Here is a 72,089-nt window from a genome sequence, read left to right as displayed (position 1 = left end):
TCTCTTCTCATCTTTGTTTGACGACTGTTTCTGTCGCCCTTATCTTTTGTCGAACCTTTTCCCGTCCGACTGTTTTACCGTACAAAGATCAGTCGCCTGTATATAGGCTTCTGCTTCAATCAAGGCCTCTTGAAGAGTCGCCACCCTCTTTCGAACCAAATCAAATTTGAAGGTAGACCCGTCTTTGAGACCTCTGAAAAAGTCAGTATAGGCTACCTCATCCGGTAACCCTTGAATCTGTATTCTCATCAGGTTAAACCGCCTGATGTAAGAACGAAGCCCCTCCTTCTCGCCCTGCTGAATTGTTCCTAAATCAAGGGTCGTTTTCTTCGCAGGGATGTTCATGGCGAAGTTGGAGGTGAATAAGTAAGCAAGCGTCCTGAAGCTATTTACACAACCAGTCGGCAGGTTGCCGAACCATTGTTGTGCGATTCCTTTGAGAGTCGCTGGGAAACACTTGCACCAAGTGGGATCATCTAACCCTTGAAGGTACATCAGGTTGGTGAATGCCATCAGATGGTCTTCTGGGTTAGTAGTGCCGTCATAGGCGCCTACTAGTACATTTTTCACTTTGGCCGGCTGAGCGGCTTCAGTAATTTCCTTGGAGAAGGCCGACGGCTGTTCACCAAGTCTAAGAAACCGTAGCTGCCAGTCCATAGGTTGGACGTTTTTTGCTGCAGGTCCACCAAACGGAGGTGGCTGCAAAAAATACTGTTGTTGCGGCACAAATGGTAAGTTTGGTACCGCCTGGTCGCTATGAAAGCCGGACTGACAGGAGATGCCGCCTGACTGACTCTCATGATATGACTGAGTATGCCTCATCGAGGCATTTCGCAGACTGTCTTGAAGGTTTGAAGTAGAGGCCGACTTTGACAATCGGTCACTCTTCTTCTGCTCTAGCAGTAGCCGAGCGTCTGTGAATGTTTGTTTCGACCCGTCCGCCTGAATATGACGAACAGGTTTCCTATTTCCTGTAGGAAAACGGAATTTTGTGAAATCAAGGGCAGGTGGCTCCCGCTTCCTAGATTTAGGATGAGGAGTCGCCTCTCGCCCTTGAACTGGCTTCCTCTTCAGTGAAGTGGAGGGTTTCTTAGCCGATTGCTCCTTGACTGGAGCAGGCGGCTTCTTGTTGATCAACTCTTGAATCTCTCCCTTGAAGTTCCTCATGAAGGTCATGAGTTCGTTCCTTGTGATGGGAGCAGACCCATCAGTCGGTTGTTGCCGAACAGGCGGTGCGCCTGCTGGCTCACTTCCAGTTTGAAGATGTTCCCGTTCCCTCCTTTCGGTATGACGGGTACGTCGGGCCCTTAGGGTCCCGTCTGAAGCTGTGTGAGCTTCAACTTCAAATTCACTCTCGGTATCATGGTTCGACTGAACTTGAGGGTCGTCTAGGGGACGCCTCTCTTCAGGAGTCGGTACAGACTTGGATGCCATCTCAGAAGTACTCTCCCCACAGACGGCGCCAAATGTTTCGGGGTTTTCTGATGTCCTGCGGGAGAGTTACAATTCCGAGACTAGAACCGGACGCCTGTACCTGCAAAATAACGGAGACCCCTGGTGGTGGGAGCTCCGCCTCCAACGGTCAAGTTAGTACTTGATTAAGGAGTAATTAATGCGGAAATTAAAGTGATTGGGTCTCTCTAGGTGAGAGTGTTTAATGTAGGTAATCTGCTTTGTTAGCGAGATCAGCCGGTTATTACTGTGTGTAATTAATGTGTTTTTTTCGTAATCCCCCTTAATGAGGATTAAGGGAGGTATTTATAACCTTGGGAAACGTGCCCATCGTAGGTTTAGGTTAACCTAGGGCTGATTGGGCTTCCCTCGGCAGTTGGGCCTGGGTGGCCGGTTTCTCCATTAGGCATGGAGTATGCCACATGTCATGACATAGTAGGTCCAAGGTAGACGAATAAGCGCGTGCCACGTGGCAAGCCCTGACAGTTCCAACTGGGGGACACTTGGCAGGACCTGATTGGCCCACGTGGCGCATTCCGATTGGTGGGAGCAAAATCCCCTAATCAAAGGTCATGGTGACATATAAGAAGTGTGTGCTAAGAATAGTCAGTGAACGTGACATGTTAAGACTCGTGTCATTACCATGTGGCTAGACAATGTAACTAGACTCATGTGTATGCATTAAACTGGATAGGTTGTAATATTTTGGTCATAAAGTTTGATCTGTGACTCTCATTGGGATGCAACCACCGCCAAATTAAACATAAAACTCGGGGCTATAGATCCATAGGTTGTACGACTCGTAGTTCTTCCTAGAACTCCGTCTATGACCAAAACAAGTTGACGTTCGTGCAGTATACGTGAATAAAAATCCGGGTTGACTTAAAGGGACTATGACTCGATTTTAGACATATTTATTAGATCAAATTACTTAATTAATTAATTAATTAATTAATTAAGCAAAGTCCTTTAGTCATTAATTAGTTTAATAAGACTTATTTACAAGCACAAGTCAAACCAAACGGTTAGCTTAGTCACATAATAAGTATGCACAAGTAAGAGATGCACAAGTAGTCAAGTAGTCACAACATGATGCAATGAGTTTGCAACCTAACCATGGCTCTAGTTCACTAAATTTCGGGATATGGATTAGTCAAAGAGGGTCCATGGTTAATTATCCGGATGCACCACGCGGAATCGTTACCTTTTGAAGGGTTGGCGCGAGTGGATGGGACACCGCGAGTTAAAAACTCGCTTCCATGGTTTGGTGAATTTAACATTCTCGGATGTACCCTTTGTTGCACAGAGAGTTCAATCAGGTAGATGGAGCATGAATTCCCTGAGGGTTATGTTTATATGTATAACACATATGGGTTTCAAAAAAGTGAGAAAAACTCAATAATGAAGTAGGATCGAGCAAACAATGCTAAAAACTGGTCAAAATTAGAACACATATTTCTAGCTTGGTATTGGAAGAACTTGGCGCCAGCGAACAGAGACCGGCGCCGCGATTTGGCTCTGGCGCCTGGCGACAGTAGTGTCGCCTGGCGCCAGAGTCAAATCCTCGGTGCTAGACTCTGTTTTCTTACGCTAGTTCCTACATGCCTCAGCAGCTTTCTATGCTCGATAAAATTTTCCAGTTTCGTGCAGCATTATTTCGATCCTAGTTGTGAAAGATATTCCTTAAATTTCCTACGTGTAAAAATCCTATGTTTTTAACTCATTACGGATGGTCTTTTCAATGAGATATTTTTTATGCATATGACAATAATGTTAATCAAAATTACGCAAATGAAATACTTTGAACTTTTTGAATCTCATCCACTCATTCTAAATCATTGCCGAAAAAAAATTTCAGGAATTAAAATAGAAATCCTCCCTAGTGGAGTCCCCAAAAACTGTAGGGAATATTTCAAGCATTATCCCTAGCTTGAACCCCACTGTGATTATACACTAAAGTACGGTGGCGTCCAAAGGAAAGGAAGCTAGAGCAGAAGAGTCGCCAACAAGTTTTAGGAACTTGTAAACCGTTCACAGGGCGAATGTTACACCCCTTAACGATCTAGGAGATCGTCAACACCAATAGGTCTGGAACCATGACTGGTAGTTCGGGGATGAAGGTACAAATCCAACCTAAAAGAGATTGAACCTGCCCTAATAATAGGCCTCTACTTTATTCTGATCTATTCATGTGCGCTTTCTGACTAACATGAAATCAATAAATTTACCCTAAACCTGTTTATCTATGTTGGTTGAATATTAATGCACAAATAAATCTATTATTGGCGATCACTTAAATTATAATCAAATTAACCCTAACAAGATTATTAATTATCTTTTTAAGCGTGATTACAAGTACCAATTCCTTTTAAACATGCATAAAAGGTGTGATCAAGAAATAACAATAAATATAATCAAGCAACATAATAATAAACATAATAATAAAAATAATAATTATGTTAAAGCATAATAATAGCAAGATCCTAGGCATGATACTAACAAGATTAATAACAAACCCTAGCATGTCACTAAGCAATAAAGATCAAAGCTTTAACACTAACATGATACTAACATGAATATTAGGAAGAGAATAAGAAGCATCGCAGGAATCACAATTGTCATATTTGATATTAGAAATTATACTTATTACCCTAAACATGATACTAGGAAAATAAAACGCCGTAACATGACACTAGGAATCATAATAATAACCTAGACATAATTTCTATATCATAATAAAAATGCAAACAATTGATGATTGAAAAAGGGGAGATATGACTTCTATTCATTGAGAAAATCGAGGGCAAAGAATAAGAACAGAATCCGAATTCGAATCGAAATAAAACTCGATGGACAACAGTTTTTGCGGATTTTGTTTTTATTATATCTTTTGATCCGTAAGTCCAAACAAAGCATATAATATGTCGTTGGATAGCTCTCTTAAAGTATACTTTCCAACCCAATTATAATCAAATTAAAATCCTTTTTAGATAAAAATATTTGGCCGAAATAGTAGGACGGTGTCAGTTTTGGATAGAGTTTCATATCTGTAGACACCTAAAAATGTCTCCCCAAAACCAAACCCGATGATGAACAACCTTTCGCCGCCATTATTGGTCAGGTTGAGTATTTAATCTTGGAGTGCTTAAATCTATATTTCCATTTCATTAACCAACCCAACTTCTAGCCCATTTCCCCAAACCATAACTTATTATCCTCTTTTTGTGCCTTTAAACCCAAAATAATTCATTTCATGTCCTTTAAAATCATTCATTTCATGTCCTTTTTTATAAAAACGTTTAATCCAGTTTATTTTGGTCCATAATCTGGGTCATGATTGAATATTTGGATGGGGCTTTAAAATAGTTTTACAACGATATATTATAAGCCCAAATCCGAGTTATAACAAATAAGTTATGGCCAAATATTAAACTTAACCCAAACCGAACCTAAGCCCACCTTACCTATGACTCAATGATCATGTGGAGGGTCCAAATTATTTAATGCCACTCCTAAACCAATTAGGATTAATTGGAAACTTCTATAAGTTTCTAAAAGATCTTAATTATCCTTTTTGAAAAGATAAGATTAAATAATTTGAAATTGAATAAAACTCCTTTTTTTGAAAGTCCTAATTTTATTCGAATTGAAAGACATTCAAAGATAGACATATATAATTTTCGTGCCTCATATTTTTTTATCCAAATTTATATGGTTGGATATCCCTTGAAATTATATTTCCAATGATATATTATAGGCAAAATTGGCCTCAACACTCTGAACTTTGGCTTGGGTGCACTCAACACCCTGAACTAAGAAAAATAGCCAAAACACCATGAAGTATTAGCATGGGTGCACTTAGCACCATACAAGAAATTTTCCGGCCAAAAGTGGCCGGATTCTGGCGACGTTTTTTTTTTTAATAAAAAATGTTTTTTTTAATAAAAATGTTTTTTTAATAAAAAATGTTTTTTTCTTATTATTATTATTATTATTATTATTATTATTATTATTATTATTATTATTATTATTATTATTATTTTTTTTTACGAAAATACCTCGATTTGCGTGTTGTTATATTTTTGACGGAAATTGTGCAGGTAAAGTTTTGGGGTCATTTTTACCCTTAATGGGTCCAAATTTAGCTCAGATTTTGCAAAAAAACAAAAATACCTCGTTTTGCGTGTCGAGAAATATCTAAGTAGCTAAGACACGCAAATCGAGATATTTTTTGACACGTAAAACGAGGTATTTCCATTACTTTTTTGCAAATTCAGAGCTTAATTTGGATCCATTAAGGGTAAAAATGACCCCCGAAACCTTACCCGAACAATTTCCGTCACAAAAAATAACAATACGCAAATCGAGATATTCCTCGACACGCAAAACGAGGTATTTCCATTACTTTTTTGTAAATTCCGAGCTTAATTTGGATCCATAAAGGATAAAAATGACCCCCGAAACCTTACCCGAACAATTTTTGTAAAAAAATATATAACAACACGCAAATCGAGGTATTTTTGTAATAATAATAATAATAACAATAAAAATATTAAATAATAATGATGATGATGATGACGACGATGACGACGACGACGATGATGATGATGATGATGATTATGATGATGATGATCATGATGATGATGATGATAATAATAATAATAATAATAATAATAATAATAATAATAATAATAATAATAATAATAATAATAATAATAATAATAATAATAATAACATATTTTTATTTAAAAAAAGACGTCGCCGGAATCCGGCCACTTTTGGCCGGAAAATTTCTTGTATGGTGCTAAGTGCACCCATGCCAATACTTCAGGGTGTTTTGGCTATTTTTCTTAGTTCAAGGTGCTGAGTGCACCCAAGCCAAAATTCAGAGTGTTGAGGCCAATTTTGCCTATATTATAATATCAATTCCGAGCTATAACGGAAAAGATATGAATAAAATATCAAACTCTATCCAAAACTGACACTGTCTCACTATTTCAGTCATATCTTTCATTCTAAAAATTTTTTTTATCTGATTCTAATTGGGTTACAAAGTAAAATTCAAGTGCTTTCCAATGATATCTTATTTATCTTATTCCGATTTTTGGATCAAAAGATATGATAAAAACAAAAACTGTTGTCTATCGAGTTTTATTCCGATTTAATTTGGATCTTATCTTGTTTTTTCGACCCTTATTTTTTTCTCTATAAATAGAGGTCATATCTCCTTTTTTTCAGGCATCAACAAGATTAATCATCAAATCCTTCTCTCTTCCTCTCTTTTACACCAAAAATCATTATATTCTCTCTCTCCCATATTCTAAGCCTTAAACTTATATTTCTAATTACACCATTCTTTCCTTAAGCACTCCAAGGAGTCCATACTTAACCCGAGGTTCCTTCCTTAAACCAAGGCGTGAGAGGTACAAATAACTGAGGGTTTGGACCAAATCAAATCTATATTTATTTAATTTAATTTTCATTTGCTTTATATTTTTTTATTGAAGTTACTAACAGTTTATTCATGATGTAGCAATTTAAAGGAACGCGCAGAATGTGAGTGATTAATTAATTTAATTACTCTTATTTTATTTTAATATTGCTAGTATCATGATTAGGTTATTTTATATTTGATTTGACTAACTCTATTATTGTTAAATTGCTTCCAATATTAATGTGTGTTCTATTATATTTATTGATCACCATTTTTTATGTTTAAAGGGAATATGTAATTGAAAATCACGCCTAATAAGATAATTTGGACGACCGGTGTAGGTTCCTTTTTAATCTTATTGTTTAATCAAGTGATCACATATTTTATTGAATTATATGTTGCATTAATATTTAACCAATTTAGCTTAATAATAGTTTGGAGCAAATTGAATCTCTGTTTGCCTGCCTTTGAGATCGCAGGAATGCTTTTCACTATGAGAATCGAGTAGAAGCCAATACGGGCGAATGTGACTCCATGACTCACTTTTTACCATCATCCCCGATACTCCTTTTGTGGTTTTGAACCATATGGAGTTAGTAATCTAATGGATTATGAATGGGGTGTAACCTTCATGGGTCAATCGTTGTTGCCTATTGTTGTCCCTTAATCGTGGTTGCCTTTTATGATCCGTGAACGGTTTACAAGTTCCTTAAAAACTTGTTGGCAGCTCCCTAATTTCCTTGTCCCTAATCGTATTATGTCGATTCCCACTTCTTATGAGTGCCAAGCATATTCACACATGCATTAACATAGGCGCACTTCGAACGACGCCTACAATATCTCATTCATATCTTATTCGTTATAGCTCGAAATTAATATTTTAATATATCATTGGAAAGATAATTTCAAGATCTATCCAACCATATAAAATTTGGATAAAGATTATGTGGCACAAAAATAAAATCTGACTGTCTTTGAACATCTTTAAATTCGATCTCTAGATAAAGAGCTTTTCTAGATATGTTCACACATCTCTGAACAAAGATCTTTGACGATCTTCCTCAACTAGGGGATACCGCCTGAAGACTCCTACGCTTGTAACTGCCTCCAGTTTCCGGTGTGATAGTCTTCTACAAGCCATAGAATACTATCGAAGATTGCTTCGCCTGAAACGATGCTCTACCGCTTGTGACCATCTTACGCAAGCCAGGGAACATGATCGAAGATTGCTCCGCCTGAAGCCATCAACAGTTGTTGCGATACTTTGGGTGATGACAATCCTCTTTTCTTTGGGAATAGTTACCAACACAACTCTTGTATGATGTATGACAATCTTATTTAGGGAAAGTTGTCAATGCTTCGTAACAATCCATCCTTGGAAATGTTGCCACGATGAAGCGACAATCCGTATCTCGGAAAATTTGCCAAAATCTAATTTTGGGAAAAGTTGTCAATGCTTCGTAACAATCTGTCATAAGAACTTTGCTACGATCGACAATCCACATCTTGGAATTTAACTCTTGAAAGCAATCCAGCTTGGAAATTCGCCAAAAAAGAGTCGATCGACAATCCACTTTGGGAAAATTTGCCAGTTACTTAAATGAATGACAATCCATGTTGAGGAACTTTTGCTGAGTTTTATGATAAATAGAGACCTACGAAAATCCTTTCGGAAATTTTTCCATAGGGAACAGGGTGTATGACAATCCAATCTCGGAAAACTTGTCAACGATGACAATCTGAACTTGGAAAAAATTGCCAAACAGAGAAGGAGCACGACAATCTACACTTGGAAACTTTTCCAGAGATGACAATCCAATTTTGGAAAATTTGTCGTTGAAAAAGATGCACGACAATCCATATTCGGATATATTGTCCGTTGGGATGACAATCCAATCTTGGAAAAATTATCGTATAAGTGCTTGTTTTTGAACCGATGTCTTGGTGCTTATAATGAGCCAAAGCTTAGCCGCTTAAGCTAAGTGAGACGATTGTCGTCAGGTCAATCACTTACTGCGATTATAATCGAGCCGACTACAAATCATGTGAATTTTCTTATTGGGGCTAACCAGCGTACCAATGAACCCGATCAATTAATATGACCGCCATCAGGCCGATCGACAATCAAATATGATTGCAATCAAGTTGACTCTAATTGATTTGCTAAGTTTTTGCGTCCTTTTGCTTCAAACCTTTTGTAAAGCTGACTCGTTCGTCTGGGACTTAGTGTACCTGCATTTACATTTTGGACTATAGGACCTTGCTCATGTAATTAGGGTTGACCTAAGACTTAGTGTTGCTTAACTCTTTGACTTGACACGACTCTAGGTATAAACTTGAATTAATGATGACTCACTTCGTGTGACTCGTGTGTGCATAGAGTTGACTCAATGTGATAACACGACATGACTCAATGTGTACATGACTCGTGTGTGCATTGTAATGTGATCGTGCGACTCGAAAATGCAAAAAGAAAAAAATTTCCGTCATTTTTGTGGAGGGTACCAACTTTCTCCCGAAAAAGAAAGACGCGAAAAAAGAAAGAAGTGAAGTTTTTTTTAAGTGCATGTTGAATGAGCTTAATCTATTAACGTTGTCTCTCACAGTACAAGGATTTTAACATCTTAAACTATCTTAGTTGACTCGATAACGAAAGTATTTAGGTAACTTAAGCGCGGAGGCTAAGTATGACAGGCTCAAGTCGTATCACCCAATCAAAAGTAATTCCTAAATCCTCTAACTAATGCAGATAGGGAAGTATGGTCGAATCCACATGGAAACTAAACTACGGAGAGTAAAAGTAAAGAATAAGAATAGAGAAAATCAATGAATAAAAGACCTAGGGCATAGGTTCACCAATAAACAATATTCTAAGGTAAAACATAACAATCAATCATCAATGTATCAATTAATCATATCATAAAGGGCTTTCGCTACGTATTACAATCACAGAATTAATTTACCGGTATTAAATCTCATCTCTCGAATCTCGACTTAACCATTTATAAATTAACCTGCCTATTGAAACTAGACCTAAACATTAATTCTCATCTCTTAAATCTCGAATCAATATTGTCAAACTCATGCATAAAAGATCAGGCCTAATCTAGTCACAGAGCATTAAATCAATCAATAGGAAATTAATCTAGCATTGATAATCAACAACAATAAATTATCCCTTCATATTATTCATGGATCCCCACAAACCCTAGAAAGAAAACTACTCACACATAATTAAATCTAAACTAATCAAATCAATAAAATAAGACATGATCCGAAGGAATAAAATAAATAACTGAGATTAAGAGAAAAGAAATCGTTACCAAAGTTATCGGAATTAAAAGTTGAGTAAAGAACAAAGTATAAAGTGTAGAGAGTAAAAATAAGCTAAGTAGAGAGAGAAAGTCTAAGAGAAGAAGTAAGAAAGAGTAAAAAGAGATACTAAGCTTGCTTAACGAAATCGTACTTATATAAAGCAAGTAATCCTAAACTATAACAAACTTAAACGACGCTTAAAATCTCCTAATGTTGACACGCGCCCGATCGGGCGAGGCACCGCCCGATCGAGCCCGCCTTTTTGCTATCAAGTGCATCTCTCACGCCCTGCCGGGCGCGACTTCGAGCGCCAACTGCTGCTACAATTACTCCGCCCCGCCCGGTCGAGCGCGCTTTTGGGCTCGAGCTCTCTTGGTCGGGCGGCACTCTTGGGCTACAATGGACTCCTCGTTTGGGCTCGTAATTTCGGCCCTAACCAAATATCCTCCTTGGGTCTTGAATACTCGGTTCAATTGCCTCGCAATCTCAAATGCTAAGCCCTTAATCACTTGTTCAATGGCTGTAACCGGCCCTGGGCTATAAAAACTGGTTGTGCTCCTCCAATGCTTGTAGATACTCCATAAAATCCCAGGAAAATGCTCCGAAAGTGCAATTTCCTACAAAACTCAACCAAAACTACGAAAACACTAGAAAACGCCAGTTAGTAATAAAAGTTGCTCTAAAGAGCCAAAAACACTACTAATTATAACCAAGGGACGGGGGTAAAATACTATATAAATTAGACACATTAAATTCCCCCAAGCTAAACTTTTGCTTGTCCCTAAGCATAGATCTCATCAATGAATAAATAGATATGCTTCTTCCTAAAAAGTAAAAATCAAGCACAAACAATTCAAGGTAAATCTAATAAACATGCATCAACATCAACCAATCTCATCCATCTAATTACTCTTCCTCCCTAACAATTAACAAATAGAGCAAACTACAAGAGCATATAGAATTCAAGACTAGTGCTCACACACTCAACTCTCATTTATGTGGCGAGTAAAAGATGTACTCGATCGCTCTCAAACCAACCCCTTTAATGTGAACAATGCCCTCCCAAACTCACAACTCTCGTGTGTTTAAAAAGACAAGCACTCAACCTACTAGTCGACTCGAAATATGTCAAATCATAACTTGCATTGATAAACAACACTTTCACATCCATACAACTCTATGCACAAAGGTCGGAAGGTCTTTAAAGCTTGTAATATAAGGCTAGGGTAAAGGGTAGGAAATATTTGGGAAAATGTGAGAGAAAAGCAATGCTTAAGGGAGCAAATCCTAATAAAACAAAGGTCAAAAATAAATGATGACCAATCATCTCCAACATACTCAACTCCAACAAAAGTTAACCAAATACAACTCCAACATAAACAACAATCCCAACACTTACAAATTTCACTCATAAAGGTATAATAATGCAACACTTGAGCGGATAACAAACTTTAATTATTCAAACTTGATTTTTTCATTGAAACTCAATTTTTTTTCTTTCTTTTGATCAACCTTCACTTAAAACACTTGAACTTTTTTCATTGAAGTTCACTTATTTTTTCACTTTTTTTTTCTTGAACTTCTTTTTTTTCATATGATCATACTTTATTTTTTCAAGAAAATTCAACTTTCAAACTCATCAAAAAAAAACTATGATCAAGAACAAAATAACTTCTCAAAACCCACCCAAATTGTGCAAATAATAAGCAGACTACAAACTCCCTCGCCTCACTACTAATAGCTCCCCCAAGCCAAGCTTGGGACTAGTAACCGATGGGGCAAATATGGCTTGTAATGTGGCTAATAAACAACAAAAAGTCAAGGAAACAACATAGGTAGCAAGAAGGGGACAAATGTATCTAAAATCATCTGAAGGCTACATAAAAGAACAAATGCCTTCGTCCTCCTCAATGTGCATAATAATGAGTCATATAAACATTACTTATAGTTGCAAACCAATACTCAAATTCATTGACATACCAGGAACTATCACACAATTCCTAACCAAATCAACTAGTCAACACTATATTCACAAGCAGTTGGACAAAATTGACGCATGTTAGGTCATCTAAGCAATCAAACTCCATATCATGATCAACAAATCCATAGTGCTTATCATCATATACCAAGAAACAAAACAATTTTTTCCAATTATGGGGCACAGGGAAGCATGATTTACAATTCATTGGAACATATTTTTGGATTTTTTTTTTTTATTTTTCAATTTTTTTGTATTTTTCATACAAGAAAGAAATAAAACTAACCTAGAAAGCAATAAATCTAATCTAAGAAAATACACCAAACACAAAAGAAAAGAAAAGAAGAAAGATACCAAATCCAAAATCTCCCCCAAGCTAGAATCAGACAATGTCCTCATTAGCTCGAGAACTAGCCCATCATGGCTAATCCTCATCATCCACATCCATCGAGGCGAACCCTCCTCCTCCGCTGCCACCTGCACCACCTGCACTAGAAGAGCTACCACCAAAATAGTTAGCGTGAAAACTCCCCCATGCGGTCCCCCAAAAGGAATGTCCTGGCCGTACCCATGGAAGGTAGAATAGTCAGTATAAATACCATGGGCAGTGGGATCCCTATCGTATCCCTGGGGTAGAGCCTGAAACCAGTCAGGGTAGATGGCATCGTCGGGAATGTTGCTCCGACGAGCATAATCATCATACATAGGGTAAAGGGCTCTACCCTGCTGGTTCCTCTCAAGGTACCCTAATCTATGGTCAATGGATCCTACCATCCTCCTAAGGTCAATGTGGGAATGCTCAATACGACCTAAAGCCTGACCTATACTCTGGAGGTCCCAAACTGGGTCAGAGTCACCCGGAATCTCATCTGGAAACACATCTTGAAACTTTTCTACAACAGGAATACCTTCTTCACCTTTCTTTTCCTCACTTTCAACCTCTTGAACACTACACAAAAACAAAGGACAACCCTTCTTAACCAGCTTTTGTAGTTGCATTGCAGACACGAATCTCAACCCTGAGCTTTTCCCTTCCTTTTTATACACCACTTTGGTCTTACTTGGGCTAGTCAAGGTTACCTTTTTAGACGCACAATCAATTTTTGCTTCATACTTTCCCAACCAATCCATTCCCATAATCACATCAAAGTCATTCAAGTCAAACTCGATCAAATCGGCTAGAAACTCTATCCTAGAGATGGAAATAGGCACACTCAAAAACAAACTTGAACAACTCCTTACTTCCTCAGACGGAATAGACACATCTAGAGAAACCAACTCAGGATTCTCTAAACTGAGATTCCCAACTACTTTCTTAGAAATAAAAGAATGTGACGCCCCTGAATCAAACAAGACTTTCACAGGAAAAGAACTTATAAAGAAAACACCAATTACCACATCATTAGAAGACTCAGCCTGACGGATATTCATCACGAACACACGACCCTTTGGGGCACTTCCCGCACCGCTACTGTTTCTAGCCTTGGTTGTAGGTCCACTAGGCTGAGGTGGTTTACTAGGTGCACTAGACTCTTTCACCTTCCTAGAATTAACATCAGCTTCCTTCTTGAAACACTCATACTCACGGTGTCCCAACTTCTGACAGTAACGACAAGTTACTGGGTTTCCCTCACAGTCCTTCCCTGGGTGGTCTTTCTCACACCGCTTGCATAAATACCTCCTTTTGGGTTTCTCACCCCTTTGGTTCCCATTCCCCTTATGGTTGGACGAATAACCTCCATTCCCCTTCCCATAGTTTCCCTTGTTATCCCTACTGTCTCCAAAATTCCCTTGGTAATTCCCATTGGTCTTGTGCCTCAACTTCCTTCTTGAAACACTCATACTCACGGTGTCCCAACTTCTGACAGTAACGACAAGTTACCGGGTTTCCCTCACAGTCCTTCCCTAAGAGTTCTTTCTGACACCGCTTGCAAAAATACCTCCTCTTAGGTTTCTCACCCCTTTGGTTCCCATTCCCCTTATGGTTGGATGACTGGCCTCCATTCCCCTTCCCAAAGTTTCCCTTGTTGTCCCTCCTGTCTCCAGAATTCCCTTGGTAATTCCCATTAGGCTTGTGCCTCTTTTCACCCCCGTGAAAAGAGTCCGGGTTCTTCCTTTTCTCTCCTACCGGCTCCATCTACCTCTCCTTAATTCCGTATAGATGGGATGCACGGCCATAGACTTCATCTAAGGTCTCAAAAGTCACTCCCCCTAGCTTCCCTTGGAGGGTCAAGGTTAGGCCTTGCTCAAATCTCTAAGCTTTGATGGTTTCAGTAGGGACTACTTCTGGGGAAAACCTCATCAACTCAATAAACTTGTTATAGTATTCACTGATTGACATGTTTCCCATTCTCAGGTTGGTAAACTCCATGCACTTCTGCTTTCTAAGGTAGAAAGGGTAAAACTTTTCTCTCAAAGCTTCCTTAAACTCATCCCACCCAAAGCTTGGTCTTTTCAGCAACTCATCCTTTCTTTGGACCCACCATAAGTCAGCTTCCTCCCTCAAGTAGCAAACCCCATTGTCCACCCTCAGGTCACTTGGGCAATTAATAGCATCAAACATCTTGTCAAACTCCCTAATCCAGTTTTCAAGGCTGGCTGGGTCCTCCCATCCTAAGTAAACAGGTGGTTTAGCTGCAACTACTCTCTTAAAGACTTCACTATAAGCATCAAGCTTGGGATTTCGATTTTCCCTTTTCACCACTTTCGTGATGTTCTCAATAATATGGGTTAACTGCTTAAGGACCTTTCCAACTTTGGAACCAGTGCGCTTACTCCTTAATTGATCCCTCATTCTTGGAGACATACTTCCTGTCCTGGGTTTAATTACCACACTTTGAGAATTAAGACAAGTTTTATCATATAAGCATTTAATTCACTTAACAACATATAGAAATTTCAAATAATTCATTTTATTTCATTAATAATTGATGAAAATACAACTTTGTCACTTAGGACAATTATTGAAACATGAAACAAAAACATAGTTCAAAAATCAATCAATCAAATAATAATATGAGCATAACCATCTTCAATAGGATCATAATCCGGATCATCACTTCTATTACTTGGTTCGGCTATGAGAGTTGGGTTATAACCACTATAGCTTAGAATAAGGCCTGATGACCTTGACCCAGATTTACTTATATTTTTGTCGGGGCCAGGAGTGTTACTTGGGATTTTTGTTGGGCTTAAATCCCCACGAGGTTGGCTTGAAGAAGCTTTGGGGTTTTGGGGTGTTTCTTTTGCAGTTTGAGAACGAGTTCTGGGCCATTTTGCAACATGGAAATGAGATTTTAGGCTAGGTTGTTTGGAAGATTCATAGCTTGGAGTTTGGCTAAGAGAACGGTAATGCTTGCTCCTACCAAGAGGTGGTATGGACTCATCACTAGATTCCACATACTCATGTCGCTTCTTTGGGTATGAAAAAGTTACTTTGGCATTTAAGAAGTACATTTGGTCATTAGGTCCAAAGGTTCAATCTTTTGGGATCGTGGGAATCTTCACATCTTTCCTACTAGGTTCATACTTGCGCTCCACATAGTGCAAGTCCCTCTTAAGGCTAGACATGGTTGCCAACCATTTCCCTTCATGATGATGCTTCTCATTCCACATTCCGTCTTCCTTGATCAAATCCCCATATTTGTCAAAGAGAGGTTGGTATTTCTTAATCCTAGGTAAATGGGCCAAAGCCAAAAGGACCATCCAAGGTTGTTGGGTCAAAACTTCCTCACCATCCTTCTAATAAAGGGTCAAGGCCAAAGTAAAAATTCCAGTCATGACCTCACTAACTGAGACTCCACTAACTTTTAAGTAATGAATGTCAAAATATAGATGTCTTATTTGATCTATCTTTTCCATCTGTTTCACACACACATGCAAAATAATTAATTAAATGCCAAATCACACAAACAATCCAATTCAAAATCCATTTGCAATAAGCAATTCATAACTCAATAAACCAAGTATAACTCAAAATCACCCAACCATGGGTAATACTCCAAAATTTCGGACCCCCCTATACTCACTTCAAGGTGTTTTAACACCAACTTTAATGCACACATAATCGCATAATCAAGTTTTAAATAATTTCAATTCTTTTTATTTTCAAAAATAATAAATATGTACTTGAATCAAGATTAAAGGACGGTCGAGCCCGCATCTCCCAGGAAAGTTACCTACGACGTTGAGGCGAGTCTTTCCTAGACAGAGAGTCGTACCCATTATAGGCCTCCGTAGAGAACTCAAGAATCCTTTTCTCCTTCATCTTTCCGCAAATAGGAAAATAGTTTTTTAAGTTAAATAAGGCTTTTGACTCACACACAAATGCGAAACTCTATCTACCCTATATGTCCTCTTAAGTCTACCTACAATTTTAATTACTATTCCAATTTTAATCTTTTTAGGACCTTGAAAACTGATACCACTTTGTAACACCCCCAAATCTCCCTCTACGGAAATACCAGCATAATACGTATAATTAAACCGTAGAGATAGACTTAGGCGTATTACCGCCGTGTGATTATGTAAGGCTACTCAACTTACTATACAAAATAATACATTGCAGCGGAAACTTCAAAACTCTTCTTATTAATAATAACTATAAATAGAAATCAATGTCATGAGTACTCAAATTAAATACAAAGACCAAGATTCCTAAATTAGTGAAACCAAATCCCAGGACTCCATGCATCACTTTATTCACTTCACCTGAAATAACACTGCTTACAATTACGGTAAACAGGGCGAACCAAAACAAATAAGAAGTACGGGTTAGCAAAATATGCTAAGTACGGTAAGTGCAAGATAATTAAACTCAATTTATTTGCAAAAATGCTTTAAAACCAGTTCCAATAATCAATCCAAATATTCCAATCTCAATAATCAATAAAACCAATGCCAATTATTTTAAAACCAATTCCTCATATTATAAAAACCAATTCCTCATAATAAACCAATGAAAGAAATTAAACCAATTCCTCTCCCAAGTGTGCACACCCCCCAAGCTAGTCTCTTCATGTTACAAGGCTATTCTTGAGGAAAGACCCGGTTATACAAAGTCCAAGGCCTTATCAATAAACCAAATCCGCATAGTGGGATTACTAACATGCTTATAAAGCATTAATAATAATAATAATTCAATGATTCAATAAATCCTCTTTTAAATCCAATAATTCAACCTTTAATGAAAACAATCCAAACTCCTTTATAATAAATTCAACATTGCTTTTAAAATCAATGCCTTTTTAAACATGAATAATAAATTAATTAATCAAAACATGTTATTAAAATCTCCAATTTAATTATTAAAACCAATCTTTTAAGCATACTTTTATTACATAAACCATAATTTAATTCAAGCAACATAAATCATTCAAACATGTTCATTCAAATCGATCACTTTCAACGTATCCAGCCACCTAACATACCTTGATCCTTGCTTAGCCAAAAATCACTTCAAAAGAACTCTCAAGTAGCTTGATCAAGAACACCCTCAGAGATTTGTTGGTTGGATCTGGACTTGTCTTACTTTTGTCTCTTACTCTATTCTTATTAATGGTTTTCCTGCCCCTCCCTTTGAAGCTAAGAAAGGGTTAAGACAAGGTGACCCTATGTCTCCCTTTCTCTTTGCTATTGGTATGGAATACCTCTCCAGATGCCTTGATGAGCTTAGGTTAACTCCTGATTTTAACTTTCACCCTAGATGTAAAAAGTAAAACCTAACTCACATGATGTTTGCTGATTATTTACTGATGTTTTCTAGAGCTGGTAGTGTTTCTGTTAAGCTTCTCTTCCAAGCCTTCTCGAAATTTTCGGGTGCTTTCAGGCTTTCTGCTAATCTTGATAAAAGTGAGGTCTATTTTGGAGGGGTCTCTGCTGATATTCAGAAAGAGTTGAGGGAGCTTCTTGGTGTTTCTCAAGGTACCATTCCTTTTAGGTATCTTGGGGTCCCTCTCTCTTCCAAGAAGCTTACTATTGCTCAATGTAGGCCTTTGGTGGAGAAGGTCACTGCTAGAATCCAAGGGTGGATGGCTAAACACTTGTCCTATGCTGGGAGGCTTCAATTGGTGAAGAGTGTGTTGTTTGGTATTCAGACTTATTGGGCTCAAATTTTTATTTTACCGAAGAAAATTCTGAAAGAGATTGAGGCTAGGTTCAGGTGTTTTCTTTGGACTGGATCCTCTGCCTCTGCTAAGAAATCTTTGGTTGCTTGGAATAATGTCTGTCTTCCTAAATTCCGTGGTGGCTGGAACTTGCTTTCTCTTCCCGAGTGGAATAAAGCAGCTGTCACTAAGTTACTTTGGGATATTACTCACAAGGCTGATAATCTTTGGGTTAAGTGGGTCCATATCTACTACTTCAAGTATAAAGATTGTTGGACCACCCCTACCCCTGCTAGATGCTCTTGGTTCTTGAAGAAGATTTTGAGTTGTAAAGATGTTGTGAATGATCAAGGGGGATGGGATGGTTTCATACAAGGTAACAAGTTGAAAATCAAGAAGCTTTATGCTGCTATTAGGCCTCAAGTGCCTAAAGTTCCTTGGAAGAGAGTTATTTGCCAAAACTTAGCAACTCCTAAGAGTGTGTTTATCTTGTGGGTAGCTTTGTGGAATAGGCTTGTCACTAAGGATAGGTTGCTTCAAAGGCACATTTCTTGTGATCCAAAGTGTTTCTTGTGTCTGAATAGCAATGAAAGTGTTCAACATTTATTTTTTGATTGTGAATTCTCTAGGAAGGTTTGGAGCAAGGTGTTGGGTATCTTACGGATTTCCAAGCCTGTTCAGCAGTTTAGTGATGAGGTTGATTGGATGAAGAAAATCTGCAGAAGTTCCAGGTTGAAAAACAAAGTGATCCAGGTGGCCTTCACTGAAACAGTTTATGGTATTTGGATACAAAGGAATGTAGTTCTCTTTACTGGTTGTTGCAAATCTGTTGATGCTCTAGTTAGGGATATTGTCTTTCATTCAGTTTGTAGAATCTTGGCAGGAAGCAAATATTTGATCGTTTAGGAGCTTGTTTCTGGCTTCTAGTGTTTGCGTTCAGGTTTCTTTTCTTGGGGTTTTTTTGTTTTCTCTGTCTTGTTTTCTTGCTGTTATGTATCCCAGTTGCTTCTGCTGTCTTTGCTGTTTCTTCCTGCCTGCTATCTGCTCTACTGTTTCCTGCATACTGATGTCTTCTTGCTGTGCACTGCTGTCTGTATTGCTGTGCACTGGTCTGTGCTGCTGTGCACTGCTATGCATTGCTGGCTGCACTGCTGTCTGCTGCTTGCTGCACTGCTGTATGCTGACTGTTATGCTCTGCTGTCTGCTGACTGGCTGCCTGCTTTTTGCTGACTGTCTGTCTGCTGACTGTCTGCCTGCTTTATGCTCTGTTGTCTACTGCTTGTTGTTGTCTGCACTGCTGCCTTTCTGCCCTGCTGGTCTGCATGCTGGATGTATGTCTACACTGCTGTCTGCACTGCTATCTACTGCTTGTTGTTGGGGTTTGCTACACTGCTGTTCTGATGGTGCCAGGTTGTTGTTTTGTGCTGCTGTTTAGCAGAAGGGGGTTTGGTTTGCTGCTGGTTGCTGTTGGCCTCACCCTAGTGCTTTGCTGCTGCCTGTTTTTGTTTTTGTTGGTTTTACTGGTCAGTTTGCAGGCATGTCTGCTTCTGATTGTTGTTTTTGGTGATTTTTGAGTGTATGGCTTTGTTGTTTATTGCTTGTGTTGTTGTCTGGTCCTGGTTTCCAGAACCCATCCAAGAAGGTGGCTGGAAATCTGAGTCCGGTTGTTCTAGGCCCTTCCTAGAAGGTGGCTAGGTTTGGATCTAGAACTGGTTTTGGGGTTGGCCTGTTTTTTCAGGTCTTGTGGTGTTCTGGTGGTAGTTATAACTTAGCTTTTGTAAGTTGTAACTTTCTCTCTTTGGTAATCAAATCTTATTTTCCAAAAAAAAAAAAAAAAAAAAAAAAAAAAAAAAAAAAAAACCCTACAAATAGATATAACCTTAATTAATATAAGGCTATCAAATAATCACAAACAATATAATTAAACCCTCCCAACTATATGTACATGTACCTTTTAAATTAATTCAACATAAACATCATTAAAATCTGATTTTATATAATTAAAACTACTCATAATAATTTTATATTAATCTCCCATAATAATAATAATAATTGAATATGAGAAAAGGAGAAGAAGTGTAAGAAACCAAGGAGAAAGAAGAATTGGATTTGCGTTGGAAAAAGGAGGCAGAACTTGCAGAGGCTATAACACCTTCGTTATAACTCTGAATTGGGTAATTCTTGAGCCTAACCTCAAGTATTTTTTGAGAGGAACAATTTTTTGTGAAACATCAATACCCCAAAACTGACCAGAAGTTCCCGACAATTGGCCTCAAAGATAAACGGGATAATTTATGTAAAATTGAGGAGAAGAAAGGAAGAGAATTGGTGTGAAGAATGTGAGAGGTTTGAAGGGGAATTTATAGGCTAGTATGATCATGAATTATGGTAGGAAAATGTAGGAAGAATTATGGTAAGTAGGGTTTAAGGGATTACTTGGAGAAGTGAGTAAAGATTTAAGGAAAGTTTTAATATTGAAGAGATTGTGTATAATTGAATATGGAAGGTATGTATGTCATGAAAAATATTAAGGAAATTGGAATTACTTTGGGAATAATTAAGAAGAATGAATGGCAAGTAAATATAATGATTGGATATTAAAAAGATGGAGAATTAGAATTAAGAAAAAGTAGATTTTAAGGAGATAATTAAAAATACAAATTACCAAAATATTTTTCCCAAAATCTACATGGGATGGCCGAAATTTTTTAGCTTTCCTAATCTCATATTTTCGGCCCTCCTATTTAGTATTTAGGAAATTATTTTGCTAGATTTAAGGAATTAAAAATAATTCTGTATATAATATTTATTGTAATAAATAATTAAATAATAAAATACCAAATATTCACCAAATAATTTAACTAATAAAATCAGATTTTCTCATAGGAAAATCCAAAATATATTAGTCAAATAAATGAGATTTTCGGACTTATTAAAATAATAATAAAATATAGCTTTTGCCTTAATTAAAATATCCAAAATATATAAATAATCCGGTTTTTAAAATAAAATAAATGGATAATAAATCTTATCCAAAATAATAATTTATTTTTAAAATACTTTTGGCGCCAAAATTCAAATATCATTTTGGCTCCAAGATTTTAATAGTAAGTTAAATTACTAAAATACCCTTTTTAGATAATAATAATTGATTAATTAATTAGGAAAATACGTATGAAAATACGGGGTATTACATGATCCCTCTTCGATCGATGGTTGCTTCAAATTGTCACTAGATTTAGCAATTGCAACTCGATCTAGCGGAACACTTACTGTAGGCTCAATTTCCACAACTTGCTTGTTTATTTCCACCTTCTCATCTTCAAAGCCGAGACCGACAGTGTAGAGGGCTCTTTCTATTGCATCAACTTCCCTTTTCCATTTGTCTATTTCATCTGTAGAGGGTGCAACACAAGACACCGCCTCCAAGGGATCTTTTACAATAGCTTGGGGCTTGTTAGAATAATTATGAACCACATTAACACTAAAACACTTCTCCTGTGTCATGGGGCTTTTAAGGGTATTATTCAGATTAAAAGTAATTTTATCGTCCCCGACTGATAGCGTCAATTTTCCACATCTCACATCTATAATTGCTCCTGTAGTTTTAAGGAATGGTCTACCCAAAATAATTGGGGTTTGCATATCCTCAGTCATATCAAGAACAACAAAATCAACATGTATATAAAATTTACCTACTCTAACAGGAACATCCTCTAAAACACCTAAGGGGTATTTAAAAGAACGGTTGGCCATTTGTAGAGTAATATTAGTAGCTTTTAATTTACCCATATTTAGCTTGGAACACACAGACAATGGCATAACACTAACGCTAGCACCCAAATCACATAATGCATTATCAATCATTAGATTGCCAATATGACAAGGGATAGAAAAACTACCCGGATCTTTCAGTTTAGGTAGAGATTTATTTTGAAGTACGACACTACATTCGGTAGTTAAAGCTACTATCTCTAACTCACTAATAGACCTTTTTCTAGTCAATATTTCCTTCATGAATTTTGCATATGTAGGAATTTGTGTAATTAATTCAGTGAAGGGAACTGTTACCTGCAAATCTTTAACCATCTCCAAAAATTTACCAAACTGCTTATCCAAATTTGTTTTCAAGTGACGATTGGGGAATTGAAGTTTGATAACTGGCTTTGGAGCATTACTGCTCTTATTTGGAGCTTCTACCTTCCCTGGAGTCGTACCCTATAATGTATTATCAGAAATATTAATGCTACTCTTTAGCCCTGCAAGGCTATTAGCTACATTGTCACGTTTAATGGAATCAGGATTAACATTATTTATTAAAACAGGTTCATCATCTCTGGGCATAGGGGGCCCTTCATAGTGTGAACCACTCCTTAGAGTAATTGCATAAGCTTGATCCGTAGGCCTGGTTGGCTGTGCTGGTAGGGCTCCCTGTTGACGGGCTTGTAAAGTAGCAGAAATCTGCGCAATTTGATTATCTACAATTTTATTATGTGTTATGATCGAATCAATTTGGGAATCTCTACTCTCCATGTGCTTCTGCATACTAGCCAGCATCGCTCTAATTTCTACCAAAGCAGGGTCGAAAGATGAGGAGGGTTATTGTGGTTGGTTCTTTTGGCCAGCATTGGGGTGGTAATATTTCTGCTGAGTTTGTGGTGGTGCTTGTGATTCTTGTGGAGGTGGCGGATTTTGAACATTGGTGCTCCAGGAGGAAAGATATGGATGATTCTAGTTCCCAGACCTGTAGGTGTTGGAGTATGGGTCATTCTGCCTATAAGCTTGAAAGGCATTGACTTGCTCCACAGAACTCCTGCAATCTTGCTCCCAATGACCTATAATTCCACAATTTTCGCAGAAAGCCTCATTAGCATTATTATTAACTGCAGAAACATTAGCTACATTTGCGGTACTAAGATTATCTAATTTCTGGCAAATAGAGTTTAATTGAACTTGTAAAAAGGATACAGAGTCGACACTATGTTTCCCTTTGTTAGCAAAGCCTCTGGGATTCCCATATTGGGAATTAAGAATTGCCATATCTTCAATAACTTGACCTGCATCATCAACATTAAGGGTCATAAACCTCCCACTAGGTGTAGAATGCAATATTATTCTAGATGAATTTCCAATCCCATTGTAAAATGCCTGGATCAACTGCCATTGTGCCAGATTATGGTGGGGGCATTCTCTCTGTAGATCCTTGAACCTCTCCCAAGCCCCATATAGAGTTTCATCGGCCTCATGGGCAAAGTTCTGAATAGGACTCCTTAGTACAGTTGTTCTCTCTCCTGGATAATATTTATTATAAAAATTTAAAACAAGAGTCTCCTCATCAGTTATATACCAAGTGCAGTTCTATTTAATCCATTAAACCATAATTTGGCTTTTTCACATAAAGAGAAAGGAAAGAGAATCTCCCTGATTTGGTTCTGTGTGACCCCAGGCCAACTTTCCTGATGGTATTACAATACTGATAGTAGTCTGCAATATGATGATTTGGGTCTTCACCCTTAGCTCCACTGAATTGCTTCCTTTCTATCATCGTGATAAATTGGGGTTTAATCTCGAATTGTACCCCATCAAGAGCCGGAGTGGGAGTAAGGTGTGGAAAATCTGTAAGCTTTGGCTGTGAATAATCACTGAGCTTCTTAGGTACCGCCATCTCTGATTCTGGATCTGAAGGTATCTCTGAGTCGCTGGGATTAGTTGGAGGGTCTCGGCGATTATTATTATCACCAGAACCCGCCAGGATTTTCCTGTAAAAATTCTTTTGTCTATGGAAAGATCGTTCGATCTCAGGATCGAATGGGATATAATCTGATCTGGAACACCTAGGCATAGACAAAGAACCAAAAGAAAATATGACCCTTGCCTCAAAGAACTAATGTTCTCTGACACAAGAAGAAATAACCTAGACTACACAAAACAATCAGAAATAAAAATAAAACCGTTTCCTCGGTAACGGCGCAAAATTTTGACAGGCTCAAGTCGTATCACCCAATCTAAAGTAATTCCTATATCCTCTAACTAATACAGATAGGGAAGTATGGTCGAATCCACAGGGAAACTGGTCTTTCTATTCCTAATTAATTAAAGCAATCTAAATTATTAAGTAACAAAATAATATTATGGTGAAAGGAAACTAAACTACGGAGAGTAAAAGTAAAGAAGAATAAGAATAGAGAAAATCAATGAATAAAAGACCTAGGGCATAGGTTCACCAATAAACAATATTCCAGGGTAAAACATAACAATCAATCATCAATGCATCAATTAATCAGATCATAAAGGGCTTTCGCTACGTATTACAATCACAGAATTAATTTACCGGTATTAAATCTCATATCTCGAATCTCGACTTAACCATTTATAAATTAACCTGCCTATTGAAACTAGACCTAAACATTAATTCTCATCTCCCGAATCTCGAATCAATATTGTCAAACTTGTTTTGGGTGTTTTTGTCCCTCGGGAGAGTTACAACACGAAGACTTATCCGGAGTGAGCTGTACCTAGAAAACAAACGGAGACACCGGTTGGGTAGTGCTCCGCCTCCGACGCACAAGTTAGAAACTTGAAGTGAGAAAAAAGGTGCGGAAATTTAGGTGGGGTTCTGCTCGGATTCCAAGCTCAGGATATCTCTATCAAAGAGTAAATGTGTAATAGATGGTAAAACGTGCCCTCAAAAAGAGGGACATCTCCCTATTTATAGGGTCTTTGGGATTTGTGCCCCTGATTAGGTCACTGTACCCTAATCATTGGTGGGCTGCGCCGCTTTGCGGATTTCTCCGGATTTGGGCCTGAAGACCGCCTTTTCCCCTTAATTTCTGGAGGGACACGTGTCAAGCAGGGATTGGTCCACTTTAGGCCATCTTGAGATTGACACGTGTCAACCTCTGATTGGACCACGTGGCGGGGTAAAATTACCCTAAACATTTTCCCCTCACAGATGTGACGTGGCATGCCACGTGGAATTTGTGACATGTGTTACGCTCCAATTGGCGGTAATTTTACCATTAAAGAGTAACTGTTCACCTTTCGGGTAAATTACGGAAATGCCCCCATATTTACCCTCTATATATAGCCGTTTACCCTCATAATTTTGGTACGTTTACAAAAAAAATTCTAGAGAGAACTTTGAGAGAGCAGAAGTCATCCGTTTGAGTCAGGCGCAAGAAAGAAAGCTCGTCCTCCAGAGACCTAGCCGGACCCGCCTAGTTTCAGATATCTCTTCAAAAGGTACCGTCTCTGCCTCTCTCAGCTCTTTTTCTTTTTTCACCGCTTGTACATATTTCTTGCAATAAATGGATGCATCACCAACACACACGGCACAGCCTAGGTTAGAGTCCAGCCGGTCACCAGGGACGGCTGAGTCTATGACTAGGAGTGCCGTCTCGGGGTGTTGGGACCACCCTTTGCCTTGGATTCCGACCAGTTACGTGTCTATGCAGGACACAATGGCTCGGACAACGCAGACGGCGACTGATCCAAATTACAAGAGCGAGGGCTCAGGCGGCCAAACGCCTGAGGGAGAAACGTCCGGTCAGGGTAACCAGACGGCTCTGGAGAGATCCCCTCCGCGCGCCCCTTCAACCCCTGCTGACTCTTTTTTGGAAGAGTGCGACCAAGGCGGCGACGAGGCCGTCTCTGCCCCCTTGAGTCAAAGTGAGGAGGAGACGGAGAGCGACAGCTCCGCCTCTACCTCTGAGAGTAGTGATGATTTACCCCCGCTTCCGGACAGCGAGGAGGAAGAAAGGAAAAAGTGGAACGAGAAGGATGATCCCTTCAACATCCACGTCTCCTCCAAGGACGGATCCATATGGAGGAAAACTAGAAGAATTTTACTAAAATGCACCCGGTTGGAGACGGGTATAGGATCCGGGTGTCGTTTGAGAATGGCACCGTCGCCTGGGAGGACGATCAAGAGAATGCCAACAACTATTTTGGCTGTTATGAGGCGGCATTCAAGGCTGGTCTCCGCTTCCCCCTTCACTAGGCGGTGAAGGCAATTTTGAGAGGCTACGGCCTCGGAGTCTGGCTACTTACCCCCAACTCTTGGACAAACATTCTGGGGTATGTTTCCGCCTGCGAGTTTCAAGGGCTTAACCTCGGCTGGGAGGCTTTTTCTAGCATGCATTATCTTAGCAGAAGCCCATGCGGCTGGAGGGTGTGGTACACCCTAACCACGCAGCCCCAATATATGATGACCTTGGACAAGGTCTCGAAATTCGACGGCTGGAAGCACAGGTTCTTCCTGATGTCAGCTCCAACCAGACGGGAGAATAATGAATTACGTCTGTACAATAAGAAGCCCGACTTGTTGGGCCGGAAGTGTGCTCTTCCCCGGGTCCTAGAGGAAGACTTTGACAAGATCATTGAGGCATACTTTTTTGGCGTCACAGACGCGACCTTGTCAACCGGGGAAACAATAAAGGTCCCCAAAAACTGGATCCCCAAGAGCCCCTGGTTCAGGGACGAGTGTTTCCTAGCCGCCTGCGGGCTAGGACACATGTTTACCAAACGTATGCGCCTGAGTTTATATCCGTCTGTAGTATCTTTTTACTAGAATTGATTTATGATATTGACCAATTTCCTTCTTTTTGCAGAAGAAGCATTAAACATGTTGCAGACGGAGATAACCCCCAAGCGGTCCTCTGCAGTCATCCGTAAGGAGCTTGCGGAAAAGGCTGCGGCTGAGGTCAAAGCCAAGGTAACAAACGCCTGACCCGTTCATAAGTTGATCTTTTTAAATTGTTTTTCCCGGATGCTAACCTTAACTTTGGTTATTTTTGCAGGGAGGAGAGGTTGGAAAGTCGTTTGAGAAACAACTCAAACGGGCTAGGGAGGAGACCCCCGCCATTCTCAACAAAATCAAAAAATCCACCTTTGCGTCAACTCCTGGCGCCTAAGCCGGGCATCAGTAGATGTGGATAGCGGGGCGAATCGAGAAGATAGGCGGCAGCGTGTAACTTGATCTCGTCAACCCCTTATCAGCAGCCGAGGGATTCACCACGCCTGCAAGCGGTTCCTGCTTGGCCGGCTCTGAAGGTAAGAACCTTTTTGAATCCCCGCTTGAGCTGGGGTGGCCTTTGCGGGTGAAATCCCACTCTCAACAGATGTCATCTTCAGACGGCCGACAACAAATAGGTGCTGCCTTAGTTTCACAGTCATCACGTATTGATTGTGGTGCAGATCAATCTCCCCGCTGGCCAGACGTCCAGAAGCATGCCAAGGCCATGCCGGAGGCCGTCCGGAAGAGGGATAAAGACAGTATCCCTGGGATAGAGACGTTCAATCTTGAACACATTCTATCCCTTCTGGCTGAGGTAAGAAACTTGCCAATTCAATTTTATTTTTTCCAAGTGTTTTATCCCGCCTGCCATACTTATACCGCCTGCTTTTTTGCAGGCCATGCTGCGGGTGGACGGGCTCAAACGTCCTTATTCTCGCAAACGGGAAGAGGTAAAAAGGGCCAAGAAGTCCGCCATAGACGCTGACAATATTGCTTTACACTCAACTATCGTGAATGAACTTGAAACTAAAGCAATCATTATGACACAGGCGTCTAGAATCCAGCAGCTAGAGTCAGATCTGGAGGCGGCCAAGCAGCGGGCGACTGATGCTGAGAAGGCCCGGAAGGCGGCGAAGGAGGCCTAGAAGAAGGCTGTTGAGAGTGTTAAAAAGGCTGATGAGGCGCTCAAGAAGGCCCAGACGGACCTTGGCAATCTCCAGGGTGTTTCTGAAGAGAACACCAACATGAAGACCAAGGTTCAAAAACTGGAGAAGGAGGCTGCTAAGGCTCAGAAGAACTTTGCAGCAACCTTGGAGGCGGAGCAAAACCACCTTGTTGCTGAGAGTGACGCTGATAATGACGCCCAGATAAAGATCGCCAAGGCTGCCCTGTACCCGGACGCGGATTATGGCGTCTGGGCACTGGCTCACAAGTACGCCGAGGAAGTGGTGTACCTGAGAGAGAAGGGTGATCCAGAGCCTGAGTCCTTCGACGCCTGGGTTAATGCCAACAATGAGCCCCTCGTACCTCAGCTACCTGGTCCGGGTGAAGCGCAGGAGATACCCTCAGATGATGAGGAAGAGGACCGAGAGGAGCCGCCTGCAGGCCAGAAGTGACTTTCCAGCGGCAGTATGCCAATCTCTGTTCTTTTTCTTTTATTCAGCGGCAGTATGCCAAAACTTGTTTTTTCGGCCTGTGTGCCGAGTATATTAGTATTTACCGACTGATGAGCCGGGTCAATTAACAATTTCTCTTTCTCCCGGACGGGGTTTGGTTAACACTTTAATCCACTACAACCGTTTGGTTAGGTGGTCTTTATGAAATGCACCGACTGAGTCGGTTTTGATCATAATTTTTCATTTTTGCCTAACTTATCAAAAGCATGCGGCGATTTTTCATTTTTGCCCAACTAATCAATATTCCGGCTGTCCTTGCCCCTGGACGGCTGTGTGATTGGTTTCAAGTGGAGTTGGTTGATTGACTTGAGAACGTCTGATGCTGTAAAGAGCATGATATGTTTGCAAGTCAATCAATCACAATAGGGATTGCCCCAAACCAAGTGCACATCCGTACACCAACAGGCGTTCCTGTCACTACCCAGACGGTGTTTATCCGTCTTGGTAGAGATTTCATAGCCATTGAACGACTCCTTTGCCCCAATTGAGGTAGGAATTGCAATTTTGGAATAAATAACCTAAGTGAGATCTTCAGCCGGTGACCGACTGATGCCCCAGGGCATCCGATATTCGGCAACTTGATCATTCTTCAAAGGTCATTTTGGTCAGACAGCTATGAGTTGACCAATTTGGTCGTTCAATTTTTGCCGTCTGCATGGGTACGTAGAACCGACAAATAGTCTGTTCTCTGCGACGATTGCACCCGGAGGGGTGTCGCCGGACGCCTTTGTCCATGTTGGGACAGGAGATTTTATAAAATGAGCAACCATCCGGCCATTTTAGCCTCTGGTCTTGTTTGAGACCGGTTGTATAGCCACTAAACGTTTTTGTGCTTAGTTTTTAGTCAGAGTATTGAATTTACACTAAGTATCGAACTTAGTTTTTTAAACAAACGAGTCTGTCTGGGTATTACCTAGGCGGACAGGCAAATATTTGATCATACTAAGTATCAAACTTAGTTAGGTAAATGAAGAATTCCTCTGAGTATTACCCAGGCGGATAATCAGGCAGTTGAATAAACAAAGTATCAAACTCAAGTAAACAAGGGATCCGAGTATTACCCAGGCGGTCCAACAAATGTAACCTTTACTAAGTATCAAACTTAGTTAGGTAAATGAAGAATCCGTCTGGGTATTACCCGGATGGATAATCAAACAATAACTCAATTTTGCAAACAAAGTCTGAATCTTCATTAATTGACTCGCTGTTTACAAAAAGTTTACATTCTCAGAAGTAGTACTTTTTTAGATTGTCTACATTCCAAATTCTAGGCAGACGCCTGCCGTCTAGAGTTTCTAGGCGGTAGGTGCCATCCCTTACTTCTTCATAGATCCGGTAGGGGCCTTCCCAATTTGGGGTTAGCTTCCCTAGCTCATTGGCCTTACCGGTTGCCTCCATTTTTTGTAACACCAAGTCGTCAACTTTCAAAGGACGCTTTTGTACTTTTTTGTTGTAGGCTCTCGTCGTTCTCAGACGGTAAATCTCATGACGCAAGGCGGCATTGCCCCTGCGTTCTGGGAGTGAGTCCAATGCCAGGCGCATTGCTTCCCAGTTTGCCTCTTCATCATATAGCATGACTCTGAGAGTCGGCTCGTAATGTTTGATGGGCAAGACGGCTTCAGCACCGTAAACCATGAGAAATGGGGTTTCACCGGTTTCCCCTTTTGCTGTTGTCTGGATGGCCCATAGGACATGGATTAACTCTTCTGCCCATAAGCCACCGGCTCTTTCTATTCTCTTCTTAATGTCGTTTGAGATGAGTTTATTGAAGGCTTCAACTTGGCCGTTTGCTTGGGGCCGGCCAACAGATGCAAAATAACTTGAGGTCCCCTGATCTCCCAACCAAGTTTTTAGCTGAGGCGTCTCAAACTGAGGACCGTTATCAAATACCACAGACATAGGTACCCTATACCGGGTGATAATGTTTTTCCAGATGAAGGAAATCACGTCTGAGGTTTTGATGTTTTTAACCGCCTCAGATTCTACCCACTTGGTGAAGTAATCCACAGCCACCAAGATGTAGCGCTTTCCGCCTGGAGCAGGGGTGTAAGGACCTAGAATGTCCATGCCCCATTTTGCAAACGGGATTGGGCTATGGATGGTCGTCAGATCAGTAGCCGGACGGTGAATGAGTTTGCCAAATTTTTGGCACTTGTCACATTTCTTTACCAACTCCTTAGCGTCTGCCTCAAGAGTGGGCCAAAAATAATGTCGTCTGGCTCTGACGGCTAGGGACCTGCCGCCTATGTGGGAGGCGCAGAATCCCGAGTGTAAGTCTTCGAGAACTTCTTTCCCCTTTTCTGGGGTGACACACTTCAACAAAGGATTCAGAAACCCCGCCTTGAAGAGTTCTCCATTTTTCAACTCGAATCTTGCAGCTCGTTTTTTCAGGACGACTGCCTCCTGTGGCGAATCAGGAAGTGTGTCGTCTGAAAGATAGGCCCGGATGCCATCCATCTAGGTAGAGCTTCGGTCCAGAATTCAAATGGGATCCTCATAGATACTTCTCTTTTCAAGAACTTCCCAGAAGACTGACCAAGACGTATCATGGCAGGCGGAAGACGCCAGTTTTGACAATGCATCCGCCTGATTGTTTTCCGACCTAGGCACTTGGCTCAGCCGAAATTCCTCAAGTGCCTTGGTCTCCTCTTTGAGTGCCTGAAGATATTTAATCATAGCCGGATGAGTAGCCTTGTAGCTTCCCTCATACTGGCTAACAACCAATTGAGAATCAGATTAGGCGTCAATTTTCATGGCCCCTGCCGCCTTACACATGCGAATGCCGGCTAGCATATTCTGCCTCATTGTTAGAGGCCTGAAATTTGAAGCGTAGTGCATACTCAAATTTGTCCCCTTTAGGAGACTCGTAAATTACGCCTGCACCACAGTCGTTCTTTGTAGAGCTCCCGTCTACGTACACTTTCCAAACCTGATCAAGATTATCCGGAGCCACCGGACGAGTCATTTCAACAATGAAGTCGGCAAACACCTGACCTTTCACTGCCTTTCTTGGTTCGTAAGTGATTTCAAGACTTTGCATTTCAATAGCCCATTTCAACATTCTCTCGGATGAGTCCAAGGTAGACATTGGCCGCTTGAGTGGCTGGTCGGTGTAAATCACCACCGGATGAGCCAAAAAGTAGGGCTTCAATTTTTTGAAAGCCATATACAGAGCAAGGCCAAATTTTTCAACCATGGGATACCGGAGTTCAGCATTTTTAAGAACATGGCTAATGAAATAAACCGGGAGTTGCACGCCGTCTCGCTCAGCAAGGAGAACGACACTGAGGGCATGATCTGAGACGGCTAAGTACATGTACAACGTCTCCCTAGGTAAAGGACTGATCAACCTAGGTAGAGAATGTAAATGCTCTTTCAACCTCTGGAATGTCGTCTCAGCATCATCCCCCCATTCAAATCTGGTCTTCTTCCTGATTGCTTGGAAGAAGTAGAGGCACTTGTCGCCTGACCGGCTGAGGAACCTCCCCAAGGCGACCAGACAGCCAGTGAGTCTCTGCACTTCCTTGACAAAACGGGGAGACTTCATGTCTATCACCGCCTATATCTTTTCAGGGTTAGCCTCTATTCCCCTTTGATCAATCAGGAATCCGAGAAACTTCCCAGACTCAACACCAAAGACGCATTTCTTAGGATTTAACATAACCTTATGCCGCCTGAGGGTGGTGAATGTTTCTCGGAGATCAGCAAGGTGATCCGTCTGTAGCTTGGATTTAACTATCATGTCATCAATGTACGCCTCCACATTCCTCCCAATCTGATTAATGAAGACCGTATTAATCATCCGTTGGAAAGTGGCAGGCGCATTTTTCAAGCCAAACGGCATCATAGTATAACAGAATAACCCCTGATCAGTGACGAAGGTCGTCTTTTCTTGATCTTTCTTCCACAGGGGTATCTGATGGAAGCCGGAGTAGGCATCCATGAAGCTCATCAAGGCGTGACCGGCTGTAGAATCGACCAGACTGTCGATCTTTGGAAGTGGGTAATTGTCCTTTGGACACGCCTTGTTGAGGTTTTTGTAATCAACACACATGCGCCAGGTCCCATTCGGTTTCTTAACAAGGACCACATTGGCCACCCAGTCGGGAAAATTACAAGGCCGGATGAACCTGGCGTCTAGCAGCTTTTTGACTTCGGCAGCTGCCGTCTGACTCCTTTCCTCACCGTGGTTTCTTTTCTTTTGCCGGATGGGATTCTTTTTAGGATCCACGGCGAGCTTGTGGAGAGCAAGATCCGGGCTGACGCCTGGCATCTCTTCCACTTTAAAGGCAAAAATGTCTTTGAATTCCTTCAGCAGAAGGTGCAAGTATGCACCCAAAGTATAATGAGCAATTGTCCCAACCTTTACAATACGTTCCGGACGGCTGTCATCCAGAACGAGATCAATGCTTTCACCAGCCGGCTGGGGACGGAGCTCATCTGACCGTTCACCTGTCATTGATTGCTATTTTTTCTCTTTCTTCACCTCCACCAGCAGAGGTGCCTTTCTTTTCTTTCCGGCTGCTGGTGGGGCAGGTGTTGTATCGGCATCCTTGACATTGTCAAGGTCAATTGGTTCCTGACCGCCTGGGGCCACAGTGTCCCTGACGGCTGAGAGATAGCACTCCTAGGCTGTCTTCTGATCCCCATTCAAGGAACCAACAGAGCCGTCATCCCTCTCATATTTGATGAGCATCAGAGACGGGATGCCTTGGCCACGTTGAGGGTTGGCCGGCCAAGGATAATGTTGTAGGCGGTCAACTCCTCAACGACCAGGAATCTGACGACAATATGTCGTCCCTTTCCTTTCTCCCCCAGCCGGATGGGTAAGTCAATTCTTCCGGCTGGGTAGACCATCCCACCCCCAAAGCCAACCAAGGGGTGGGTGACCGGATGCATGCTGCTGACATTGTATTTGAGCTTTTGCAGGCACCGGAGGCTGATGATGTCTGATGAGCTGCCGGTGTCAATAAGGATTCTTCCAACCGGTTGGTTGGCAACCTTACATTCAATAACAACCGGGTCATCATGCGGACGGCGGACGCTGCCTCTGTCCTTCTCAGTGATCAAGACATCTGGGAAGGAGGTGCTTGCAGACGCCTGCTCATCATCATCCTTGTCGGTATCCAAGCTACTAGCAGGCTGGGGGGTAGTCTTGGAGGACTGACCTTTGCTTTTCTTTTTTTCCCCGGCTGGGGACTTAGAAATGTAGGACTTCAACAGCCCTTTGTCAGCCAAACGGTCCAACGCCCGCTGAAGACTGAAGCAGTCGTTGGTATCATGGCCGACCTCCTCATGGAACTGACAGAATTTATTTTTGTTCCGTGACTGGACAAAACTCTTCATAGGATTCGGCTTCTCAATGGACAGCCGGTCCTTTACCTCCATGAGGATGGAGTTGTAGTCTTTGTTAAAATCGTACTTGGGGACGTACGGTTTAAACTCTTTCTTTTTCTTCTGAGACGGCTGGTTAGAATCATTAACCGCCCAGATTTCTTTTCTTTTCTTGATCTCTTCTTTATTTTTGGCCGGCTGAGCAGACCAGCTGTCTTTCGGTTTGTCGGACTTCTTGGAGTTCGACTGGTTACCAGGCGAGTAGAGGTCGGTAGCTTGAATGTAACTTTCCGCCTCCCTCAGGGCCGCCTGTAAAGTGAAAGCCCCTTTTCTGACTAGGTCGAACTTAAAAGTCGACCCGTCTCTTATACCTTTGAAGAAGTCTGTAAAGCTACCTCGTCAGACAGTCCTTGAATCTGAATTCTGATCAGATTGAACCGCCTGACATAGGAGCACAACCCTTCTCTCTCTCCCTGCTTAACAGTGCTCAAATCAAGGCTTGTTTTCTTAGCAGGGATGTTCATTGAGAAGTTGGAAGCAAACAGGAAGGCGAGCTTCCTGAAACTATCGATGGACCCGGCCGGCAAGTTGCCAAACCATTGTTGGGCAATGCCCTTCAATGTAGCCGGGAAGCACCGACACCAAGTGGAATCATCCAACCCCTGCAGATACATGAGGTTGGTGTAAGCCATGAGGTGGTCTTCCGGATTGGTGGTACCATCATAGGTACCAACCAACACATTCTTAACCTTGGCCGGCTGGGCCGCCTCGGTTATCTCCCGGGTGAACGCAGAAGGATGTTCACCCAGGCGCTGCAGACGAAGCTGCCAGTCCAATGGCTGGACATTTGGATATGCCGCCTGACCTCCAAAGACGGCCGGCTGCATGAAATGGGGGGGATACTGGCCGTAGACCTGAGTAGGCACATACGGTACAGCTCCAATCATATGAGGGCCAGAATGGACGGTATTACCGCCTGTATGACTCTCATGCAAGGAAGATGCATTCCCGGCAGAGGTATCGTTAAAGCTGTAAGGAAAGTTCGACGTGGAAGCCGACTCAGACAGCTGCTGATTTCTCTTCCGGTTGATGATCTCCCGGGCATCAAGAGATGACTTCTTACTTCTCACCGGCTGTTGAGTCCGGCGAGAGTTATTGTTGTTCCCCTTGGGAGAAGAATTTTGGACCAATCAATGGTCCCGGCTGCGTTTTCCTTTGGATGAGGAGTGGGCTGCCGATCTTTGACTGACTTCCCCTTTTCCAGAGGAGTCTTCTTGGCCGACTGACCTCTACTTGGGCCAGCCCGGCTCTTGGTGATCAGCTCTTTAATTTCACCCTTGAAACTTGTCATGAATCTCATGAGCTCGTCTCGAGTGACAGGCGCTGATCCAGCTGCCGCATGGGTTTCCCCTTCCGGCTGCCCAGGGGGTCTACTTGCACCCGCCTGGGAGGCACCCCGCTCCAGAGTCTCTCTGGGCCGGATGCGCTTGATTCTGAGAGAGTCGTCTTCGGCTGTAAAGGTTTCGACTTGAGGATCTTCATCCTTTTGGTCTGTAAAGACTTCTAGGTCTTTGCCCAGACGGTTAGGGGGTGGTATAGACTCTTGAACCATCTTCGAGGTACTCTCCCCACAGACGGCGCCAAATGTTTTGGGTGTTTTTGTCCCTCGGGAGAGTTACAACACGAAGACTAATCCGGAGTGAGCTGTACCCGCAAAACAAACGGAGACACCGGTTGGGTGGTGCTCCGCCTCCGACGCACAAGTTAGAAACTTGAAGGGAGAAAAAAGGTGCGAAAATTTAGGTGGGGTTCTGCTCGGATTCCAAGCTCAGGATGTCTCTATCAAAGAGTAAATGTGTAATAGATGGTAAAACGTACCCTAATCAATGGTGGGCTGCGCCGCTTTGCGGCTTTCTCGGGATTTGGGCCTGAAGGCCGCCTTTTTCCCTTAATTTCTGGAGTGACACATGTCAAGCAGGGATTGGTCCACTTTGGGCCATCCAGAGATTGACACGTGTCATCCTTTGATTGGACCACGTGGTGGGGTAAAATTACCCTAAACAAAACTCATGCATAAAAGATCAGGCCTAATCTAGTCACAGAGCATTAAATCAATCAATAGAAAATTAATCTAGCATTGATAATCAACAATAATAAATTACCCCTTCATATTGTTCATGGATCCCCACAAACCCTAAAAACAAAACTATTCATACATAATTAAATCTAAACTAATCAAAGCAATAAAATAAGACATGATCAAAGGAATAAAATAAATAACTGAGATTAAGAGAAAAGAAATCGTTACCAAAGTCATCGAAATTAAGAGTTGAGTAAAGAACAAAGTATAAAGTGTAGAGAGAGAAAATAAGCTAAGTAGAGAGAGAAATTCTAAGAGAAGAAGTAAGAAAGAGTAAAAAGAGATACTAAGCTTGCTTAACAAAATCGTACTTACACTAAGAAAGTAATCCTAAACTAAAACAAACTTAAACGACGCTTAAAATCTCCTAATGTTGACACGTGCCCGATCGGGCGAGGCACCACCCGATCGGGCCCGCCTTTTTGCTATCAAGAGCATCTCTCGCACCCGGCAGGGCGCAAATTTGGGCGCCAGCTGCTGCTACAATTACTCCGCCCCGCCCGGTCGGGCGCGCCTTCGGGCGGGAGCTCTCTTGGCCGGGCGGCACTCGTGGGCTACAATGGACTCCTCGTTTGGGCTTGTAATTCCAGCCCGAACCAAATATCCTCCTTGGGTCTTGAATACTCGGTTCAATTTCCTAGGAATCTCAAATGCTAGGCCCTTAATCACCAGTTCAATGGCTCTAACCGGCCCTGGGCTATAAAATCTGGTCGTGCTCCTCCAATGCTCGTAGATACTCCATAAAATCCCGGGAAAATGTTCCGAAAGTGCAATTTCCTACAAAACTCCACCAAAACTACGAAAACACTAGAAAACACCAATTAGTAAAAAAAAGTGGCTTTATAGAGCCAAAAACACTACTAATTATAACCAAGGGACGGGGGTAAAATACTATATAAATTAGACACATCAAAGTACTTCATACATTGTGATGTAATGGCGATTGATCTTGATATGACAAGGCATGCTTCAGCATTGTGATAAGATTTCATGACAAAGGACTCCTAAGGGAAGTATATTTGGTCATGTATCTATGCAATGTGTGAAAGTGACACTAAGGTTAGGCCGCAAAGGCTAAGTGTATGGAAAGATATTATTTTTGAGAAGAGCCAAAAGATGGTGACTCTTAGGCTAGGTACGCTAACAATGTAGGGGTCTAGGTCTAAGTAGATAGGGATGAGCATAGGGGATGCCTTAATATGATCATTTATGAAAGTAGATATGAATGAATTTTTATTACGGCCGCACCTTGATGTGAGGTTGCCTACGTATCCGTTAGGAATCAAGCCGAACGTAGCTCTAGCCGAACCTCGCACAAATGTGTGTACACCTCAAAAAGGTCTTTTAAAGGGTTATAACGTGGTTAGACTAAAGGTTTGAAGAAGAAGGGGATAAAGGCTCAACACCCTAGATAAGCCCCCAAGGTGTACGTGCAACCTTGCTTTTGAATCTTTATATTTTTATGCTTGAGGGTTTTAACTCTTTTTTAGCTCTCTTTTCTTTTTTTGTTTTTGCATTTTTTTATTTTGAACCTTTTTTATAAGTGTGGGAAATCCCGATCATGCAATCTATCACTCACTTGGCATTCATGTTTCTCAGGCACGGTATCGAGCACTCGATAAGAGACGCAATCTGAGACGTGTTCATATCGAAGACATTTTCATATCAAAGACATTGGAACACTTGCCCTTTTGTACACTTTTATTATTTTTTTTATTGCTTTTTTTATTTATTTTGATCTTTTGAAATCACTCAAGCTTTTTAAAACTGCATAAGTTGCACACTATCCCATCCCAAGGTTAGGTAGATGTGGGTTGAAGAAAGAAAGGTCAATCGTTAGACGAGGCTCAAAGTGGTTTATCAAAAAGGATTGTATATTTGAAATGTGAAAGGAGATATGATGTGGCTAGCTACAAGGGGTGCCTCAAATCATTGGTATACCTTGTGTTTTGTTCGACATTTTTTTTTTCTTTTGCAATGTAATGATCATATGTAAGGAAATAAATGCTCATTTTTTTTAAAAAGTAAAGGGTAAAAATCAAACTCTAAGAAATAAATTAAAGGAGGATGAAGGGTGTCTATGCTAGACTTATTGGGGAAAGGGTTTGAAAAACATAAGAAGAAAGCATGAAATCTTGATGAGAAGCTTGCCTTGTGCATTTGTTTCATCATCACACTCATTTTTTGTTTGTCAATCACATGACTCAAACTTGATTCAACACGCATGGATGGAAGAAGGTAGGAATAATGAAGGTTGTGATATGGATAAAGCATGTAGAGAATGAAAAGATGATGTAGATGGAGAGATATGAAAAAATTAGGAATAGAATGTACCCCTAACTCAAATGACGGAAAAAACCGACTCATGCATGAACCTAAGACATGGTCATGGTGACATATACACAAAGTGTGTGCTACGACTAGTGAGTGTAGGTGAAATGTTAAGACTTGTGTCATGACCATGTGGCTAGACTATGTGACTAGACTCAAGCCAAGACTAAGTTAAGACTTCAGGTATATGCATTAAACAGGACATGCTGTGGTATTTTAGTCATACATTTTGATCTGAGACTCTGATTGCGATGAAACCAACGCCAAATTAAAGATAAAACTCGGGGCTACAGATCCATAGGTTGTACAACCCGTAAATCTTCCTAGAACTCCGGCTATGACCAAAATAAGTTGACGCTTGTGCAATATACGGGAATAAAATTCGGGTTGACTTAAAGGAACTATGACTCGATTAAAGGTATATTTTTTAGCTCAAATTAATCAATAAATTAATTAAGCAAAGCCCTTTAGTCATTGGTTAGTTTATTAAGACTTATCTACAAACACAAGTTAAACCAAACGGTTAGTTTAGTCACATAATAAGTATGCACAAGTAAGAGATGCACAAGTAGTCAAGTAGTCACAACATGATGCAATGAGTTTGCAACCTAACCATGGCTCTAGTTCACTAAATTTCGGGATATGGATTAGTCAAAGAGGGTCCATGGTTAATTATCCGGATGCACCACGCGGAATCGTTACCTTTTGAAGGGTTGGCGCGAGTGGATGGGACACCGCGAGTTAAAAACTCGCTTCCATGGTTTGGTGAATTCAACATTCTCGAATGTACCCTTTGTTGCTCAGAGCGTTCAATTGGCTAGATGGAGCATGAATTCCCAGTGGGTTATTTCCATATGTAGAACACATATGGGTTTTAGAAAAGAGAGAAAAACTCAATCAGAAAGTAGAATCGAGCCAACAGTGCTAGAACTGGTCGAAATAAGAACGCATATTTCTGACTCGGTATTGGAATAACGCAGCGCCAGCCAACAGAGACTGTCTCCGGGATATGAGCCCTGTCGCTTGGCAACAGAATTTTCGCTCGGCAACAGAGCCATATCTTTGGTGACAAGCTCTGTTTTCTAGATGCCTGTTCCTACATGCCTCAGCAGCTGTCTGTGTCCTTAAATTTTCTAGTTTTTCGCAGCATTATTTCGATTCTAGTTGTGAAAGATATTCCTCAAATTTCCTACTAATAAAAATCCTATGTTTTTTACTCATTACGGATGGTCTTTCCAATGAGAACCTTTTTTTTATCCATATGACAATAATGTTAATTAAAATTACAGACATGAAATACTTAGAACTTTTCGAGTCTCATCCACTCATTCTAAATCATTGCCAAAATAAATTTCAGGAATTAAAATAGAAATCCTCCCCAATGGAGTCGCCAAAAACTGTAGGGAATATTTCAAACATTACCCCAAACTTGAACCCCACTGTGATCATACACTTAAGTATGGTGGCGTCTAAAGGGAAGGAAGCTAGAGAAAAATAGTCGCCAACAAGTTTTAGGAACTTTTAAACCATTCACAGGGTGAAGGTTACATCCCTTAATGATCCATGAGATTGTTAACTCCAATAGGTCTAGAACCAAGATTGGAAGTTCGGGGATGAAGGTACAAATCCAATCTAAAAGAGAAAGAACCTGCTCTAATATTAGGCCTCTACTTTATTCTTCTCGTATTTATGTGCGCTTTCTGATTAACATGCAATCAATAGGTTTACCCTAAAGCTGTTTAATCTATGTTGGTTGAATATTAATGCACAAACAAATCTATTATTGGCGATCACTTGAATTATAATCATATTTACCCTAAACAAGATTATTAATTATCTTATTAAGCGTGTTTACACGAACAAATTCCCTTTAAACATGCATAAAAGGCGTGATCAAGAAATAACGATAATAAACATCAAGCAACGTAATAATCATAATAATAATCATAACAATAATCATAACAATTATGAAAATAATCATGTTAACAATAAAGCATAATAATAGCAAGATCCTAGGCATGATACTAACAAGATTAATAACAAACCCTAACATATCACTAAACAATAAAGATCAAAGCTTTAACCCGAACATGATACTAACATGTTATTAAGAAAGAAAATAAAAAGCATCATAGAAATCATAATTGATATAATTAAGAAACTTATTCTTTACCCTAAATATCAAACTAAGAAAAACATCCTAACATGATACTAGGAATCAAAATAATAACCTAAACATGTTTTCAATATCCAAATATCAATTAAACAATTAAAGTACTTACTTGGATGCCTCGTATCTCTTTCTAATAACAAAATACACACGTTAGTAACTTCAAGGAAAATAATAAAATCAAAGAATTAATTTAAATAATTAGAAAAAGAAAGTTTAGACTAGATTTGGGACCAAATCCTAAGAAATATCAAACCTTTCACGTCTAGGTCAAAGGCAATTTCGAACTTGACTAGGTGTGTCTAGATCTTGTGAATGCGGAATTTTTTTGTAAAAAGGTTGGTTTAGAAAAAGAGAGAGAGAGAAAGTATCAAGATTTTCTTGATGAGAGTTGGTTAAAGTTGATGGGAATTGATGGGAATTAATGATTAAAAACGGAGGTCTAAGGACGCTATTTATAATGAAAACAGTCCGGATTTGATAAAAAAGAATCAGAGTTCGAAGAGGAATAAAACACGCCGCTGTCGCCGGCGCTGCAAGACAGTTTTTGCGGATTTTGTTTTTATTATATCTTTTGATCCAGAAGTCCAAATGAGGCATATAATACGTCGTTGGAAAGATCTTAAAGTCTAATTTTCAACCTAATTTGAATCAGATTAAAAGATTTTGTAGATAAAAGATATGGTCGAAGGGTGTCAGTTTTGGATAGAGTTTCATATTCCATTCATATCTTTTTCGTTATAGCTTGGATTTAATATTATAATATATCATTGGAAAGATAATTTTAAGATCTATCCAACCATATAAAATTTGGATAAAGATTATGAGATACGAAAATAATATCTGAACATATTTCATCTCGTACAAAACAAGGGTTCTTAAAAGGAGTAGTTTTATTCAATTTCAAACTCTTTGAAACATAATTATCAATCCAAACTCTATTAGGATTTAAGAGAACCTTTTAGAGTATTCTAGAAGACTATAATCAATCCTAATAGCTTTAGGAATGATAATTAATAATAGGCCCTCCTCTAGATCATTGGGATGTATGTAAGAACTAAACCGGGCCCAGTTTAGTATTTTGGCCATAACTTCCTCATTATTCATCGGAATTGGGCTGATAATATATCGTTGAAAAGGTCTTTTCAAACCTCATCCAAATACATTATTTTTGGACCCTTGTCATGGACCAAACTAAAATGGAATGCACGTTTTTTTATAAATAGGGTAAGAAAAGAAATATTTTCAAAAACAGAAAGAAGAGATATTTTAATAAAAACATCTTCATCACTAGACTTTCCACACCTTCACTTCATTCGATTATGATTTAATGTGAAAGGTATTTATCACCGGGTTTGGTTTTGGGGAGACACAAAGTATCTACAATAATAATAATACAGAGTGCAAATAATAAATCATATCACACATAATAATACGAAATATCAAACATGTCCAAAGTTTCGTGTGATTACATATAATAATAATAATAAAAATTACACATACATCTCCAAATTTATATAGTGGGATTACATAAAATAATACAATTAAATTAAACATGCATCTCTAAAGAAGTTTGTTTGATTACCTTCACGCACATAAAATCTCAAACTATAAAAGTCCAAGATTAATTTGTTTGATGAGGAACACAGTCAACACACTACCCAATCCTACAATTTCATGAATATATGAGATGCATACTATATCAAAAATAAGAGTTGACCTTGATTTTTAGATAATATAATTGCGAATTTGCTTCACAAAACACAAAGAAAGTTCAAGAAATTTTTTTGTGAAAGTCGGAATAGCAATAGAGGATAAAGCTAAAAGGTGGAGTACATGGAGGCAAAGCTGAAAATAATTGGGTATAAATAATATTTATAGTTTTGTAAACAAAGAATCCTACTAGTTATTACTCCCTCCTTTTTTAAATACTTGCCCCATTTCTATTTTTTGCACTATTCATTTATCCTACTTTAATTAATGTTTGTGATTTAAATATAAGAAAAAATATAGTCTTGTGGGTACTTGTTGGAATCATCTCAATGAATAGATTATTAATTTTCAGCTGTTAGAATTTATACTTATTGATAATTAAAAATATTAGTGATCAAATATTAGCATCGACATGCGTGTCCAAGAGAAATAGAGCAAGTATTTAAAAACGGAGGGAGTAATAGGGTTAAAAACACTTTACGAACTCTAAATAAAAATATGAGATTAAGAATGTTATAAAATAAACTATATTTTTATAAAATATATTATGTAAAATCATAAATTATTCGGGTATTACAATCATCGATCCCTCCTTAAAACAAGTTTCATCCTCGAAACTTAAAATAGAAAACTTTAGAATATTACAAGCGAATAATAAGAAAATGTTACATTTAAAATAACACATAGGTACTCCCTAACCTTTTGAATCGATTTGTTGATCTGATGACTCAATTCAAATTATTCTAGGTCAAATACTCCTTTCACGAAGTATCCAAATCTTCTCTAATCTAGATTTTAAAATTATTTGATAAAGTTTTTCTGAGCCCTTTCTTTAAATAATGTTGGAAAATTATCTAATTCCCAAACTACAACTACTCTTTTTTTAATTCCCACCGAATCGTCCACGTCAGCTAAGAAAAACAAACCGTTTTTTTTTTCACGATCCAGCAACAAACCGCTACTTCAAGTAGCGGTACCGCGGTTTGTTATGTAAGGTTTTTTTTTAAAAAAAAAAAAGAATATCTGTAAATAAGTAAACCGCTATTTGAAGTAGCGGCTTTTAGTAGCACACCGCTACTTGAAGTAGCGGTTTTCTAATAAACCGTTTTTTAAAAAAATTCCCAATGAACCGGTGACGTGGACGGTATGGTGGGATTTAAAAAAAGAGTAGCTGTAATTTGAGAATTAGATAATTTCCCAACATTATTTAGGGAAAGGGCTCAAGTTTTTCTTATACCTACTGTTTATGGTCAATTTTCAACCGCGTCGTGACGCAAGACCTGTCGCACGACGATGTGGGACGATGAACGAGCTCATAAATGATTCAGCGAAAGATTGGATCAACCAAGGCTTAAGACAGTACTGCAGCTATTTCTTGGCAACACAGGTAACCTATTTAAATCAAAATCCATCCAGAAAGGTTTTCAACAAAAAGATAAGCTCAAGACTTAGTCTAAACAACGGTCGTCTGATATACTAGGGAAGTGGTTTGCTGCTTCCAACGGCATTATTAGCTAGGGTAAGGCATCTTAGTTGATATTATAAATAGCATAGCACTTGTACTCAGTAGCATCATCATTCCTACGCTCTCTATTCTTATCTAATAGCTCTCATACTCAGTGTACCCAAAGATATTCACAGTAGAATGGTGATCTTGCAATCACTCGCAATTTTTCCCGCATTTGGGTTTACGACGTCATCAAAACACCTTGTCTTTTATTGTTTTTACTGTTAAGTTTATTAGTTTTCCATAGTTAATTCTCTAGCCGTCGAACGTCACATCCTTAGGTCGCCCTTGGGTGAAATTTGGTATAAACACCTACTGTAATCCATTTCTAAAAAAGCAGGGGAAGTATTATACTTCTATGTTTTTTTCAATAGCAAATTAATATTTTATATTTAAAACTATATTAAATTTTCAACAGCTACCTCTACTTTCAAAAGCTAATATTTTCAACTTATCATAAAAGCTAACTCCACCACTAAAAGCTACCCTAACCACTATTTTGCCAAACACTCACATTTTTTGTTAAGTAGTGGTTTGACCAAGTCAAAGCACTAAAAGCTACCTAAAAGCTACTCAAACGCTAGCGCCGAACACGCCCTGTATCATTTGGGTTGGGCACGAGATTTTTTAAAAAAAAAAGTGTAAAAATGAAGTATATCAAAAGTGCCAATGAGGGAGAATTTTTTTTTTTTTTTTTTAAATAAAAAAAAAGAAAGAAAGAAGAAATAAGGTGTGAATACGTGTTGTTATCACATGTGAACAAGGGTAATTAGGGAATTTTGTGTGTAAGCACAACCAAAAAGTTAAGAAAAAATACATAGTACCATATAAGAAAATGGTTCCTTAATACAAGTAGTATTAAAGTATAGGATGTTGGGTGCACGGTGCACCTAAATTTTAGTTCAAATTGTTAAGGCAGAAAAAAAGAAAAAAAAATATTAAATAAAAAATCTAGTAAATTACAAGGCCCCTTGGTCAAATGTTGGCAGCACTTTCCTGTCACCCTAAAATTACAAGAAATCTAATAAATTTTGACTCTTCCACTTTTCAAGTGGATGCGAAGCAATTCATTAAGGTCTAATAAAGTAAGAAAAATGGACAACATGCATAAGTAATAAGAGAACAAATGGATTATAAATATACTAAGCATAGCTGCGCCCAGCTCCAATGTTAATCTCATCCACCTTTGATCCAGTGTCAGGACTTTTACTTGAAATACCATTAGATTTTAGTACCTTTTCAATCTCAGATCTAAGTTTTCCATGCTTTTCAACAAGCTCAGAAGTACTCAGAGTCTGTGCGAGACTCTTCTTTATATCATTAGTCAAAGCCTGAATTCTGTTTTGCAGTTCTGCATCAGCATTCTTTCCAGCCTTTGCTAGCTCCAATTTCAACAAATCTATTTTGTCCCTCAACTCCGATGTGTTGACAGTGTTCTGAATTTTTCCTTGTATTTCTTCATTCAGTTCTCCAATCATGCTTTTTAGGTTTAAGGGCAAACTTCCATCAACAGAAACTACAGCATTTGGTTCTGCAATCTTTAGATCCAAATCTAGGGACTTAAGAACATTTGCAAATTCTACTTCTATCTCTTTCTTTACCTCCATGATCTTATTCTTCAGTACATGGTCAAAATCATTCGGAGTGGATGCCCCAGAATTCTTAATTTCAGACTTAAGCATTTCAACCTTCTTCTTTACATCAGGATGATTTAGGATCTCTTTAAATTTCTTGTTCACCTCCTGCTTCAACATGGCTGACCTGCTTTTACTTTCAGAGATTTTCTTGGCTTTGGATAATTCTTTCAGCATGTCAAGTTTATAACTAAGGCTTTCGTAATTAGGAGCTGCAGATAGACGTTGACTGAAATCGTCCTTAAATTTTTCAACCCTTTCCAGCTGCATTGGATGCATGTTATCCTGGGCATTTCTTGCTTTTGAAAGTTCTTCCCTCAACTTCAAAAGCTGGTTCTTCAAGCCTAAGGCTTCAGCAGCTTCAGAAAATTCATGGTCAACCTCTTGTCTGAGCTTCTGGATCATTTCATCTACATTTGGAGTTTCAATTGACAAATCCTTGGATTTTAGGATTTGCTCCTTCAGCTTTTCAACCTCATTCTCCAGCTCCAGGGTTGAAGCCTTGCTTTGAAGTGGTTCTTCTTTCTTCTTCATGTTCACTTTTTTCTTAGGGTCAACTGGTAACCCCTCTTGAAAACCACCAATTTTCCGGAACTTCTGTGTCCTATGATGCAAGAGCTCTTCAATGTCCATTTGCACAAGCTCCTGCCAAAGACCAACATTTGATTGTAGCATTTTAAACAATTCGAAAAGTTATATTGCCCGTCATATCCCTGTGGCCCTATTATTTGCCAAGTTTCATTGAGAAACTTGTTAACAGTTTTCTGTACACGACATTTAAAAAACACAAGATGCGTGTAACCCATTAGGGCCTGTGGTTAAATTCTCATGCCCCCAAGAATGAACTGTCATGAATACTTACATCCATCGATTCTACAATTGCCTTCTTGATTTGTTGTGATGTCCATGATGAATCGGCATGTGCACCACCAAGCGGCTCCTGCCAAGCACCCAAGACAGTGAACTTAAATAGGGTGCCTTACTAAAGGATTGATACCTCACGTAGCAAAGGATGCAAAAAAGAAAGATAAGGGGGGGGGGGGGGGAGGGGATATACTGAACCACCATTCCACCAATGGCATGTGAAACAACTAGGGAATATTGGAAAGATACAAAAAGATTCATGTTCTGCAGTAAACAAACACCACGAAGTGAAATGAAAAGGTATTCAAGAGAAATTCATTACAGGTATGACACCATCTGCAACCTGCAATCTGCACAGTTCATTAGCAGTTATCCTCAGCTTTTCTGCTGCCTGCATGAGACAACATAAGTATAAGATGTCAATCATATTCTTATTTCCATTCATATATAAAGTATGAAATTGTATATACCTTGGGAGCAGCTTTAGCACTCTTCCACAAGATAGCTGCACATGCCTCTGGACTGCATAGAAATTCAAAATGTAATATCATTCAATATATTCCAATATCAACTTAATTCCGGGGTACAATGGCTTTTTAAGCACAGGAGAACACCCCCTCCTCCGTGCTCCCTCCTAAAAAGAAGGTTTGGGGTAGGGTAGAATTGGCTGCTGAAAGATAACTTAGTAATTTGACCAGTATAAGTCTAGGCAATTTTTCACTATCTACTAGATTTTATCTTAAATTTGCGAATTACTAAAGAGATACTTCGTATTATTTTAAACCAGGATTTAAAAGAAACCTTATCTTAAAAAGCAGTAAACACATGAACTACTGGAGGAAATACAATGCTGTGCCAATTATTCATCAGTAGATTAATCAATCAGAAATATCGTTTACATGCATTTCCGAAGCAACATAAGAAAATGAATTTAAGCATCTTTTATGGACTGAGGAATAGTATCAGCAAATGTTCAACACTCTCCACATATCTTTGAAACATACATTATGACCAACACCAATACAAGCAGACATAAAAATCTTGAAGATATGAGAGTACGCTCTTTGAATATCAGTCGTGACAAGTACAGATTGCAAAAATTTTGAGTATACTGCAGCTGACATATTAGGCCACAATTATCTACATCAACCGCAAAACTGGATCATTTCATTGACCATTACACATGTTGACCTCTATGATGTTTTGATGATGATCCAAAGAAAGCTTAACTAATGTTTCTATTCAGTTTCTGTGCATAGATGAATGGAGTTCTCGAGAAGGAACATGGAAGAATCTGCAGACTTGGCAAAACAAGTGAAGAAAATCAAGCGTTTATCTTGTTTCTCTTGGGGAACAAGTGTTTATCATGTTCCTTTTGGTGAACAAGTGTTTATCATGTTCCTTTTGGGGAATAAGTATATGTCATGTTCCTTAGGGGCATGATCCAAGCTTGATACGAAGGCATGAAGCAACTTGAAGCTATAGAGTTAGAGCTTTGAATAGTGAAGACATAAATAAATTTATTTTAGGATTTATGTAAGTGTTGGTAGTTTGTAGTGATATGGAACTCAAAAGGAACACACTTGGTTTAGGTTTTTGGAAATTGGGTTGAGTTAACTCTTGTTGTAATCAGGCTTTGAGTTAAGTCTAAGGGTGTGAGAGAGAGCTTCAGAGTCAAAGCATGTGAAGATAGTTGTTTGAGGGAACTGTAGGAACTTGAGTATATTGAGAAACTTAGTAAAGGTCCAAATAATAGGTTGTATTGAAAGAGTAAGTAAGATTCCTAATGGTCGTGGTTTTTCTTGATTGGGCCCATGAAATTTCCACGTGAAATTCTATCTTGCATTTTCATGTTCCTATAACTTTCATTTAAAATTCCACTTTAATTTTGCTATAAGTTCCCGACTACAACCCCCCCCCCCTCTCCTTGTAAGTTCATATGGTTAACAACACACACATTGAGAATACTCTACACCAGATCTCTCTTGCCATGAGTTCACAAAACACCAGCTTCTTTATTTAAAAAAAAAAAACCTTTTATTCATTCTCAGTTCCTAGTTATACAAAAATCCAACCACGTCTTATATCATAAACCCGTCATACTAATACTTGCTCCATATATAGATAGACATATACTAGATTACTAAAATAAAATTGAAAATTTAAACAACACCATGCGTCATTTACTATACATAATATGCTCTTATTATGTTCAGAAAGCAAAATTTAGGCATCCAAAGAACCATATAAGACTAGCATAGTAGCTTTGATTTTACGACAAGGGAAAAATATTTTACACTTTTTGTGTATTATCAGTGATTTATTTAAGACATGAAAAAAACACTCGAAACATCACCTGGCTACATAGAAGACTGCATTTTCTAGCATCAGTAATTTGTTAGCACATCCAATGGCTAAAGCACCACCAGAACCACCTTCACCTATAACGATGGATATAATTGGTACTTTTAACCCAAACATAGTCCTTAAATTGTGGGCGATGGCTTCTCCCTGGATTCCAGTATAATGAACAATTAATCAAAAACAGCATGTTCTCATGAATAGGAAAGCAACTTTTAGATACATACTTGCCCTAGCTCCTCTGATTTTAAATCTGCATACGCCCCTGGTGTATCAATAAAGGTGACAATGGGAAATCCATGATGATCAGCATAGTACATCATGCGAAGAGCTTTCCTATATCTGTTATCAGAGGAAGAATAGAAATAAACTATCAATTTGAAGCAATTAACAAATATGCATTAAATGACTTGATAATTTTGATCAAATAAGGATGGACCCCTCTAATAACAGCCATGCTAATATTTTTACACGCACTAACTTGCTAATATCAATATAAGCAAGTGTGTGTGTGTGTGTTTACTTTCCAAACAATCATTAATTTGCATATTGATGAATCAAAATATAATAAAACACACACCCATGAGGAGTAGGCATTCCGAAATTGCGTTCAATATTCTCCTTTGTGTTCCTTCCCTTTTGATGACCAATGAACATGTAGCTCCTACCATCTATCGTACCAAGACCAGTAACTATAGCAGGATCATCGTAACCAGCTCGATCTCCATGAAGTTCCACAAACTGATTATACAAAAAAATGCGATATAGAATTAAATGAGCAACCTCAGTACTTAGGTTGATAGAACAATAGTGTGCGTGTATTTTAGAAGATTGAACAGACACTATAGGGAAACATTTTAAAAAATTAAATTCAAAAAAAAAAAAGTCAACAACCTTCTCTGTGATATTAAAAACATGGTCAAGAAAAGTAGGACGATTGGGATGCCTTGCAATATTCACACGTTGAATAGGGGTAAGATGTAGGTAAAGCTCCTTCAATGCCTACAAAGAGATATATTGACAGTTAGAAGAAAACACAAGAAATTATTAACAAAAAAACTATCATCTCGACAAATACTTACATGCAGCAAATAAAGCCAACAGACATAAACATAAGCCCTTAATAAAATCACATATGATCTTATCTGTAAAATCAAGGAACGGCAAATGCTGTTCATGGTGGAGTGTTACATTAAAGCAATAAGGGGTTAAAAGGATAAAAATGACAGTATCAATGCTTTGGTGCAACAGCTAACAAGGTTTGAACTGTGATAAAATTAAGGTTAATGTTATACCTTTTTTTTTCTCGGTAAACTTGACAGCTTTGGCTTAGTGTATATTATTCCTATTAAGCATATTTCTAATAAAAGGCTTAGTGTATATTATTCCTATTAACCATATTTCTAATAAAAGTAACTTAATTTTGATGACCCTAGCCTATAGTAAGTATAGTTTATCATAATTTTTGTTGTACTCTTTTAGTTGAATGTAACATGTTTTTAGTCTCGGTGAATCGAGTTGGATTCATGCCGAGATGACCAACTGTAGATGTTATTCACCTTATTAGCCAAACAATGCAAAATTATAAAGATAGAAAACACACAGTGATCATTGACTAGGAGGACATGAAAATATATTAAGAGAAGTTCTGTGAAGAACAATAACGTGGTAATGTTTATGAAGGAGTTACAATGCCCATGTCTTCTTGATTTGGAAGCTTCTGCTCTATTTATCCTCTGCAATCTCCACCCCATTTACCTACTAAGTCTCTATGGTAAATGATATAGATGCCTTTTTCTCTTCTTTCTTCTATCCAATCTGCTATTCAATAAAGTAGCCGAAAGTATCTCGTTCCCATTCCCATTCCCATTCTCATTCCTTAACCATGTGAACCCCTCCCCCTCCCCTCTTTTCTGATTTTTTTTTCATAAAGTTCTTAATTAGTTACTCCATCCATCCCTCATTTACATGCCTGTATTCCTTTCAAGGGTGCCCAGAATGCTAATCTTTCGACTTACAGCATGTACTTTTTAACAATATTACCCTCATACAATTTACTACCTTAGTTTCATATTATCTGCAACATTTTCCAAAACTGGATGCTACATATTATCTGCAACAAACCAAAACTTTCCATTTCTAGTAAAATTTTTTGAATGAATTTACCAACATACCCTTACTAAAATTCAATTAACTCTTTTAATTTAATGTTTTACACATATTATTAACTTAATTAAATTTAATGTTGTTCACATAATTCAACCATAAACTAATTAATTCAACCTTTTCAATTCACCCCATCCAATTAAAATCATCTTTCAACTCAATTCCATTTCTGTTTCTCCACCTTCAATGGAAACTCACCACCACCTACAATGGCAACCACTACCACCTTTAGTGGAAACCACCATTCCACCTCCACGGATCTCAATTCTCTTTATCCACCTACATATTTCTCCTCTCTTCGTCTCCCTTCGGATTTCGACCGCCACCTTGAACGGGACCAACTCACTCGCCGCCCTCTTCTCTTCAACGCCGCCATTGCCTTTTCCTTGCCACCACCTCTCCCTTCTCTCTCCTCCCTTTCCGTTTCATCCTTTCTACTAAAGCTCTAAAACTTTTTATGGTCAAATATGACCATTAAAACTCTAAATCTAGAGTTTTTATAGTCAAATTAGACCAAATTAAGTATAATTGATGATAATAAAGGTAATAATTTGTCAATTCTTGTTCATATTTTATGGTTATTGGGTTTTTTTTTTTGTATGGATGTCGGTTGTTTTTGTTGTTGGTGTTGAGGTTTATGGTGGTGGTGGTGGTGGTGGTGTTGAGGTTGTCGGTTATATTTCTTGGTGGAGGTAGTATGACTGGTTGTTATTTATGAGGTAGCTACGGTTGAAGACAGTGGGTTTACGCTGGGGTGGGTAAGAGGTGAATGTGAAGATTTGGTGGTGGGTAAGGCGGTTTTGGTGGTTAGGGTGTGTGGCGTTGGGGTGGTCGTTAAGGTGTTTGGGTGGGCATACTAGTGGGGGCAGATGTTCTGGATGTTGTGTGGGTGGCTTAATTAAATCATCCCACTTTCTTTTTTACCCTTAATCACTTACCCTTTACTTTTGCTAATATGCTTTTACAGTTTTACCAAATTTTGTCTTAAGGATCGTGCAACCAAGTTTGTTGCAGATAATACGAAACGGAGGTAGTTTTTTATTCCTTCCATCTTCCCTTTTATTTGATGAGTTGTCCTTTTTTTATAATAGATCAATTCCTAACCACACCTTTTCTCTTTCTTTTCTCTCTCTTTTTATTAATTTCCAACCACTTTTTCTTTCTCTCTCTATCTCTTTTATCAATCCCACATGCACCATTGTACTTCCAATCAAGTGATTTAAGGAATCTCCAATTTTCTTAATTCATGTGAAAAATCTAAAACAGCATGTTATTAAGGGACACAGGGGGTATTAAACTTAAAATTGAGTTTTTTCTACATACTAAAAAAAATTGCACCTCATATATGAATGCTATGTCAAAGACATGAAGACATATTGAATATAGAGGGTTTAGGCTTAGTAGGAGCAATGGTTATTAAAATGTCGTTTTAGCACTGGGAGAAGGCCAAGTGTAGACGTTGTGACGTTCGATGGTAAGGAGTTACCTATTAGCGAATGTTTATAGTACATATAACCGATTCCACAAAGAAATAGAGACATTGATCTTTGAAATTCTCAAATTGAGAATGGCCTAAAGGCTAAAAAGAAAATCCTACTAGAAAGCATTTAAAGCTACATTATTATGGGTTAGGGTGTTTATGAAGGATCACATTAAAGAAAGGAGTGTAGTAAAGATATGTACGTTAAGATGGATGTGTGAGTAAAAGTTTAGGGATAGAATTAGAAATGTAGATAATTGGTGGAAGTTGGAGTTGCGGTAGTGGATATTGACTAAGATGAGGAAAAATGGTTATGATGGTTTGGACATGTGAAATATTGACATGAAGATACACGGATAAGCAATGTGTAGGGTTAATTATAAAGATCACATGCACAAGTCTAAAATTGGTTTTGATTCCTTTGGGTTTGTGGTAAGACGGAGTTGCTTCCTTCGGTGGATTTGACACCTTTAGTGAGTTTTTGCTACAACCTTGTGAGGATTTTTCTTTTTCAAGCATTCATCATGTATTGATTGTGCAGCATGGATCCTTGGCCTTTGCATACCTAATCTTAAATCTTGACTTATCATTCTCAAACACGAGACCAAACCATCTAGGGAGGACAAAGGCATCTTTTCGAGGTGGTAATTTTTCATTTCTAGGATTTTTCTTTCTTTTTAGTTCATTGGGTTTACATTTGCCTTCTAACTAACCATTTGTGCCTTTTCCCTTCTTTTCAAGCCACATCTTTAGATCTTGAGCCTTTTGTTGCATTTTCGTTTCCATTATTGGTTTTGTGAAGCAATTGATCTTTATTGTTGGAGTTTGTGGTGAAGAAGTTTGGGTATTTGGTTCTCTTTGAAAGCAAGTTTATTTTGTAATATTTGTGTGAATAATGGCAAGTGAATAAAGTAAAAGCCGTCTAAAGTAAAACAAAAGGCAAGGACAATGCAATTGCAAATTTGTAAAAATCGTCCCAAGTTTAAGAGGCATGGACAATTGTTTTGATAGAAATGAAAATACCAAAATAAAAAAAATAAAAAAAAAAGGAAGTGAAAATGAGAAATTTTCAAAAAATATTTTGATGTAAATTCTTTTCCCTTTCCAAGAGGACAATGCTTCCTTTTAGCTTGGGGGAGAAACGTTTATGCTTTTTGCATATATGCTTGTGTATATAGCTTTGAATAAGCTTGGGGGTGTTAGTTTGTTTTTGTTTGGTGACTACTTGGTTGTGATTCTAAGAAAGGGACCGTTCTTTGCTTCAATTTTAGGGATACCACCAAATTTTAAAATTTTAGCCTACCCCTAACCTTTTGCCCTTACGTTACAACCTTTGGGAAAGTCCTTTCGACCTATTGGTTGAGTCATATACCGAGGGAGGGCATTATGAGTTAAAACGTAAGGAAAAGGGATGCAAGGTCAAGATGTCGAGAAAACCCTCAAATTCTACTCTTTTTCCAGTTCCTTCGAGGAACCATAGAGACGCTTACTAAGGGAAGATTTGAAACCATAGGCGGCTAGATTGGATGGAATGAAAGAGGATTACGCCTCATTAGTTCTCTACGCTTAGCATACCTTATGTTTCAATAAACCGTGAATATCTTGAAGCATGCATACCCATTTCATATAGAAAAGTGTTCATGCATTTGCATTTGACCGTTTGTGAAAGTCTTTGTCAAGAGCTATTTGTTTGGATTTTAGTTTTCGTTTCTTTTCTTTTTAAATGATTTTTCCTCATTTTATTTCAAAGAGTTGTGGGTTAAACTCTTAGGAAACCTTACGAGACCTCACTTGTCCTCTTAGGTGACTTTGGGGTTTAAAGGGCTTGTAGCTAAAAACAACCGTAATTCCTACGATAGTGAGTCTTAGTGTATATTCTTCTTCTCTCTTTTTCTTTTCTAAATAAACCCTCCTTATTCTTTTTTAGCTTTTGTTTTGTTCGGGACGAGCAAAAGTCTAGCTTGGGGGAATTTAATGAGTGTCATTTATGGCACTCATAGGGTAGTGTTTTAGGATGTTTTCACTATATTTTTCATGCTTTTCTTTTATCATTTTGGTCATTTCTCCTTTAGTTTCTCTATTTCTTCTTTCTTCGTGTTTTACTTTCCTTTATGTGCTTTTCTTCGTGTTTTCCTTTTATATTGCTCTTTTTCTCTTCTATTTTCTCTCTTTGGTTTCTTTTGTAGGTGCCTAAGGACTTAGCTTCGCAAAGGAATCAAGAGGAGCAAAAAGAGTTAAGCAAAGGAGATTCAAGCCTCTTAGAGAGGCCTTGGAGAGGGCTCGGAGAGGGCGCTCTGCTTCTTCTCTTTGCCGCGAGCGCGGGTTAAGTGCATCAATTTGGTGATTTTAGGCAGGAACTCTCCACGCCCTAGCCGCAGTCTAACCGCGGACGCGGACCCCCTCTCTTCACCGGGAACAGGGCATCAGCCGCACCCTAAGCCGCGACCGCTACAGTACCCGCGAGCGCGGGTCTTGCCCAGATTGCCCGCAAAGTTAGTTATGGATTCCGTACCCATTTCTGCGCACCCGCGGGATCTTCTTGGAGAGGGCGCGGCCGATCAGTTTTCCTTCTTTGTCTATAAATACTCTTGTAAATCCTTTTGAAGGCAAAACTTTTAGATAATATTTCATTTGCTTAGCTTTTAGAGAGAGAAACTAGAGAGAAGTTAGAAAGAAAGTAGAGATTGTAATTCTTGGATTTGATTTGTAATTCAACATTGCTTCTTCAATCAAGTTTGAAATTCTTCTTCATATCAGTGAAAGTTTGTGAGATTTATTTCCTTTGAATTTACTTCAATTGCAATTTTCTTTTATGCTCGAATCTTTGGTTTGGGTTTTGATTTAGTTTTGAGAATTTGTGGATTGATTGTATTTTCTTTTGATTTAGCTTGAGATGAATATGTTTATGATTGAATTTGTTTTGGCATTAAATTTCACCATGATTAGTGAGTAGATTAGTTGCTAGGGAGAAGGGGAAGCATGCTTGATTAATGATTTTTGCTAGTTGATGATCATTGATTGATTGAATTGTTGCAATTAAATTGGTTAATATAGTTGTGCATGTGATTAATTATACTAGGAGTGATCAACCTATAAGATTAATCTAGATTGCATTGCAAATTTTAATGATATGAACCCTTAATTTGAGAATTGCTTTAATTGATTGAATTTGATTGTGATTCTCCTTGCTAGCCATTCATAGTGAACCCTAGCTTGGTTTATAGTAGATAATCTTTGAATTCCTTTAATTGCAACTATTGTTTGTCCCTTGCAATGTTTGAATCAATTAAGCGATCTATCAATTAGAATAATTGTTGAGCTTGCATGTGGAACCTATATCCCTAGTTTTTAGCATATTGATTGAATTCTTTGATTTGTCTTGATTCTTGTTATTCTAGTTACAAAACTCAACCATTGATATTCTTCGATTTAGCTTAACATTAGACTATAGCATAGCTCCGATTCATTCCTTTGGGTTCGACCCTTGAATTATTGCGTACTAGTATAAGGTTTGTTAAGTGTTTACAAATTTAGTTTGACCAAAGGAGAATTAGATGACGTCCTAGTTTTACCCCTTGTCAGGAGCTTGCAATATTATGTATGAATAGTTGTATTCCACTATCTATTTTAATCTCTAAATTACTAGTTGTAACATTCTGTAAATTTTTGCATGTCACTTGCATGTCTTTGTGACGAGTGGCAAATTTTACTCAAGCATGTTTGACTTTATATTGTAAATATATTTAGCATATTTATAAATAAATCATGCACACATGTTTCCTTCATCATATATCATTGTGAATGATTTTTTGGCTAATTTGTTTGGCACTATATTAAATATTGGGATATGAATTGATTTCATAAGTATATATGTATTGTTTCTGTATGAGCAATAATTAAATTGTTATTCTTATTTTCTTTTATCATAAGTGATGATTACTAGCTTAGCGAAATTTTCGAACTTGTGGTATAAATAAAAGTTTTTAATAATTTAATTAATTATTGTGCCTAATGTCCATTATTAAATATTTGTAGAAATGGGATCCAAAACCTTGGTTGGTGATTTGTCCTCTACCTGACAAACTTGATGGCACCAATTATGACATCTGGCATAGGAAAATTCAATATTTGCTAAATGAACGCGAGGTTCTAGAACCCTTAACCACTACTGTGACCAAACCCAAAGATCCTAAACATGAGAATTACGGTGAAGAAATGCAAACTTACCTTGAATGGTCCAAAAGGGAACGTTCTGCACGCTATACTATGTTGTACTGCATGCATAATGACCTCATTGGTGAGTTTTGGAGTTGTTCCAATGCTCAAGTGATGTGGAACAAACTTTAGGTCACATATGGTCAAACATCTACTACAAGGCTTCGTGCTTTGAACCTGAAATGGATGCAATACTCAAAGGATCCAAAACACACCATGGCAGAACATCTTCGTGTGATGGGAGCCTTGATTCGTGATCTTAAGACTGATGAAGAACAAATCTTGGTTGTGATTCGTTCATTACTCGATGAACCTGAACATCGGAGGAACTTCAAGGCTCTCATGACTCACACTCAGAATATCAAGACCTTTCAAGACATCTCTAGACACCTTGAAATGGAGGATGAACGCTTACAAGCAGCTGGTCCTAAGACTGCTAGTGCCCATGTCGACCAAGATGTGAAGCGTAAGGCTAAAGATCCCAAGCAAAAGAATAAGGCTACGAGTAAGTGTTCTTCCAAAGGACCTAAAAATGGTGAGATTCGTAAGCACCAAAATGGTAAGTCCCAGGAAAAAAAAATGTAGCTCACATGACATGCTACAATTGCCGAAAGAAGGATCATTTGGCTCGGGATTGTCCCGAACCAAAGAAGTTATTGTTTTTCTCCAGCTATTCTAAGTGTTTTCTATGCTCTGATGCATTAGTTGCTAATACTCTTCCTCGATGGATTGTAGATACAGGAGCAAGCAAGCACATAGTTCGTGATAGAGTTGGCTTTGTGGAATACCATCAAGAGTTCCGGTGGGCACGTAAACTGTCATGCTTGGAAATGGTAGTGATGAAGAAGTCCTTGGTGTTGGTACCTACCAACTTAAACTTCGTGGAAAAAAGACCTTGCTATTGCATGATGCTCTTTGTAATTTGATTTTCTGTCGTATCATTGCTACTTTTAGAATTTTCATTTAATTTCCAATCTGATAGTTTAGATATTCGTTATCATGACATTTTGTATGGACATGGTAGTTTGGTTGATGGTTTCTTTAGACTTGATTTGGATGATAATTATTATAATAATAATTCCACGTTTGCCTACGTCTGTACTGATAATTATGAATCTGACTCGTTAAAATGGCATGCTAGACTTGGTCATATTGGCCAAGAAAGAATGACAAGATTAGCTAAAGAAGGTTTGCTTGAAAATATCACTAGGGTTAAGTTACCTAAATGTGAACCATGTTTCGTGGTAAAGCATTAAAGAAGCCTTTTGGTAAGGCTCATAGGGCATCTTTTCCCTTAGAATCAATTCATTCTGATATTCGGACCCATGAATGTTAAAGCACGTAATGGTGCTACATATTTTCTCACATTAATTGATGATTATTCACGTTTTGGTTATGTATATTTGTTATCTCATCGTTATAAAGCACTTGATTGTTTCAAACGCTTTGTAGCGAAAGTTGGAACCAAAGGGAGATCAGTGTCAAAACTCTCCATAACGATTTTTGTGAGAAAAAGGGTATACTTAGACAGCTTACAATTCGCGACACTCCACAACAAAATGGTGTTGCGGAACGGAGGAACCATACCTTACTAGACATGGTAAGATCAATGATGGCCCATGCCATCCTCCCTATTAGTTTTTAGGGGGATGCACTTTTAACGGCCACCTATATCCTTAATCGCGTGCCCAGTAAAAGTGTACGCACCAATCCATATGAGTTATGGACTAGAGCCCTACACACAAGTATGGGAAACTTGGTGTTCATTAGATATCCATCCCAATCAAAAGGGTATGATATGTATGGTGAACATCCTAATGGAGGCATGATTGAAATGGAGTCTCGCAATGTTGAGTTTCTAAAGGATGAGTTCCCTAGTATAGGTGAGATGAAGAAGGACCTAAACTTGTAAGAGTTACAAGAAGATCCTTCACTTGGAGTGGGAGGGGAATTTGAAACTCCTAATGAAGTCTAGAAGTTACCCACTAGTGATCATGATCCTACAATCTTAGGTGATAGTGGGAAAGAGTCAACTAGTTAGAGCGACAATGGTGGTCCTACTTTAAGGAGGAGTGAGCGTGGAAATATACCACGATGGTACTTTCAAATTGAAGGTGAAGTGTACCTTTGCACTCCTTTAGCTATAGATGAACCTTCTAATGGAGAAGCAATAAACTCACCTAATAGTTCGGAATGGATGGATGCAATGAGGGATGAGATGGAATCAATGGCAGGGAATGAGGTTTGGGAATTGGTCCATCTCCCAACCAATCGTAAGTCTATTGGAAATAAAAGGGTCTTTATAATTAAAAGAAGGGCAGATGGATCAATTGATAAATTTAAGGCCCGTTTAATAGCGAAAGGCTATACCCAAATTGAGGGCATAGACTATGAAGATACCTTTTCTCCTGTGGTGAGATTAGCGTCTATTCTCTTACTTCTAGCCTTGGTTGCCCATTTGGATTTGGAATTATTTCAAATGGATGTTAAGACCGCGTTCCTAAATGGAAAGGTAGAAGAAGAAATTTATATGGATCAACCCATTGGGTTTATCTCAAAAGAAAATGAGGACAAGGTGTGTCGCCTCAAACGATCCATATATGGTCTTAAGCAATCATCTAGGCAATGGTACTTCAGATTCCATGAAGCTATAACTGCAATTAGCTTAAGCGTTGTGGATGAAGATCATTGTGTGTATGTCAAGAAAACAAACAAAGGAATTTTGTTTCTTACTTTGTATGTAGATGACATACTTATGGCTGGAAATGACATGGAGATGATCAATGTCACTAAGGCGTGGCAATCCTCCACTTTTGAGATGAAGGATATGGGTGAAGCCAGGTTTGTCCTTGGTGTTGAAATCATTAGAGATCGTTCAAAAAGGCTAATTGGTCTCAGCAAGACATTGTTTGAACAATTTCGAATGCAAAATTCTAAACCCGTTGATACTCTAGTCGAAAAGTGACTAACCTTAAGCCTTGACAGTGTCCCAAAACAGAAAATGAGAAAGCAAAAATGAGTACAGTTCCTTATGCAAGTGCAATAGGGAGCTTAATGTATGATATGTTATGTACACGTCCTGACATATGCTTCGCGGTTAGTTTGGTAAGTCATTACCAAAGTAATCCGGGGCCCACTAAAAGAATCTTGCGTTACCTTCGTGGTACGATTGATCTAATCATATGCTATCAAGGTGGAGATTTGAAGTTAAAGGGCTACACAGATGCACATTGGGGTGGTGATGTAGATGAGTCTAAGTCTACCTCTAGTTTTGCATTTATTTTGGGAGGTGCAGCACTTTCTTGGTGTAGTAAGAAACAAGATTGCATTGCACTGTCTACCATGGAGGCAGAGTATATAGCAAGTTGCCTTGTAGTACAAGAAGCAATCTGGTTTAGAGTCATTCTACAAGATCTCAACATATACTCATATCCTAATGCTATCAAAGAAAAAGAAATAGTCCTTAAACATATTCCCACTTAAAAGATGATTGTTGATCCTATGACTAAACCCATCCTTAGAGATGCATTTCAAACTCATATGAAGAATTTGGGTTTACGTAAAGTTGATGTGTCTAATTTATATAGTGTTTTACCCCCGTCCCTTGGTCATAATTAGTAGTGTTTTTGGCTCTTTAGAGCCACTTTTATTACTAATTGGGGTTTTCTAGTGTTTTTGTAGTTTTGCTTGAGTTTTGTAGGAAATTGCACATTTGGAGCGTTTTCCGGGTTTTTTCATGGAGCAACAACGAACATTAAGAGGACACGACCATCTTTAAAGCCCAGGACCGGTTAGAGCCGGTGATTAAGGGTTCGGTGTGTGATACCAGGGCATTTGGACCAAGTATTCAAGACCCAAAGAGGAAATCCGGATTGGGCCGAAGAATCAAACCCAATCAAAGTCCAAGCCTCGAGGAAGAGACCGGGCCGAGCAAGCTTGCGCCCGATCGAGCGGGCGCGCAAAAGAAGGCATCAGCAAAGGCGCGCCTGATCGGGTGAGCATTAGCTCGATTAGGCGCGGCTGCCAGGAGAGGTTTGAAGAAAAAGGCGGCCCGATCGGGCCCGTGTTTTTGGAGGCACCTAATTGCCGAGATCTTAGTTTTTAATTAGGATTGTTTTAGAGATGTTTAAGTACGATTTTAGTACGTAATTTTTATTTACCTTCTCTTTTAGACTTTCTCTCTCTACTTAGAATATTTTCTCTCTCTAAAATTCTCTCGTTCTTAATTCAACTCCTTAATTCAGATTACTTTTGGTAACGATTTCTTCTCTATTAATTTCAGTTATTTTCTTTAATTCTTTCATCATGTTTTATTTTATTGTTTTTATTAGTTTAGATTTAATTATGCGTGAGTAGTTTTATTTCTAGGGTTTATGGGGATCTAATAAATAATATAAAGGGGTAATTTGTGATTGTTGATTGTCAATGCTTAATTATTTTCCAATTTATTGATTTAATGCTATGCAATTAGGTTTGCCAGATTTAATTGTATGACTTTAGCAATATTGATTATAGATTCTAGAGATGAGAATTGATGTTTAGGCTTAGTTTCAATAGGCGGACTAATTTATAAATGGTTAAGTCGAGATTCGAGAGATAAGATTTAATACCGGTAAATTAACTTTGTGATTGTAATACGTAGCGAAAGCCCTTTATAATCTGATTAATTGATACATTGATGATTGCTTATTATGATTTACCCTGGAATATTGTTTATTGGTGAACCTATACCCTAGGCTTTTCTTTCATTGATTTATCTCTTATTTTAATCTTGGTCACACGCTCCATTACTCGTATGGAATGGAATCTCTATTTTTTTTTTTTTTTTTTTTTTGGATAGCCTATAAGCTAAGTGGGAGGTATAATATAGCCTTTGTGGCCAAGTAAGAGATGTTGGAGATTATGTGGCCTCCAAAGTCTATCCTATCTTAAGCAAGTATTTGTTACTCGATCTATATCACTTAAGGGGATAATATCTATATTTAGGAAAGTAAATAAGATGATATTTATCCCGTAAAGAGTTGGTTACACCTAAAATCTAAAGTGATAAGGACTCCTGATATTATAAATATGACATCCGTTGTAGCCAATAGACGTACAATTTCAGAGAGAAATAATCCCCAAAATTGAGAGAGTTTTCCTTTAGAGTCATCGTCCAAGACTTTGGGTTTTGGAGTGTGACAATCATCGAGGACTCAGTGCAGTTCGTAAGGCGAGTTCTAGATCTTGTTGAGCTTCCGCTAGAAAGGTAAGTATCGTGACTTACCCATTTAATTCTTATAAATATAAAAAAGTAATTTGAAATAAATATATAAATACATGCGCCTTGCATACAAAAGAGCACGCCTTCGCCTTGCGCCTCGCACCTAGGCTGCAAGGACCATTTGCGCCTTGGTGCGCCTTGCGCCTTTTAAAACTAAGTTTCTCTCCACTACATCCTATGTAAACAAAGTGTATGATTTCTAATGCATCAATTCTACATTCAATGAAAATTTTCTGCAGGAAAGAACTTAATAGTACCATATGCAAGCAAATATAAAAACGTGAATAAGTCACCTGCTGATATTTATTCTCCAAAGATGCAATCTGATCACTGAAGTCCAAACCAGTCTCATTTGCCATCTTCCTTACCTGTAAAAAAGAATAACTTAGAATATTGAAAGCCCTTTATCACAAATAAAATAACCCATAAACAGACTATACGACTCACATCGATAATCTTCTTTTGAAGGTCCATCAGAGGCTTCTCAAAGTCCAAAGTGACCGGCTTCGGCTTCGTCTTCAAGGGCTTGAAAGGTGACAAATGTGTGAGAATTCCACCCTTGACATTGAGATCAGGATCTTCAGGCCAAGGATACTCATGCTTCTTCACTTTCCTTAACTTTGCAGACACTGATAAGTTCATCTTCTTCTTCCCAACACAAAGTAATCGGGTTCGGGTCATTCCAAGCTCCCTCAAAGGGATGCCATTCAGAGAACTATTAGAGCTTCGAAGCCCCTGAGCCAAGCCAGGAGCGCCAGTTGCCCTGCTTCCAGGGAGCAAAGTCCCAATTTCATTGTTCATCACTAATTTCTGCAACACATTAGCAATCAAATTTCATTCAATAATCAAATTTCATTCAATAACCAAATTTCATTCAATAATCAAGTTTATAGTTAAATTCTAACATATAGCAAATAAAGTTGATAATCTACCCAATCCCACCTGCATTACAATAGTTAATCACTATAAATCGATTTCACAACATGAATCAAACCAACATCTTACCTCGGAAACTGCTTCTTGGAAGAAACAAAACTTCACAAGTGGCTTCAATGGAGAACGTGGAGTTGATATTGATCTTCGATGATTACAATGAGATATAGGACAGGTCTAGGTTTTGGTAAGAGGTTGTTAAGTGTTAACTTACACATGTACTAATCTCTTACAGCACACATTAATTAAAGGAACAAGCTAGACCCCATCAAAGTTCGGGCCGGGCTAAAATAGTTTATATCTCGGGTTGAGCCCAGATTTGGGCCGGAAATTAAATTCCAAACTGCCTAAATTGGTTGGGCTTTTTCGGATTGGGCCAAAAAATCAACTAAAAGCAATTGGTCTTGGCTGCACTCTAGTGCAGCTAACATAGCTACAACAAGTGAGGCCCAAAACGCGCGGCCCAAATAAAAAATGAACATTTAGTTGAAAAATATGAACATGAAAAAAATGAACATATAATAACAAAAAATGAACACGTAAAAAAATGAACATTTAATACTAAAAAGTGAACATGTTATAAGGAAATAATCATTTATTAAAAATGAATCTAATTATCATATAATCATAAATTTGTTATACCACGACCTTAAAAATGAACATTTAGTTAGAAAAATGAACACATAAAAAAAAAAGAATATTCAGTAATAAAAATGAACATTCAGTAATAAAAAGTGAACATGTCAAAAAAAAAAGAAATGAACATTTAGTATATTAGAAATGAAACTTTATCATACAACCATAAAATTGGAATCATATATATCGGAAATTCTCCAACTTAAAGGAAAATTCATTGTACATATCATATATTTCTTCATCACTTCTTAGTTTTTTCTTCACTAATTCAGAGTCTTTGTCTTCTACAAATACAATTAATCTGTACTCACTAAAATATAACAAATAATCAGAATTTTCATAATCATCACAAAATATCTTCATAATAATTATTTAGAATGTTTATAATATATAATCATCAATACAATACTTAAAAATATAAATAATATTCACTCTATATGTCATATGTGTTCGTAATCAATAACAAATATGTTCGTAAAGAATAACGAAACATATATATTCATAATAAATTATTCAGATTTACAACATAAATGTTCAGATAGTTTAACTTTCAATGTATTATATTTTACTTTCAACCTAATAAAAATGAACATTTAGTATTAAAAAATGAACACTTATAAAATGAACATGTAACAAAAAGTTATGAACATTTAGGATATTAAAATGAACATGATTTTCATAAAGGTTCAAATTCATTGTACATAATTATTAATGAAAAATAAAGATAAAATAAATTGTTGAAATATGTTCATTTTTTATGTATTTAATATTCATTTTCGGTGTACTAAATGCTCATTTTGTAAAAGATGTTCATTTTAAATTCCTACGTATTCGGTTTTTTTTACAGAAATTATATTCAAGATCGATTGTAATTATTGAAACTCTAAAAAATTGATTATACACCTTAAATCTAATCTTGATTCATCATAGAGAAAATAATTTTTGATTTGTAACATGATTAGAAATCAAAAGAAAAAAATCAAAAGAGAGAGAGAGAAAGATAGAGGAGAGAGAAAATAACTACAAATTAAGCAATACAATTGATATTCATTAACAATTAAGCAATTTAATTGATATTCATCACAAAGTCATAATAATTTCAAATAATCAAACAATAAATCATCATGCATGATCAACGAAATCATACAAAATACAATTACAAATTGATAAAATCTAACCTCCATTGTTTTCTTTGTCCTCAACTTTCTTTCTCCTCCATTTTTTTCTTTCCTCTTTGATAAAGCCAAATGATTGAATCTGAAACTCATAGATTTAGAAAGAAATGAGTATACCTATCAAAACACGAATTACTAACTCAAAATTTTATATAAAGAAGAAGAAAACTTTAAAGATTGAAGGGAAGTGAGGTAAAGAGGAGAGAGAAAATTTTAAATTGAGAAGAAAACTGAAGAGAGAGAAAAATAATAGAGCTAAGGAAGAAGAAGAAAGAGAATTAAGATATAAGGAAGATAAAAAAAAATGTATGTTCATTTTAACGTACTACATGTTCATATTTAATGCTGTTACAGTTAGCTTGGCTGCACTAGAATGCAGCCAAGAATTTATAAACTAAAAGAGTAGAGAAACTTATGCTTAAGCCTATTCCAATTACAAAATTTACCCTACGCCCTATACAAATTCTTAGCTATACCGGCCTAGTGTAGCTAAGTTAGCTACAACAAGTTTAAATATGAACAAATATTCTCTCCGTTTTTAAATATTTGCTTCACTTGCCTTTTTTGACCGTTTTTAAATACTTGCTCCATTTCCTTATTTGAAAAGGTTTTACAATATTTAATTGATTTCTCTCACATAGTGGACCTACCATGATCATATTTTATTAATTTCATATTCTCTCTTTTCCAATTCTCTCCACTACTTTTGCTTTTTACAATTTTTTTTATTTTTCCACCTACCCCACTACCTCCATATTTTATTACTTTTTTCAATTTCTCCTAAAAAAACTCCGCGCACGGAGAAATTGAGCAAGTATTTAAAAACGGAGAAAGTAGTATATAAAAAATGAACATAAGTTTTTTTCTCTTCCTTATATTTAACTCCATCTCTCTTCTTCTTTCTTAGCTTTATTAATTTTCTCTCTCTTCTGGTTTATTCTCAATTCAAAATTTTTCTCCCGCTTTTTTCCTTTCCTTAAAGTTTACTTTATTACATTCCTTTAATCTTTAAACTTCTTTGTCCTACTCCGAATATTCTCCAATTCGTCACCACCGTAGCATTCTCCATCGTCATCATCTTCATCGCGATTATAAATCTTGAGGTAATTTAATTTAATATTTTTGTGTGTGTTTTTGAATATGCATGTAAATATTGTAAAATTGTTGATTTCAATCAATTTTGCATTTGTGATTAAAAATCTATCATGTTATTGATCAATAATTATTGTCTCTATGATGAATCAAGATTAGATTTAAGGTGGATATTCAAATTTTTAGAGCTAAAATAATTACAATTAAACTTGAATATAATTTTTGTAAAAAGAATGAACACGGAGTACTTTAAAATTGAAAAAGTTTGTACAAAATGAACATTTAGTAGACTAAAAATGAACATTACATAAAAATGAACATATTTTAACGATTTATGTTAGCTTTATTTTTCGTAAATTTATTACTACCTCCGTTACATATTAGTTGCAACTTTTGCCAAAACGGGGTGCTATACATTAGTTGCAACTTTCCATTTTTTTCCTATTATAGTAAGTTTTTTTAAATGAAAGTACAAAAATACCCTTACTAAAGAACTCATATACACCATTAACTACCTAAATCATTTTATTAAATTCTTAATCTAACTTATTAACATAATATTTTTCACCATATTTAACTCATCTAAAACATAAATTAAATCAACAATTTATTCCAAATATTATTCAATTGAATCAACTCCCACGAACAGTCGAACACCAACTTCTCAACGTCGTTGCCGTATCCAACCACCATCGTCAACGTCGCCGCTAAATCTACCACGCACTACACCACCGTCAACATCATTTCACCATATTATAAGTCGTTGTCGCATCTAACCTTCTCCAGTGTTCTTTTCTCCCTCTCTTCTTTATCTTTTTTTTTTTTGTTAAATCACTTAGATATAATGGTTTGAGTGGTGATTGGGATAGTTTGGGGTGGTTTAAGGATGGTTCGGGGTGGTTTCGGTGTGGTTCAAGGTGAGTAAAGGTAGTTTTGGATTGGTTTTGGACTTTTGGGGCTAAGTGAGGGTTGTTGTTTTCGGGTGGTTTATGGCGAGTGTTGGTGGTTTATGGCGAGTGTTGGTGGATTTGGGATGGTTTGCCTGAGAGGGGTTGGTTTCGGTGTGGTTGGAGTTGAGATAGGGTGGTTTTGGTGTCGTTTGGTTTGAGAGGGGGTGATTTTAGGGGTTGTTCGGGCTAAGATCTGGTGGTTTTAGGGTTGTTCGGAGTGCATGTGGGTGGTTTCCAAGTGGTCCGCATGAGAAGACAGTGGTTTCGAGCTAAGAGGTGGTGATTTTGGGGCTGTTCGGGCTGCGTGTGGGTGGTTCCTAGGTGGTTCGGGCTACGTGTGGATGGTTTCAGGCTGTGAAGTGGGTGGTTTCGTGGTGGCTATTGTTAGGCAACGGTTGTGGTGTGGTTGTTGGTGGTGGTGGTCAATTTATTAATTATCTTCACTTTCTCTCTCCTACCTTTAATTTACTATTCTTTAATTTATTAATGTAACACCCTAGAAATTCCTTTCTTTTAAAATACCTATTTTGCCCTGTTTAAAAATTTAAATAGGAATTTCTAAGATATTACTGCCACCGTGAAAACGGCTAAGGCAACCGTCAAAGACACACAGCGGAAGACTTATTTCAAAACAAGTCAACTTGAAAAGTCAACCAACGAAAGTAAAGTCAAAACCAAATCAAACGAAGTATAATAAAACCATCCTACAACTTGGAACCATTGTAGGCCCTTATTAAAACCAAATCAACTTTAAAACTTTTGCATTAGTCATGCATGATAATAATATCATAAATAATTAAAGCATTAAGCACATCATATACTTATAGAAACTAGCATGATTCGCTCTTCACTCATGCCCATTCATGAATATGCTTCATCACCTGAAAACCTCCTCTCTACTTGTCCCCACTACTTGTCATTAGAAAATGGGTCGTCGTAGGCCCAAAATAAAGATATGGCCAAACACACAAACACACACAATCAGCAAAGCTGAGTACATAAGCGTAATTAAACACACTAACATGCTTTCACCTATCAACACACACTTACCTCATTGCACTTGTTTACAATCACACACAACAATCAACAAGACACATTAACTAGACACTAAATAATTCATTTAGCGTTGATTACGCATTGAACGGGTTTCCAACTATACCTCCCCCAAATAAATTGAGGTTAACTGACACGGGAGCTAACCGTGCCAGCGACAAAACCACTCAAAGGTGGCGGAATTCCTGCGCATAATAATAAATAAAAAGGAATGTACAGTGTCCTGTACTCCATTAGAAATTATGGTTAAATATAAAACCCCCATAACTCCCCCCATTGTTCATACTCAAGGTATATACGTTCCAAGAGTTTTGGTGCGTAATCTCTTTCACTTTACGTTATTTACATGTTATTGACTTGGTGATGACTCTCAAAGCATAATAAATCAATCAACAATAATTAGAAGGAAGACCTGACTTCAGGAGTGGAAGTTGGAAGAGGAGCCCTCTCAAGACACAGACACCTGCTACACCAGTCTCAAACACCTTCCAAGTCTTAGCATCTGGGGAAGGCTCAAAGGCATTCTTTTCATTTGGTAGATCCAAGCCCATGGCCTATTTCGGGTTCACTCGGAGCTTTGGCAACGACCGTAGGAGGTGTGATGTACATGCACTCATTTCAAGGGGGTGCAACACTTTTAAGTTTGGGCCTTATTTTTCCGGCTTGGCTTCGCTATCGCTCCTATTCCTATATAGTGGTCGGCCTAAAAAGCAGTCTTCCTACCATACCTCAACCAAACATACCAATTTAATTCTTGAATAATTAGTGACCACATATTATTTAATGTTGAACCCTTTTTAATTCTACCTCAATGTCAAAGACACTTTAAACGCATAAAGCGCCAAAAATCCTATCCCTCGGTGTCAAAAACACCTTAAGTGCACAAAGGCACCAATATACAATTTATCCCTTGTGTACATAGACACTTATATAGCTCCTTCCTCATGCTTAAATTAAAGCATCAATAAAATTTATTTGAACCATAATTAAAATCCTTTTCAATATTCCAAACATAATTAAACATGTAGTTTAATTAATCATGCATTCTAACATGCCATAAATAAAAGTGTGGTTCAAACACAACATGTCAAAATATAATTTTTCAATCCATAACCCATGACAAATAATTCATGCTTCACAATTCAATCACCAACACCATTAATTCACAATTCCATACTTAAAACCTTAGCATGATACTACTTGTAATTGATTAACATCAAGCCTAGCATGATTCTACATCATCAAAATATACTAAGTACGCGAACGTACCTCAAATAAGCCCTTAAAGTATCCGATTACATTACAACAATTCCCGAATTAAGTCTCCTACATAAAGGGACAATAATACTATATTAATTCTCCTTGTATACACAATTTCCAGCAACTTAAATTTACTTTAGAATACTTAAAATAATCTGAAACTTATTTAAAATCCCTAATTAAACTCATTTTTAATGGGTAATCACACCCTTTTATTAAAATCACAATTATACTACTTTAAATAAAATTCCAGCATTTTAAACTAATAAAAAACCCTTTAAAACTTCATCAAAATACATCTTTACACTTAAATTATCCATAGAAACATTAAATTATCTCTTACCCCTTTTAAACTCAAGGATAAAATTTAAAGCATAAAAAAAACTTCGCTAAAAATCAAAAACTGCCCGAAAATCATATTTAAAGGCTGAATTTGGCCACGAGAGGGTGGTGCTCCTTACCAAAGTTAGTGAGTCTTTCTTAAAACGTTGTTTCCACACGAAAAACACTTCTTTTTTTATCAAAATCGGAGGAGTTCAGAACCTGATCGGGATTAAAACGGGATTAATATTAACGAACGGAAATCTAATAATTAAAACATGAATTTACTTGTTCAAAATAATCTGGAATTAAGTTAAACTAATAAGTAGTTATAATCACCAAAATTTCAAAACATCATTACTATAAAAGCCCTAAATCAATTATTCATAAAAACCCTAAAATCATGATTTTCAATAATTAAAAACCTTAGGTTGTAAAATTTACAAAATCTGAAAATTATAAAGTTTAATCATCAAAATACAATTTGATACTAATTAAATTAATTTCAAACAATAAAATCAAAATCCATAAATCAATAATTATAATTACACAAATTAATAAAACAAAGGAGAGAGAAAATAAGACTAACCTTTTTGTGTGGGAAATTTTTGGGGATTCATGGGATATTTATAGAGTAGAGAGTGTAGGGTTAAATTTGGGCTTATAAAAATGTGGGCTTGAGTTATGGGATAGGGCTTAAGTTATGAAATTTGGAATGGGTTATTCCAATAAGAGTATGTAGGAATAATTTACATAGCCCAATAATTAATAAACGTTTGGCCCAAAACATATTTTACTTTTATAAAACTGTATATTTAAAATACTTTAACCCTTTAAAATATTTAATTAAAATACTTGAGCCCTTGAAAATACATTTTATTAATATTTAAATACTTTATAAAAATACATAAAAAATAAGGGGTATTACAATTAATCGACCATTATGAAATTTTGTCTTAAAATCCGTGTCGAGTTCAAAGTTGCAATTAACTTGAAACATAGGTAGTATATACAACAAATTTGAACCTATATGAATATATGAAATCATGTTCATTTTAATATATTAAATATTCATAATATTTATTTGATGTGTTCATTTTTTTTTTTACGTTTTTTATACTAAATTATCATTTATTTAATGTGCTCATATATTTTTTACGAAATGTTCATTTTATTTGGTATGGTGTAGCTATTTTGTGGTTGTATGATAAATGATCATTTCTAATATACCAAATGTTCATATCTTTTTTTTTTTTTTTTTAATATTCACTTTTTATTACTAAATGTCCGTTTTTCTTACGCATCAATTTTTATTACTGAATATTCCTTTTTTTACATGTTCATTTTTTTTACTAAATGTTCGCTTTTAAGATCGTGGTCTAGCAAATATATGACTATATGATAATCATGTTCATTTTTAATAAAATGACCATTTTTTTTATACGGAGTAACATATTCACTTTTTAGTATTACATGTTCATTTTTTATTATAAGATGTTCATTTTTTTCATGTTCATTTTTGTAAACTAAATGTTCATTTTATAGAGCGTGGAGTTGATTTGGACAGGTCTCGAATATATTATCTGGGTTATTTGATTTGGGTCGTACGTTTGGGCTTTTCCTTGTTGCAGTTATAATAGCTACATTAGTATGTAGCCAAGACCCATTATTGGTGTTGGTTGCACTCTTGTGCAGCTAACAAGGCCCAAAATCCCAACACAAACGCGGACCAGAATAAAACGGCCCACCCGACCATACTTACCTCAATCTTTCGGTAAAAAAGAATGAAATAAACCGTCTTTGATTCAAACTCCTCCTCCCAAAATTCATTTACATCAATTTATTTTCTCTCTCCATTCTCTATTTATCTCTCTCCTTTCTCTAGTTTTCTCTCTCTAAATATTTGCAAACTCCATGGAAAGCAAGCTTCAACCCAAATCTCCGAAAAAAGGGTAAGTTGTTATGAAAATTAGCATAATTTATGTTGAATTTCATAATAGTCCGAAAATTTTTATGTTGAATTTATGTTGAATTGTTTAGTGATTTATATAAATTGTCCAAAAAAATTTCAAATATTTACTTAGTTTTAATTTTATTTTATGAACAAATTACTGTTTAGGGTAAAAAAATACCCCAAGTACGTGGCCCAATTAGGCGGCAGCTGCCGAGGTCAATAAGTTGTTAGACCCCGGGTTCATTCGGCCATGTAACTTCCTTGATTGGGTTGCGAACGTAGTGCTTGTAAAGAAGCCGAATGGTACTTGACACATGTGCGTTGATTACACTGACTTGAACAAGGCATGTCCAAAGAACAGTTACCCGCTTCCAAAGATCGACAGCCTTGTCGACTCCACATCCAGGCATGCCTTGATGAGTTTTATGGATAGATGCCTACTCCGGCTTCCACCAATTACCCCTATGGAAAAAGATTAAGAAAAGACGGCCTTCGTCATAGATTAGGGGTTATTTAGTTATACGGTGATGCCGTTTGGCTTGAGAATGCGCCGGATACTTTTCAACGGATGATTAATACGGTCTTTATTAATTTGATTGGGAGGAATGTAGAGGCACATATTGATGACATGATAGTCAAATCCAAGCTACAGACGGATCACCTTGCTGATCTCTGAGAAACCTTCACCAGACTCAGGTGGCATAATGTCATGTTAAGCCCCAAATAATGTGTTTTTAGTGTTAAGTTTGAGAATTTTCTTGGATTCCTGATTGATCAAATGGGATAGAAGCTAAACCCGAGAAGATACAGACGGTGATTAACATGATGAAGTCACCCCGCACTATCAAGGAGGCTTAGAGGCTTACCGGTTGTCTGGCCGTGCTTGGGAGATTCCTTAGCCGGTCAAGTGACAAATTTCTTTACTTCTTCCAAGCAATCAGAAAGAAGACTAGATTTGAATGGGGAAATGATGCTGAGGCGGCCTTTCAAAAGTTAAAAGAACATTTACACTCCTTGCCAAGGCTTGTTAGCCCCTTGCCAAAGGAGACGCTTTACATGTACC

The 72,089-nt window shown here is 38.0% G+C and overlaps 3 protein-coding genes across 3 annotated transcripts; 1 reads left to right on the top strand and 2 right to left on the bottom strand.

The window, feature by feature from the left end:
* Positions 1-14,433: 14,433 nt before the first annotated feature.
* Positions 14,434-14,973, bottom strand: LOC110684928. The gene has a single exon (XM_021861369.1). The coding sequence runs from the start codon at positions 14,971-14,973 to the stop codon at positions 14,434-14,436; it is 540 nt and encodes a 179-aa protein (XP_021717061.1).
* A 4,301-nt stretch (positions 14,974-19,274) lies between these two features.
* On the top strand, positions 19,275-19,718 carry LOC110684927 (keratin-associated protein 4-7-like). Its single transcript, XM_021861368.1, has one exon. The coding sequence runs from the start codon at positions 19,275-19,277 to the stop codon at positions 19,716-19,718; it is 444 nt and encodes a 147-aa protein (XP_021717060.1).
* Positions 19,719-44,472: 24,754 nt separating this feature from the next.
* Positions 44,473-62,793, bottom strand: LOC110684911 (acetyl-coenzyme A carboxylase carboxyl transferase subunit alpha, chloroplastic-like). The gene is made up of 11 exons (XM_021861347.1): positions 62,658-62,793; positions 62,100-62,462; positions 61,946-62,020; positions 49,423-49,530; positions 49,109-49,269; positions 48,756-48,870; positions 48,524-48,678; positions 46,638-46,689; positions 46,490-46,558; positions 46,166-46,243; positions 44,473-45,948 (listed from the first exon to the last, which is right to left on the bottom strand). Exons 2-11 carry the CDS (start codon positions 62,451-62,453, stop codon positions 44,812-44,814), a joined length of 2,304 nt encoding a protein of 767 aa, XP_021717039.1. The 5' UTR covers positions 62,454-62,462; positions 62,658-62,793; the 3' UTR covers positions 44,473-44,811.
* Between the last annotated feature and the right edge of the window lie 9,296 nt (positions 62,794-72,089).

The sequence above is a fragment of the Chenopodium quinoa genome, unplaced genomic scaffold, assembly GCF_001683475.1.
Source record: "Chenopodium quinoa cultivar QQ74 unplaced genomic scaffold, ASM168347v1, whole genome shotgun sequence".
Classification (NCBI taxonomy): Eukaryota; Viridiplantae; Streptophyta; class Magnoliopsida; order Caryophyllales; family Amaranthaceae; genus Chenopodium; species Chenopodium quinoa.
This window is presented reverse-complemented; position numbering and strand designations above follow the sequence as displayed.

Excerpts from the sequence above, each read along its gene's own strand:
- LOC110684928 (XM_021861369.1), bottom strand. The coding sequence starts at position 14,973 with ATGAGGGATCAATTAAGGAGTAAGCGCACTGGTTCCAAAGTTGGAAAG.
- LOC110684927 (XM_021861368.1), top strand. The coding sequence starts at position 19,275 with ATGTATCCCAGTTGCTTCTGCTGTCTTTGCTGTTTCTTCCTGCCTGCT.
- LOC110684911 (XM_021861347.1), bottom strand. The coding sequence starts at position 62,453 with ATGAACAATGAAATTGGGACTTTGCTCCCTGGAAGCAGGGCAACTGGC. Across the intron at positions 46,690-48,523 it reads GCAGTCTTCTATGTAGCCAG|TCCAGAGGCATGTGCAGCTA; the intron begins GTGATGTTTCGA and ends ATTTCTATGCAG. Across the intron at positions 46,559-46,637 it reads GTGCTAAAGCTGCTCCCAAG|GCAGCAGAAAAGCTGAGGAT; the intron begins GTATATACAATT and ends TGTCTCATGCAG.